Raw genomic sequence first — 69,701 nt, 5'->3', positions numbered from 1 at the left:
TAAGGTGGGCTAATATTTCTGTGCCCAGCACATTGTGGACTCTGTAACAGTAATCTAAACTCGCATACTGAGCATGCAGATATTTCAGGGACGGGAGCTGTACAACTTACTTGTAAGTAGGTAACTGGGGGCTGCTTGTCACTGCAGAGCCACCTGCTTAGGTACAGCCCCTGCACCCCCTGAATTTATACCAGGAGCTCATTAACAACTTAGTGCTGGGCTGCAAACCACCTTTTTCTTTTTTTCTCTTTTTTTTTTCCCCAGGAATGTCTTCTATTATGTGCCCAGCAATCTGGTAGCCATCAACACCTTGCTGATAAACTGGAAATCTTCACCTTCTTCCATCCTCACCTCTCAAATGACCCATGAAAGAGTCTTGGAGATCAAAGAAATCCTCTTCCATCCTTATCCTTCGGACAGAGAGACTGATGGGATTTAGCACCCATGTGGGAATATGAGCATTGGTAATTGGGGAGTGGTAGGGGTGGAAAATGATTGGGGGGTGGGGGTGGTGGAAGAGCCCAGAAGATGAATTACCTGGGGAGGAGGTGCATACTGAATTGTGGTCTCCATAGCAAGTGTGAGAATACAGAAGAGAAATTACTTCCTCTGCCCCAAATAAAGATCAAGGAGTATTTGCATTCAAAGGGGTTAGGTTTTGCACGTATCTCATATCTTCGGTCACTTTCTTTTAACTGGGAATCCTCGCTAATTAATTGTTCTTCAAATTCTGCTCCTGCACATCATATGCCTGAAGGGCTTGCTTCCTTCTTCAGTGCTACCTGCATGTGTTCCTTGCCCTTGCATTTTGCTGCCCAAAGCCAAATAATAAGTATAAAGGAGTTAGATGAGAGACGTAGGGGATTCTATGAGATTTTTAAAAGATCCTGCAATTACAGTACGTTAAAGTGTGCTATGTGCTACACATAACCAAACAAAATGTCCAGTAAGAGTTATCCATTATTTATCCTGGGGTTTTTTCAGCAATTTTAGGCTTTATCTTGAATTCATGTTAGCAAACTCAGCAACCTGGGGGCTTTTCACAGCACCTTAGGCAGACTAAAGTGGAGCTGATGAATAAACAGTGATGGAACAGCTGTTATCCAGAGATAACAGAGGACTTCAGGCTGCAGATGTGCATGGGGTCAAGGGAGACAATGTTGTGCATGAAAAAGTCATACAATGGAGTTCTGTGTATTTTCTTCAGATTTGAAGAACAAAGAAGCAACGACCTTTTGTCTGCTGCTGTCATCCCCTGCTTCACCATTAAGGTAGTTTTTTTTCTTTTTTTTTTTTTTTTCCTTAATGGGAGGTATTTTGAAATAGACCCCTGTCAATCATGTCCTGAAAAAGATGAGCCCATCCATGAACAGATTCCTTTTTAAAAGTTTAAATATTCTGAATGTCAAAACGTGTCACAGCCAGGTTAACATACCACTTTGGATACCTGTGATTTGGATGTATTTGCTTCAAAGACAGGTTCATTTTTAATCACCGAATATGCCAGATTCAAAGGACAAATGAAAAATAGAAGCAAACGAGACTATACTGGGGTTCAGTAAACATCTTTCCAGCCTCCAACAGTGGCCAATAGCACTGTGTAAGAATCGGGCTAGCAAAGAGAGATAATTCGTGTATCCTCCTGGCATCTGGCAGTCTGTGATTTAAGGACTTTTGGGTTGAGGTTGTATCCATGTCTTTGTGTTGAATTGCATTAATGGACTATTTTTACCTAGATTTGTCTTTTTGTTGTTGTTGTTGTTAATCAATCCAAAGTTTCATAATTGATACTTTATAGGAAGAGGTATTTCCTCTCTTGGTTTTGACCTTGCCATCATATCATTTCAGGTGAAGCCCGTTAATATTTTATCGTGAGAAATGGTGAATAACTGTTCCCTTGTTGCTTCTCCATATCTGTCACAATGTTATTGCTCAATTAAAGTCTTCGTTTGCTTAATCTCTCCTTCCTTAAAAATCACCTCCCGCTTTTAGGCATCTTTGTGCAGTATTTCACGTGGCCAGGGGAGCAAGCACGGAGCGAGCGCCGTCCTGCGCCGTCATCCTCCAGCACGTGCTAAGCCCACGCAGGTCCCCGGCATCTGGAGGGGAGCAGGCAGCTCCTCCCAGCCCTGCTGCAGAAATGCCCAAACCTCTGGAATACGGCCATGCCGGGGGAAGGCAGGCAGGGACAAACTTCGTACCATGGTGCGCCGTGGGGCCAGCTTGCCAGGAAAGTTAGCGTGCCTCGCCGGAGGCTGAGCGTGAACCTCTCTCTTCCTCCTGGCAGGAGCGCAGCTGTGAGAGGACGGGAGCCGCGGAGCAGAGCTCCGTGCCAGCCGTGTGCCCGGGAGCGGGGCGTGCTGCCGCCTGCAACCGCCCCAGCCCAAACCTCTCCCCCGGAGCTGGCCGCAGCCAGCGGGCTGCGTTGTGTGTTTGGCCACGGGTCCCCGGCCCACGTGCCCACCACCCTGCTACGGGGCCATTATTTATTCCTTACCCGAGAGCCTTAATGACTGATTATGTTCTAACTGTCGGGATTTTTTTTTAAGGAAGGTGAGTGCTCACAGATCAGCTCCCCAGCTAGGCAGGGGTGCACTCATCCTCTGTGCAGCATCCCTCATGTTCGAGAGAGAGAGAGTTGCGTTGGGTTTAGTTGAGAAATACGAGTAAGCACACAGCAGTTCTGTTCCCAGCCCAGCTTGTTGTTTTTTATGGTTCCCATCCCCAACAGAGGACAATGGCTTCTGTTGCTCTTACAGTCTATGGGAAGCTGGTGCTTGAGAGTACACTCCCAACACTTCTGTTTTTCTGTTTGGGTTTTTATTTTACTGTTGAAGTTAGGATTTTAGCTCTTTTCTGTTGTTGGGTGTTTTTTAAACTGCTTTCTCCCCTCCTCCACACTTCATTCTTCTGGTGTAGGACTGCCACTCACCAGCTGTTCACAATTCCTTCACCCTTTCTGTTTTTCAGTACCACACTACCAAGACATAGACTCAAAGGACATTTTCTTCCTTGCAGGAGGCTTCCCATGCCCAGTGAATACATTTAATACAAATACTTTTCTCTCTCTCTTTCCCACCTTGGAGGAAAGTTATATCTGTACTCCTCATGTAATTCAGATTGGCCAATCTGTCATCCTCAAATTGCCCGAGTTTGATTTCTTGACTGTTTTCAGATCCTAGGATGACTGATCTTCCTCTGTCCTTGATAGAGCAAGCTTATCCACAAAGTGAGTACTCAATCATTACTTTTCAACAAAAAGTTCACTCATCAACTTATAAATCTGGTCTCCTCTCCCCTGCCCTCTCCATTTTGTTTTGTGTAATTAAATTTTTTTTCTAGGCTGAAACTTGATCAAAAATCAGCATATTCCCACCTGTCAGCAAACGGTACCCGCAAGAGGCAAACCGGAATGACATTGTGAAGCAATCGGTTACAGCAGAGTCATCTGCTGAAGGGAGGGAGAATAGCTATTGCTCGGCAAGGTGCAGAGCGTGGCAACTGCCCCTGTTGCTAATGGGAGAAGAGGCTGCTGAGGTCCTCTCAGGAATGTACTGTTTTAATTTCTAATTGAGTTATTTGTTCACTTGTTAAAGAACTCATCTCTTAGGGCAGTGACTCTCAAAGACAATAATAGTGGCCGCATGCAGCCACCAGGGAATTCATTGCAGCCACAAGACAAAAACTTGCTCTGATTGTTCAGTTCTGTTTTGACTTAAACTGTCAAAACTGTGGCCACCATTAATTTACTGTGATGGCACGTGTCACAGCTGCTTGTCTGAGAGTTGCTGGTTAGTCCTGTCTCTCTTTTAGGCACTTGGAGCAGGAGTTCCCAAGCTGCAGTCTAATGGACCATGTCAAGTACTCCACAAAGCCGTACTAACATCGCACATTGGCATTGTCTCTCTAATGTTTCAGTTAAAAGCGCTTTGAGAAGGAGTGCGACAGGCTGCAGGGAACACCAGGGTGCTCCATGACTCCAGAGGAAATGGAGACCATCAAACTGACAGGTCAGGCTTGCTCTCAGAGCACGTCTCTGCCAGCCTCCACTCCCAGGTGACTGGTACCTTCTGCTGGCCAGGGTCCCTGTCCCTGGCTTGCATCTTCCAGATTCATCCTTTGCCTGTGGAGCAACCTCACAGGCATCAAAGCAACCTCAAAACCTGTTTTCCTAAGGAACTGGCCATGTCAGACTTTATGCGCAAAAAGGACCCTTCCAAAGACTCCTAATCCAAGAGCCTCTCACAGCCAGATTGACTCAAAACCAATCATCTCCTCCAAAAAAGACCCTACTGATGAGATGATGGCTTCTCTTCCATTGCTGGTAGACAAGGGCAAAATTAAACACATCAAACATGCTTAGTTTCCGAAGGCAAAGTTGCAAAATGTCACATGAAAGATAGACATATATCTATGACTTTTACTACCTTCCTTTTTTGTCTTTTCCTGTGGTCCTTATCTACCTTCTGGAGGAGCCGTTGTGCAGGGAGAATCAAGAGCAGATTTCTGTGGTAGGAAGTAAAGGACAAAATCTTCCCTGTTTTATTGCACAATGTACTATACTGTTCCCTTACCATAAAACTTTTAATGAGGATACTGTTCCTCATATGAAACAGTTTTCTCTCCTGTAAATGATCAGTTTTGTATTATTTTTTTATTATGTATCAACATAAACCCCTTGTTTTAACACCCTCCCCCTAAAGCCCAGGTTTATAGCAGTATTTGCTTGCGTGGCTTAGGATAGTACTTGCATGTGGTTCAAGGCTTGCGAAAAATAACCAAAACGAGCAAAAGTAACTTGAGTGCTTTGGCTTTAAGGAAAAACATTGACTATGGACAAATACCAGTAATATCCTAACCATGAGATAAGAAGGTATTGATTTGCTATTGATGGTCTATGTGAGAACTGCTTGCAAAAGGTAAATAGGGGACCCCCGAAATTCCTGAGACATGACCAAGCAGTCGGTTAGAAATACCTCTTACAAAACACTGCAGCCCAGGCAGAGTGGAGGCATCCAGGAAAGGCTGTAGGTGAGTTGAGTAACTGCTGGCCAGGGAAAGTCAACAACAACCCAGGCAGGTCAAGAGCAGCAGTGGGAAGCAGACTCTGCTCCTGGGTTTGGGTCTCTTCCCAGGGGGGAGCTGGGTGAGCCTCCCCGTAGCCCTGCGGAAGACAGGACAACTCAGGACCGGTGCAGCTTGGATAAGGAGATGCCAAAGGCTGTCATACGAATTACTTTGTTTTAGGAAGAAGGTTTGATCTTTCTGGCCTCGTGAGCCCTTTCAGTATCTGGAGAGACAGTCCAGGTATGTGTGTGTGATGTGTGTAGGACGTGTGCAGGCAGCTGGGTATGCTCTCCATGCACAGACCTGCAGTGTAGCATGCAGGCTACGTCTGCTGCTGCTTGAACCTCGGTTTGTCTTCTCCACGAACACGGGGGAGTCTCCAGGGGTATGTGTGGTGAAGGTACCTGGGTCTGCAGCACCTGCAGTGCCTGGTGGAGGTTACTGTCTTGCCTGCAAGCTGTGAAATGCTCAAGGTTCACCTGAGCAAAGCTCCTGGGAAAAAGAGGTGCTGTGTCTATGGCAGATGCTCTCGTTTGCCAGTGACAGAGGAACACGCTGCTGACAGAGCCCCTCATCTGCTGCCTCTGGTTCCTCTCGGGTGGTAGATGTGAGCAAAATACACGTGGCATGAGTCCCTCGAAGCCTTACTTACTCCTCCCTGATGTGCGGAGGCTGAGTTTAAGAGGTCCAGAAGCCACCTGTGGCCAGCTGGGACTGAGAGCCCAGACCTTTCTCAGGGATGGGGAAGGCAGTCCTTCCCTCTCCTTCACTCTCTCAAGGAAAACAAAAATCAGGGCTTACTGTTTTTAAGGGTCATTCTGGAGCTCTCACTGAGGCAGCCGACCCAGCCGTGTCTGGCACTGTAAATTAGGCAAAGGAAATTTAGGAGCGTCTAAGACAAGGCAGCAGCTCAGTACGTGTTTGGGGGGTTTTTTTCCAGTCATTACTTTGGGATTTTTTTTTTTTAACACAGGTGCTGGTTTTCCTTAAGTCAAAACCTCTTCCAGTTCACATCCCTCCCTCACCCCGAACACAATGGAACAAAGTGAAGCTGGGTCAAAATACCGGTGTGATACTCCCTAAAATGCCATTAAGACCCTGTGTCTTCTATGGCAAGTCACTTTCAAGGTTGAGACATATATCTGTTTTGTGGGATGCTGTGGGCTAGTGTTTGACAGGTGGGTGCATCCATGGGCACGGAGCTGCAAGGTCAGAGTACAAATCTTCAACAAAGCAGCTTCACCTTTATCCAGAACAGCTCCTGCTTTCAGCAGTGAAGGCAGCTTACGTACTGTGAAACTGTTGAAGAAAACCCAAAAACTACAGGGTTTTTTTCCCTAATAAAACTTAAGTTTAAAAATGCACCAAGCCAACAGTGGCATAAGGGCATAGAGCAGCAGCATGCAAATGCAATGCAGGGAGTTCTCAACTGTGAAATGATTCAGAGGACAAAAGTCTTGTCTTTCAGAAAGGATGAAGGTTTCTGACATTTTAAGCCCAAATCTGATTTTACTTAATCTGTTTCACCACAAATTCACTTTTTTTGCACCTATTTCTAGCACGTATAGGACACACCAATTAGAAGAGACAGCTGTGCTGGTGAAACCAAGCTGCAAAGTAACCGTGTCGGCCGTCTAACTCCGAGCGCGAGGGAGAGGCATGGCAGCTTGTTTCTCAGCTTATCCTAAATCCTTCGGTCCCCAGAAGTGCCGGGGGCTGGTGGACGAAGCCGGGCTCCCTCCAGGTGAGGAGGGCCTCGGGGTGCGGGGCCAGCTCTGCCCACTCCCCAGGGATTCTGCCCTTCCACGCGAGGCGGGGAGCTGGGGGGCACAGCCTCAGCGCTCGTGAATCCATAGCTGCGCGCCAGTATTTCGTGCTTCTGTGGCGCGCCTGATACGATCAGCTTTGTTTGCAAGTACTGCTGTGGAGATTTGCCATCAACTTCTTCGTCGCGTTGTCACGCTGTCCTCCTCCCCTCCCTGCCCTCCACACCCTTATCGGTGCCCCCTCCACCTTCCCCCTGCTCGATCGCACTCGACAAGACAGTCTGAATTTTCCATATCTACTTTTCTTTTTTTTTTTTTTTTTTTCTTTCCCCCCCTCTTTTGTCTTCTGGTAACAGCGTTTGGCATTTCCCGGACAGCCCGTACTCCATAAGGCCTCAGTGTCTGAATACGAAGACGGCTTGAACGTTGCCTGCTGAGACTGAAGAAGAACTTGAGTGAAAATAATCCTCTCTTTTGTTCCGCTTGGGTTGCTTTTTGTTTGCCTGACAGATGTTCGGCCCCTGTGCGTGTGCACGGAGCGGCTCCTCCGCCCGGCCCTCTGATCCGCCAGCTTATTGATTTCTGCCTATCTGTGCGGCTTGTCTCCAGCCCTTACAGATGCGAGGGCTGCGGCCCGGGCGGCAGCCCCTCTCCTTTGCACACAAATAGGGCAATCCTCTATTGTGAGGGGGCCGGCGGCGGAGAGCCGGCGGCCTCGCTCCCTCTTGAGCCGTTGTGACAAATTTGGGTGGGTGTTGGGGGGCAGAGGGGAGATGCGCGTCAAGCACCGAGCCACGTCGTGACACGCTATCGCGCAGGTGCCCGAATAAAGGGGAAGGAAGAGGCTGCGGGCAGAAAGGCCTCGGAGCCTTGCGCTGTGCCTGTGTGTTATCTCAAATTCGTATTTCAGTTGCTTGACTGATGGACGTAGGGATCAAAGCTGTCGCCAGGGAAAGTCTCGTAAAGCGCGGTGCTTGCTATTGCCCTGCTGCTCCTCCGTGGCATTGCTGTCCGCTGCTCCGAGTTTCACTGACTGGCCTAACCACACAGTCACTGCACCCGAGGCTTTCGTCTCACAATTAACGGCCTTGTGAGCCATTTGTACTGCTTTTCTTCCATCTTGCTTTTTCTGTTTTGGCTCGATTTTCTGCCTCCTGAGTAGCGGCGCAAAGACTCTGTCAGCAGAAAGGCGTCAGGGTGCTCTGCGAGGGAGGCATGCCGCAGACCTGCATCCACGTTTTGGCATACAGTTATAGGCTGACTTTGCTGTTGACAGGAGTTTGGCTTTTATTTAACCCTGACACATGCCTGCAGAGGTCCGACCCGCCACTGGCTCTAGTTTTGGATGGAGCATGGAAAAGAAGGAGGCTGTTTCGGCACACTCAGCTGCGTCCCCTCCATAAGCCCATGCCCCTCGAGAGCAGTCGTTGCGCGCGCTGCCCACCACGTCCCTGCGACGGCAGCTCTTCACTGGTGTCTGTAACGCACGGGAGGAGCGGACGCGCTCTCAAGGTGCGTCCCTTTGGGGCTGGGATAAGATCTATAAGGGCAGCTCTGGGGTGCGTATCTCCCACCCTGCCAACCCGTTACACACCTTGCACCTACAGTGGGCTCGCTGTCTGCAGACCAGCTTTTCTGCTCTGTACCACACTGCCCTGCCTTACCTCCCCTCTCCCTAAAGCGTATCACGCAGCGCTGTGCATGTCAGAGCCTCCAGAGCTATGACCACGTGGTGGCTAGGAGTGGGACGTCCTTTGATTTCACCAATGCTACTAGGCACTAGGTTGTCATTTAATATCACAGTAGTTGGGCACCAGTTTATTGAAAACTGGCTATCTATGTGTTAACAACCTGTTGCTTGACAGGATGTTTTACCCCACAGAAACAAATACGGACACGTTTGTAATGCTACAGAGTTCATCTGTTCTCCTGAAGTGTTGCTCTTTACTTGTAAGGGTTGGGGAAGCTCAGTTTGGACTTGTTAAGGCAAAACTCCCACTGACATGTCGTAGTCTGTTGGATCTTCCCAAGAGGCTGTCAGAGCTGGCAGCGATACTTCACGTGGTGTCAAGTGATTTATACTAACATGAAAAGCAGGCAGGGAGTTTGCAGCCTGCGGTGGCCTGCATTGCAGCTCCAGCTGCGTGATGGTTACTGGATCTGAGACTGAAACCACAGTATGGTGCCTCCCAGTCCTCAGTGGGTGCTTCCCACCGACAGCTCACTGGGACAGGGCTCAGTGAGAGCTGATGGAAAAGGAGGTGTCTCTCTGTGTGTAATACTTCTTTGAATAACAACTACCAGTAGGCTGGGAAGAGAGACTTGGACAGCATCTGTAGGGCAGAGCAGATGTTCCACACAGCCCCCGCTGCCCACATCTCTCTCAGCGTACTACGGCAGCACCGTAGGGGTCGTCTTCACTCTTGTGGGCAAGGCAAACAAATGCTTCTCTCAGCATCAGCTCAGGGCTTGAGATTTCCTTCTCTGCCGCACATGTCATGCAGTTCAAGAAGGGGGTGTGTATGGGTCTTTTTAATTTAGGGAAAATAACATTGACAAGCCACAGTGGTATCAGTAGCCAGCAACTTTAATTACTCTCTTTGTTAGTCTTGGATCCTCCTTGACACATAAGTAAAAATGAGGAGAAGGGGCTCATTTGGAAAGGAGAAAAGCTTTGTAAAATGCTCTGGTTTGACAAGTGGGGCCTTGCCAAGCCTGCTGGACCTTCTATTTGGCCTCTCTTTTGGTCAACAGGAGAGGACTGTAACTGCTGAGAATTGCTCAATGCACACTCTGCAAAGGGAATGCAGAGTGTCACCTAAACACTCCATTAGCTAGCTCATGGCTTGGTGACATTTAAGGTGTTGGGCTCAACCTGCTAAAAACAAGTGGTTTGGGGATAACCTTTCACAGAGCTTGCCTGTAGCAAGCTGTGGGGATGGCCAGCCTCCTAGTTCAAACCAGGAGGGACAGCACGTAACGTATGAACAATGCCTGATGGGAGGATGAAGAGGAGAGAAAATTCCAAAATCCAGATCCATTGATCCTCTGAAGTCAGCAGCTAAGGTGATAAAAAATCTTTCTCTGGCTTTTGGGTAGGAAATGCCTTGTGGGTGTGGGAAGATCAGTGAATACAGCCCTGTGCATCAGTCAGTATCCGTAGGACAACGTAAGGCACCGCCTGGCACAAGTGATTTTGTACATGCATGTTTTTGCTAAGGCTATGTTATAACTCTCTGTAGGCACTGTTAGACCAATACAGTGGGAGTTATGTAAAGCAGTTATATTCCATAGATGGTACCTGAAACCCAAGCTGTGCCCATGCTGAGTGTTAGAAAGTGAAAAATCAGTATTTGGCTTAATTCCTTTGACTTGTCTTGTTTCTGCCTTTACTCTCACAGCCCTTCCCCTTGCTCCACCAGCCTGTGGGTGATGTTGTTGTTTGCAGGGTTGTGTGCGAGCTATTCTGTGACTTTTCTTTTAAAGCGGTTCTTTGAAAGTCTGCTGCTTCTGTAATGGGGTTTGAGCGTGGTTGCGTCACTGTTGTGATGGTCTGTCAAGCCATCTAATTGGGTTGTCTCATTAAAACTTACAATCAGCACTTACAAGGCAGCAATCCTGCAGTCCAACACTGTAGCTAGAGCCACACCGGCTGACCAAGTGCCTGCACGTGGGTTGGGATGCGGATGCAGAGGTCAACGGGAAAGCGCACCTCTTGTGTACTCATTCCACAACTAAGATGAAGCGTGAATGTATCAGACCACCTCTGACTTTACCTTCCCTGTAATGAGACTAACTGGAGCAATTCAATTAAAATCAACAAACAGTGGCTTTTAGTCTCCAGTTCATAGTCAAGACTACTTCTGGGATCTCAAACTGGACACTCAAGGACCATCCACTGGTCTCCATTGGATAGCTTGGCCTCAGTGTTCTTTTTGTTAGCGAGAGTGTGAGGAGGAAATGGTGCAAGAAGAGGGCAGAGTTGTGTGGTCTCTAATAGAAACTAAAGTCTTGGAGTAGCTCCAAAATGCATTTTGGCTTTGAATGGAAACAAGTTATGAAGAAACCCCTCTACCTTTGCAGGTCAAAATATTAGTTAAACCACTGCAAGTGCATCCTCTTATGAGAAGTCTATCTTTTATCTTGTTTTAATCTGAGCCAACTAGGCAGAAGGACCTCACTTACTTCAGGAGTCTGATTCACTGTCCTTTTTTAATTTTAACTGCAATGATGACTTCTAGCACCATAGTTAAATTTATCTGGGAGCACGAATCAGAGCTCAGAGCTTCAGGTTTGTGCAGAGAGTGAATATGAGTGCAGCTTTTCTGCCAACACGGGGCTTAAACTAAACATGGGGTTTAAACCAAACTGCCAGAAACCTCTCTTAAATGTTTATGCGGGAGTTTTATGGGTGAAATTACGCATGTGAACGCCTGCATATAGATGCTGCTTTGGCCACTGTGACTCTCCAGCTGCTCAGAGAAGAACATCTTGGCTGTTTGGTGCTTCGCTGAGTTTGATGGACAGTGTCCCTTCGATAGAGAAGCATCTTAACAGAGGTGAAGGGCACTGCAGCCCCTGACTTTAAAGGCTGTAGAGCCAAACAAAATACGTTTGATGGTTTAGATGTAATAGCCTGCACTGAATCAAGAGCCTGTCTATTCAAGGCTGTAAGCTCAACAGCTCAGCACTGAGGGCCTGGAGAAATGAGGGGGAAACTGGGTCCTCGCGTTCCTGTGGAAATGCTTTTGGCTGTGACAAAGCGCATGCTCTGGCTGAAACAGGACAGCTGGCCAGGAGACAATGGCCACCCAGGTGACATCTTTGGAGAGTTAAGGAGCGCAGATAAACTCTGTTTTGCACCCGTCTAACAAATGTGTAGCCCAAACTGAGCCCCGTATCACGCTGGTCTTCACATAAGCTCACGTGAATTCTGTTCAGCATCACTTAACGTGCCATAGGGTGTGGACAGCAAGGTTCTCCTTCCCCTACCTCGCACAGCGAGCCCCATGTTGGAGCTGTATTGGAAAAATCTAAGTGTCACCATTGAAATCTTCTTGTTTGGTTGTGTTTTTTAAAGAGCAGTTTAATGTAAAAGCCCCACTAAGTACCAGCTGAAAACACTTTGCATCACCCTTTAAAATGTTTTTACTTCAAATTTTGTGGGTTAGCTCAGGGTAAGCACTTCTCTTGGCTTTTGTGAAAAGCCATAAAACCCCAGAGTTTGTGGCTTATTTTAAATCAGAGAATGAAAACACACTGCACGGCTCTTCCAAAGGCAAATTATCTTTCATTTTTAAAAATCCCATCTAATTGCCATTAATCAAGCCATCCCCTGCGCTAATAAGATGGAGGCGGGGAATGGAATGCCATTCCGGCTCAGGCAGCTGTTGCGCGTGTCAACCAGTTTCAAAACGCTTGGCAAAAGTTGTAAATGCAGTTCTAATGAGATCGACTTGTCTGCAACTAGCAAACAAATACCAGCCGCACCAAAATGTTTGTTTGCCATAGGACTTAATGGAGATTGTGTTAACCGTTCTGCATTCAAGGGTACATGTCAAGAAAAGTTCAGCTCAAGCATAAGGCAGTGACACTGGAATGCAGCTTTCTCCAGAACAGTTGCTTATATAAAACCTGAGAAAAAGCCTCCCCCTTCTTTTTTTTCTCCCCCCCCCCCCCCCCATTGAGCCTCCTAACTTTCTCGTATTTCAGTGCATGAAGTTCTTTGCAAAGGCTACATAAGGAAGCTACAAATGGAAGTATGTTTTCTACTGGGACGTTTGAGGATGGGCTCCTGGTAGGGGACAGACTCCTGGGGCACTCCACAGCATCTCTCACCTCCCAGGCACCCCCAGCTGGGTACGGCTCCATCAGCAGCCAAGGTTGGCTGTGGAGAAGAGGCGAGGCACTCAGCTGAGCCACACAGGGTCTCCTGTATGAGAGCATAGCATTGAAAAAACAATAACCAGCTTGATCATCCACCAGGTGTGATGGCCAAGCTGATTACAGCTGGGTTTCACAAAGCCTGGTTCAACAGAGCATTGGTCCAGAGGGGTTGTAATCCTGTTCAGCTAAACCACCTCAGTGGGCCAGGCACTGCAGATGTCACATACCCACACTTGGGTGGGCACCTAGGTGAATCAGCACATCAGTGACTTCTTGTAGAAACACCAAGGAGATCGCCAAACTCATGTGGCTGGAGAAAGCTAAGCAATGGAAATATCTAAATTTCAGAGAAGTCAGGTGTCTTTATCCCAGCCGTGAAGTATCTATAACACTGCAGTGCAACTTACAATCATCCACATCTTATTCCTCTTCCTCAGCAAAAAAGGGAATCTTGTTTTTTAACTTTCCTTTTATGGTTCTTTGATCTAAAGTGCAAAGGACTGGTTGAATTTTTGGTACCGTGACTACTCTCTTGCCAGTACCCCTTTAATGTGTGTCTTGTGCCAAAGAATATTAATTATTGTAGGCTACAGTGAAGTCCATCCCTACCCCCACTCGAGCCTCTGAAATGAACAGTGAAGTTGAACTTTGCCAGCAACTGTTAGGAAAAGGGCCAAGAACAGCCTAACAGGAAAGATACTGAGGATTTTTTGTTTGTTTTTCTGCTAAACCATGTTTTTGTAATTATGAGTACTTTGTTGGAATTGCTTAGAAAAGGAAGTGCACATAAAATGGTCCATACAATTAAACTAACTACATATTAGAGTTGAAAGAATATAAGGCTGGTCTCACTCTGTTGCACTCACACAGACAAAACCCCTTCTCAAAAGGAATTTGGCTTGAGAAGGCAGATCTGGAGACAAATCTTAGTTAACTTCAGGCCCATGTGCCATATTGTCTGGTTTACGACTGCCCCAAATGGCCTAAAAGCAAAGGACATTCACACTAAACAAAAGCAATGGCTGAAAGAAAGAGAAAGAAGAATTTGAAAGCTGTCATTTCCAAATCCCTTCTACTCAAAAGTTGGTTCCGGACTCCGGATCAGGAACCCCGAACAAGGCAGCAATTACTTTGTGCTCCTAAAACCATCTTCTACTAGACTGGAGAGAAACGGGACTACTTTATTTTGCTCAGATTCACTTGAATGCTGCTTTAATCATTCCCCACTTGCTCCTGCCACTTCTCCCCCAAGCTTAGATTTGTAAAATACTGAATCACTAAATTGAGATCATTTGCCACGGCAGCTTTCTCTTGCTTTCCAGGATGGATGATTCTGGGGTATAAAAAAAAAAAAGTTTTTCAAGTGTGGGTAATTACAACTTTGCTCCCTAAGTAAATAAATAAAGGAGTAAGTTGCAGTAGGACTACTTCAAACTGCTATACTTCAAATAATAGCGTTTTATGATTTCCATTTAAATTGTTTTCTCTAGGAAATGGCAATAACATAGAAGCAGCCTGCTCCTGACTCCCATCACTCTGAGGCATATATAGTGAATGGTAGAGTGAACTAAACTTTTAGAAGCATATACGCAGTATTTATGTCCTGTCAAGCACTTTCACTTTCCACAGTAACAAGCCTCCTCCCCTCTACACAAAATGGATTTGATGTATAAACAATATTGCTGAAAACACATCCAAAAATAAAGCAAGGTCTACTTTACTACAAACCTAGTTTTTAAGGCTGATTCTGACCTTGTACAGTCCCTTATATAAGCAAGGGTATGCTGCCATTTGGCTGAGATCAAAATAAAGCCTCCCATCTCCTCAGTAAACAGTACTGCAAAGCACATTATAGTGGGAAACTGGTAAAGTATGTATGACTATTTTTACCCATGCCGTGGGTAATCGTGTTGACGCCTGTGATAGCAACTAACTATTGCCATCTTAAGGTGGCCCTTAGTATTGCTGCAAATGAAGTCGAGCTAGCTGTTGCTGCTACTGTGCGCTGCTCGTTACACACCCTGTCACTTGCAAGTTCTTGAACAAGGTGGTTAGAAGTGCTCGCTCCAAGATTAGTCAAATCCTGCAGTACGGCTCTCTTTCAAAAAAGACACACGTAACGTGTTTAATATTAAAGAAAAGGCCCTGCAAGATAAACACTTTCCCTCTCCCTGCTTTCTCTTACATAAAATTGTATTAAAGACATCTAATCCCTGGCCAAGCAGATCTGCCAAACCCAGACTTCTGCTTCTAGCAACCCTAAGTCGTATTGCTGCATTTGTTTTGCCTCACTGTACCTCTATAGCCTACCTGCTTAGACAGTTCTGTAACCAGATAGCGCTCCCAAGTGCTTCATAAACTATTAATTTACATTGTAGACATGGTGCGAGATGACTACTGACCTGATTTATACATAGGAAGTACAGGCACAGAACTAAGGAGACATGCAGACAGTCAAGGCATTCCCACCTTCCAGCCCGACGTGACGACAATCTTCGCAAACAAAGCTACGTAACTTCGTGGATTAAAAAAAACCAAACCACCCTCTTGGTGCCTTTTATCTGTAAGACACATCTGACATCTGTAATTTTCCAATGTGTTTTAATACTAATGAGCAAGCAAGTAACTTCTAGCTGAGTAGCCCGTGAACATTTTTATACTCGCACATCTTCTGTCACTCCTGCAACTCCCAACTCTGAGCACGAGCGGTGATGGCATCAGGGCAGGGCATAACCGGGAAGTTAAAAACACATTGGGAAACAAACCTTCCCATGTCACTGGTTCCAAACCCATCAACAGAGGGAATGAACGCAGTGCTACCTTCTTCTGTAAAAGAAATTTGGTATTTTCAGTCCAACGGGCCTGTGAAAAAGCTTCCATCCCCTACTGGTTCTTCAGCCAGATGTACTCTGCAGGGAAATGGAAAACTGAAAAGGATACAAAATGGCTATCTCGCCTGCACAAGTGATCCAGCAGGACAGCACTAATGCACAGGGGCAGGAAAACTTGCATCCCCAGTACCTGCTGTCGGATCTCTTCTGAGATTGCAAATGAGGCCTGAACACTCTAAATCACCTTGTATTTCTTCTGAAACAACTTACAGAGACAAGCCTAGATGCCTCAAACTAAACCCACTAATTTCTAAAAATCGGTTGGACACGCATTTATTTTGGATGTAAAATTTTTACCCTTAAATATAAAGGCATCCAAATTTATCAAATTTTTTAAAAATTGAATTACTGCAACTCTCCTACATATTTGGCATCCTGTAAGAACATCAAATTAATTCAGGTACAAATTAGATAGTTCCCTTTGTTGCCCTTCCCTTCACTGTTTAGATCTCGCATATTGCAAACAGACCTGTCCCAAAGACAGGCATGTCAACTTGCTACCCTCAGCTGCTCTTCTTTGCAACTTAAATGCTATTTAGTTTCACTAGACTTCACCAACTTTGCATAAAGCTGTAATGATCTATTGTGAAACACTTGAGCAATTCAACACAAATCTGGTATCAAAGATAGCTGAGCTTAAAGTGCTTTAATTGAATTTTATAAAAGTAAGAGAGCATGTATTTCATTTGGTATTGCTGATTTGTACTTTAAATAGACAAGCTTTCTGTAGGCTTACTGCACTGTGTGCTGTTTGCTCAGGACAGAACAGCATGTAGCTACACAGTCACTTATACAACTAACCTTGTCCATTTCAGATGAATTTTGCAAATAATGTTAAACATCCCGTTAAGTTACCTGAACGTGTCTGGAAGTTCTGACTTGTGTGACCAAGTGACTTCAGCCCCAGTGTTATTCAGACCGAGATGCTGTACACCTTTCTTACTGCCCAACTACGCAGGGGTGAAGTGTTCCCTCCTTACTCTGCCCAACAGTGGCACCCAGTGGTCAAGTGTTTTCATGAACACTTTGGAAAACGGCTGCTGTTCCAAGTTCCCACTCACTGGATTTCCTAAACACAGCTAGAGTCAGTTTAAATGCACCAGCTGTTTTGACTATTGAGGTTCAAAATGCTACCCACTATTGAAACTGTCTAGAAAGCCTGAGACTACCATCGCTGGTGAAGACTAGCCAGAGCTAGGGAAAATGCACAGTATCTGAAATGCTGCACTGAAGGCAGTCAGCCACATCCAAACAGGAGACAAGGTTACTGTCGGGTCAAACACATCCCCAAAATTGTTCTTTTGAAAAATAAGTATGCCACCTCAAGCAACGAGATATTTTCTATGTCCCTTCCTAAATAGCTACAGACTGTGAAAGGATTCCTGGGCCAGAGAAGATTATTTTGCCCTTGATGATGCAGCTTTGCTTTCCTAGACGTCCTAGTACTCAAGCCAACTTCCAGGAGCGCGATACAGCCCATCAGACAAACAGTCTACACTTGATGCAATTTCCCAAGAACCAAAAGCAGCAGTAGGGCTAACAAAGCCCCCAGACATTAAAAGGCACTCAGGAATCTCCATACTAAGTTATTTTTCCATCAGTAGCCAGAAAAGGATGATGCTTTGGATTTGGGGCATTAACTAAACAGGAACACATAGAGGCGAGCCCAGATGCAGAGTCCAGGACTAAGCTCTGAAAGATTCAACATTCTTCCCTCTTACACAGAGAAATTGTTTTCAGGTGACTCTTATAGTCTCTGTAAATAAGTACTGAGAGGTTAAATGTCAGGATAGCATGTCAGAGAGATAAAGACGACAGGAAAAGCAAGCTATGAAGTGCAGAGAAGGCAGCACGAACAGAACAAATGCTTTTCTCACTAAACCAAGGCTGAACTGAAAGCATTATCAGAAAAGCCTGCGAACCTAAATTTTAGTAAGCTTAAAACACCCCCATATTGTAGCATAAGGGATTGCGAGAAGGGGATTAAACTGACATTGGAATTAGACGGATCAATAGATTAAGATGAGATGAACAAAACTGACTTGTAGCTCTTCGCCGCTTCCTTACCATGAACTGGTCTGATTTCTAAAAAACACTATCACTTCTAACAAAGATAGAAAATATTCAGCATTACAGTAGTTGACGTTCTTGAAAAAATTTAATAAGACAAATGTCTTCATAATACAGGTAAATTGTACATCATAGATTACATGTTTATAAGTGAACTGAATTAGTCTTTTCGTAATTGGACAGTTTCCTCTTTAATTCCATCTTTTGTGACAATGCAAATCTTAAGTGCATCCCCAGTGTACACATCTCTCTCAGCAGCAGAAATAAAGACATCTTTAACCAGCTGCAAAGCCTTCTCCAGGGTCAGAGGTACATGTTCCACATTTTGCATGTTCTTGAAGCCAATCTAAGAAAAGATGAAAATGCATTTTAAAGGAAGTATGATCCATCTAGCATGAAAGCTGTTTCACTCCCTGCACTAGAATGAGCAGATTTAACAACTTAAAAAGAAGAAATGGTTGGTCTATTTTAGAAACCCAAAGCTGGCAAAAGTATTCCTCCAGACAGTTTATAGCTTCGTGATCAGAACTTTACCAATGCTGATACTCTCACAAAAGTAACTAGAAGCAGATCCAGTATACAGCCAGCATAGCTCCTCCCGCTCATTCTGCATATACAAGATCACAATGAACATTCAGATCTGAACCGATCTAATTCTTCAGAAACTTCTCACTGGGTTAGCAGTATCAGAACTGCCCACAAGCCTTTTCCCTTGTCACTTGTAGTTAGGAGCATTTCTTAAAAGCAAATATTCCTCAGCGTACCTAGAATTCAAAAATAACAGTCTATATTGGAGCATAACTGGTACTATTAAGTAGTGTATTTTAACTGATAAACTGAGGTGTCCACTTAAGCATCAAAACAGGAGGAGGGGAAGAGTCACTTACTTCACCTCATAAGCAATAAAAAGCTACTTAAGACAACTTTGTTTCTGCAGAAGGTATTTTATTTTCTTCAGTTAATAAAGTTCAAAACTAAGTCAAAGCTGAGAACCTGGAGTTGTTTAAATAAAAGAAAAAAAAAAAAAAAGGAAGATTCTATTCCTTTCTCAGCTGATAAGAACTAAGAGTGCTTATTGCTTATTTTACAAAAGTTGTGTTGACATCAGGCTCAATTGACCAAATACCAACTCCAATGTCAGAGAATAAAATGAGTAAAACATGCTTTGGTATTTCTCTCATTCAACAATTACAGCTTCAATTAAATATGAAAATATTCTTCAAGTATTTTTAGACAGATTTAATTAAGTTTCCAGCAGTTTTATGTAAGAACATTCTTAGAAAATGGTGTCTGAGTTTTGTACAAAGCTTAAGACTTTTAAACAAGTCTATGTTAACTGATAAAATGTATTATATACACCTACTAATTCTATCTTCTTAATTTAGTATTATTTCATGCTAAGTAACAGGCATATTTATGTTATCAGCTAGGGAAAAAAACCGCAGAAAAAAACCCCAAACGGCTTCTATGGGAAACATAATTCCCCAATTAAAACATTTACCTGTATTTTAAACAGGCAGTCCGCTATTTGTAGCAAAAACCTGAACAGATTCTAAAGAAAAACTTTGATTTATCCTGAGAAGGTAAAGCCACACAACTTATAAATGTATGGATTAACAGTCCTACCTGTAATACATTTAAAAATTGTCTCAAAAGCAGTATTCCCCAGAATTAAAGCTACATTAATTTGAATGTCACAAATGTTTACTGAGATAATAAAGGTGGGGGTGGGGTGGAGAGAACTATTTTACCTGGTTATCAAGCAAGGGTTGCAGCATGGCACTTGCTGATCCACCTGCTTTGAAAGAATCTCTCTGGTATGAGCCCACTGGATCAAAGCTATATACTGCTCCCTTCCCTGGAAAAAAAAAAAAAAAAAAAAAAGTATGTAATCACAATCCAGAAAGATTCTGAGTACTAATAAGCATTTACGTCAAGAACCAGCTCCCTCCATAAGCAATCTCTGCAGTACCACAGATCCCAGCAAACTTTTACCAAATAATACTGCAGTATGTTCAGACAATGCTTTGTACAGTAGGCTCACTATGGTTGTGGCCTGGTACTATATGCAAGGTTATTTTCAATATTTAAGCTATCGCCATGATCTAACAGACGTTTTCTACAGGCCTTACCACAGAAAAAGTGCTCATGCGGAATAATCAAAGCAGGAGAATGTGCTAGATTGCAGTGCTGCACAAAGAGTTCTGCTCGTTCTAAAGCTACCATCAAGAGGCAGTTTAGCCATCGTTCTTGAATGATACAGTTCTTGAATTACCTCCAGAGAGCATGCTTGGATGCCTCTGCATCGCCTTCCCGGAACCAGGGATGATGCTCTGGGCTACGTACTTCCCTCTGGAGTCAGGCCAGGTTGTGCAATGCTTATTAGCTTGCGCCAACATCAGAGATGCAGACACACTGTAGCTCTGAAGCATCAGGGTTTGGTGAGGACACGCTAGACAAAGCGCAGCACCTGGCCAAGCTCAGCCTTTCTGTTCAGACAGGCTGCACCCCATTTAATAAACTGGCCAGTGCACTTGGCAGCACAGCACAGGTAGCTGAACAGCCCTGGGAAAGCTAGCAGAGATCCAGAAAGTAACACTAAATCAAAACAAATCAATCTTGCTGGACCCAAATTAAGCCCATGCACGCAAACCTGCACTCTGATTCTTATCAATTGCTACAGCACCCTCATAATCTGACATTTACCACTATGCAGGGCAGACTAATCCCTTTCCAGGCTCTACATATTGTAGACATGTCTTAGCAAGACTGGGAAAGCAGTATAACTTAATGGTAACAACAAACTGCAGGGAATGGCTGAAATTATCCAAACAAGACCACCTCTGAGCTTCTGCTCAAAGCCAGAGAACACAGTATTTTAGCAACTCAACCAAATCCTTGGACAAGAGCCCAGTTAAGTCCTGGAAGGGCTGTACATTAAACTACAGCTTCTGTGTAGAAGTCATGATTTTCATTAGAGGTTAGTTAACATTTTAAAATATCTTTGTAGAAACCTGTCTCTGGAGTAAATCTTCGCATTTAATAAACTCTACCACACTCACAGGCCTGAGTAAAATATACACAATTTTACTGTTAACATCTCCTTTAAAGACACAACTAAGAAATCCAGCAAAACTGTTATAAAGTCTTCCAGTCTAGAGTAAAGTATGAGAGGTAAGCAACGTTAGCAGATTTCCCTTGGCATCAAATAATTCTAACATAGTTTTTAGACTTTCAGACCTTCAGAAATGGAAGATCAATTTAGTAGTGGAAACTAAGAAACAAGTCAGATGCATAATATTCATTTGACTTGTGTAAGTACCATAATGCCTAAAGGTAGGTGTTAGGAATAGGAACATAAACTTTGTTATTCCATCAGTACACCTGAGATGTGAAAGGATAGCTATTCACCCACAGAAATTTAGCCTCTCTTTTTTTTCTTTTTTTTGTTTAAAGTCTTACCTTCTTCATCCAGTCCACCAATTATGTTGTAAACATAGTAAGGAAAGAAACGTCGAGAATACAGAATTGTAGACAGCATTGCTGCAATAGCCCCAGTAGTCATGGTCTTGTTATTGGAGTGCTTGTACATCTGCAAGTGGCACAGCATGTCCAAGAAGAAAGTCAAACACTAAATTTTACACTCAATCCCAATTACATTTTCTGTAACCTCACTGCAGAAGAATCTGGTGCTAAGCAAGATTATTAAGTAGCATGATTACTGAAAAGACACTGGTCTAAAAGTAAAGCCTTCTTACAAGCCAAAAATTAGTATTTCTCCAAAGTTTTGCAAATAATAGATGTTGCCTCATTAACACTATCCTCTCCAGCTCTTCCATTCTTTAAATCTGTGATGTTACACTTAGTAAGAACACAGCGTCAATTTCCCCTGCCTGATCTTTCATTAGCCATACAGTTATGATACAAACACTTGAAGAAAAACAGCAAAAAATATATTTAAAACATATCATATTGTTGGTCTCAAATGTGATACTAAGAATATAAGTTTCTAAATACAATAAGATAGTTAGCTACCTTTAATCTTGCTTCAATAATTTTAGTAAGGGTAAGGCAGTCACCATGGAAACCACTGCATCCAATGACCGTTTGCTCTGTTCTGTAAAACATAAAATTTTGTTGTGATTTTAGATTTAGTATGAGCTATACCACTTTCTTACACAGTAGATTATTATGAAAACACCAAATGTATTTTCAGTTTCTCTAATGCTATCAAAAACAGTTGTCTAAAATGTAGTAACAGATATTTTATATCTGTATAAAAGGTAACTGCAACCTACACCATCGAGAGGACTCGTTAAGTGAAGGACCATGCGGGTGTCTTTCTTCAATCCACTGACTTCCACAGCAAGACTGACAAAAGGAAATTCTTAATTTCTTCATGCGACCCTAACTCTAGCTATTACCATTCAGTCTTGCTACACGATCTGTTCTGAGATGGGGAGCCTCTTACATCATATCATTCAGCCCATTACTCCATCTGGCCAGAGCAATGCGTTAAGATTGTACAACTATTATGTAACATTTACACTGTAGGTGGTTTTCTGTGTCAGCACAACAGAAGTTAACAGGGCTGCGGATGCATTGTAGAAGGTTAGCTCTTTGCTCAGTTTCAAAACATTTCATGAACACTAACTACAGGAACACACATTTGAAATTTAAATACTAGTAAATTGGTGAGAGTCTACAAACATTCACGCATACTTATAGACTAACACAAAGTAGTCATTCAGGAAACGGTTTAAATTGAAATATTCTCAGCCTGTCATTAGAATTACACAAAGCCGTATGTGCAGTATGAAGACTGTACCACAGCAATTTCCATTTGGACAGTATCAGAGAGTCAAAGATATATATAGCAAGGAGTTAGCCAGGAGAAACTTAAGTTCATATGATCTTGTGTCATCAACAATAAAAAAAATAAATAAATTGCTCACATAGCTGATGGCAGCCTACTCAGTAAGCACCTGCTACAGTCAAAAGAATGTAAACAATATGTATTTTTAAACCAAGGGAATGCTATCCAGGTGAGTCAAGAAAAGCATAGAATAAGCATAAAAAGTTCCATAACAGAACTACTGACAGGTTTACCTCTCCTAAAACAAACACCTCTTCGAAGTACCAGAAGGTTGACTAGAGAGACACAGTACAACCAGCAGCAGTGGGCACGCTTGCATACCAACACCAGGTGTCCTGACAAAGCAGAACACGTTACCACAGGATTAAGTTTTCCTACAGTTAAGACAAAAGTTCTTCTGATTATCCAGCCAAAAAACTGACCTAGCTTACATTAAGCCTTGTATCATGCTAAAAATGTTCTGTTATCAGCTAACTTCAAGAGCATGCAACCAGAAATGCGGCTGTATTTACAACATCACATCACATCTTGCATTACAGCAAGAGTCACCATGACTCCAAAATCAATTTTGTTACTATACTTTTTTCTGAGAATTCTGCTTAAAGAAAGTGATACGTATTGCAGGCAGGTGACTTGCTCAGCAATACAAAAGACCTTTCATCTGTTTCAATTCTTACAAGATCTGGACTTACAGTTTGTAGCATTTTGGACTGTCCCGGCAGTGAATTGCATAACCTTCACTCAGTCGTGTGTCAGAGGCAACGATAGAAAAGTCTTCTCCAGCAATCGCCAACACAGTCCTTAAAGAAGAGTATTCATACAGTCATGACTTTTAGCACAAATATTTTCATAGGCAACAGAACAACAGACTAGTTAGTAGTTCTATATCCAGACTCAGGTTTTGTCAAACATCTTGTATTCCTTGCTATGTTTCTGACTGTGCGCATCCCTACAAGTGACTCAAGATTGGAGGAAGAAGATAGTAGACATACTGAAGAAAATACACATACGTGACTCTCTACTTTGACTAAAAACCGTATGGAAACTTGGTAAAACAGAGTTTCTATACAATGCAAGAACCAGACTCAATGGCTTAGCAATTTTGGATGCCTGCTAATTAAAGATTCACCCTCCTAAAACAGTTTGGCTCTCCAAGCAAAACCACTCTAGCCCAGTACTAAGCATCAGTATCGTTATACTTAAATTATCATCACTTTTTAAATCTGATGTTATCTTATGTTATTTACTTCCAAATAACTAGTTTTGTGATTGCCACACATGTGCTACCATTAAGTAACAAATAGATGTCATTTAAAAAGCAGTTAGGCCTTATAAAAAACAAAACAAAAGAAAACAAAAAAAACCCCTCTAAATAACACTATCCTGACCAGATCCAGTCACCAGCTCAGAGCAGGTGTCTGTAAAACAACACCTACCTTTAATAGTCATGGCAAAGTAGCTTTCAACCCAGTTACAGGTTTAAAAGCTAGTAATACGACCATTACGTGGGTTTTCTGAGCCACTATAAACAAACAGCCCTGCGGGGCACGGAAGGTGCTTATTTTGATCCGCAAAAATTCAGGGAGCCCGAGCGTGCCAAAACCCACACGGACACACACCACCACCCCGAAGAGCTGCAAGCACCCGCGGGACGCTCAGCCCAGGGCAAGGCCGAGCCCAGCTCTCCCCCGCGCTGCCCGCCTTTCTCTACAAAAAGGCGATCGCAAGGGGATACAAACCCTCACAGAGAGCCGGGGGGAGGCAAGAGTAAGGCGAGGAAGACCCAGCCCTACCGCCGCTCTCCTCAGGGCCCCCTCCTGCGGGAAGAGGGTGCCTCAGCCCGCCCCGCCCCCTGCCTGCCCTCCTCACCCTCCGTTAAAGGTGTAGGGCGAGAAGCGGTGCTGCACGGGCGTGCCGAGCTCGTAGCCCATCTCAGGCCTGAAGTCCGCGTAACCAGCAGTGGACAACATCCCGGCGATCAAGCTCAGTGCTGTCTCACGGCAAAATGGCGGCCCCGGACCCGGAAGTTGCGATTCACCGCTCTAGGAAGGCAGCGGCCCGCTCCTCTCGTCTGCTCTGGAGGACGTCGAGCCCGGCGCTGGCGGCTGGTTCCCCCCGCTTTCACCGGCCCCCGCCCCTGCCAGTGGCTGGGCTGTGAGCCTGATTCCCCCCCCTCAGGGCCTTTCCCAGCCTGGGCTTAGCGGCGTGTGTCCCCCAACCCGAGGCGCAGCACCAGCAGCCGTTCTTTCCCGGTCCGAGCGCGGTCAGCCCCCGCCTTCTGAGCGCCTGGTCATGGAAGCCAGCGGTGAGGTGATCAAAGAGCCCCTTGTGTTTGGGGAGATGGGAAGCCGGGCGGCTCCTGCTCTGGAAAAGGGGATGGGGGGGGGGGCACCTTGAGCAAGGCTGTGGCGAGGAAGGGTCAGGAAGCACACGCGGTCCTTGAGGTGGGTCAGGGGGTGCGGTTTAGTACAGCGAGAAAACGGGGAACGACGTTCACAGCGCAGGAGCCGCGCGTGCCAACGCCGAGCACTGCTGGGGAAACAACGGCCCACTGCCCGTCCGCCCAGGCGAGGCGCCGGCCGCCCGCCCCCGCTCCTTGGGGCCGCCGGCACCTCGACCTCGACCCCGACCCCGACCTCCCCTCCGCCCTCACTCAAGATGGCGGCGGGGATAGGCGGTGCGGGGCGCGCGGCGGAAGTGACGCACTCGGGGCGCGCCGGCGGCGCGGGGCGCAGCTTGGCTACGGCGGGCGCTGTGCGGCGGCGGGGCGGCAGCGGCAGCCGCAGGTACCGTGAGCGCCGCGCCCGCCTTCCCCCTTCACCACCACCCCCCTCCCGCTTCTCCACGGGGCCGCTGCACGCTCCGCTGCCCGGCGAGGGATCGACGGGTGCTCAGGGCCAGGCGGGGCCGGTCCGGGCCTGGAGGGCGGGGGCGGGGCCGGGCTCGCTCCGTACCTCCCCGCCGGGGCCCGGCGGCGGGGAAAGCGGGGAAGGGCTCCTTCGGGGGGGGGGGGGGGGAAATGGCGGCCCCCCCCCCCCCCCAACCCGCTTCCTCGCGCGGCTGCGGCGCGTCCCGGGGGCGATCGGCGGCCGTTGGTGCCGTTGGCGGGCGGGTGGAGGAGGTCGTGGCGGGGGCGGCTGGCCGCTGCTGGGGCCGGTCTTGGGGCGGGTGGGAGGCCCGGACGGCGCGGAGAAGCCGGGGAGGCGGCAGGGGGGGGTGGCCTGATGCCGCCGAAGCGGACTGTGGGTGTGAGGGGAGAGATCCTGCAAGGGAGCTCGTTGGGGGGGGGGGGGGGGGGGGTCGGGGCCTTCTCCGGGGTGTCTCTTGCCTCTAGACTCATGTTCCCTCGACAGAAAGGTTGCCCAGCGTCAGTAGTGGAGATGCAAGCAAGGCACGGCTAGGCGGTTACAAGATGGAACTCTGTGTAGGTGTTGTCCTTAGTGCAGGTTCTGGCCTGCCTGGGATCTAGACTTCTTGCTAAACAGCTGGGCTGTCCAGGAGTTAGTTGACTTTATTTCTTCTAAGGTCATGTTTAGGTTTCTAATTTACCTCTGTCTCTGGGCTGTAAAACACGGATGCTGTGTTTGATACCTTCGGTGAGGGTAAAGGTGATCGTGTCTTATGATCACGGGGAAAAAAAAGCATGCCTTTTCAGGTGCAGTGTAAATATTAATGTAATTCTGAGCTCTCATACCTTAAAAAAAAAAAAAAAAAAGAAGGCTGAATAGGCTTTCTTCAAATTTTGAGGTGGTCTACCTCTGGCCTAAAAATGACCTTGAGTATTTCTGGGCAATAGGTGTCTATTTAGGAAAACTATAAATTAATGGAAGAATATTTGATATCAAGGCGTAACATTTAAATTCTCCATTTGTGTCATTTATCTCCATAACACAGCAGCAGAGGTATAGTTTTAAAAAAATATTAAGAAATCATGCATACATTTCAGTCGTGTACCTGAAATTGGCTTTCACGTATTTCTTTTTTTCTCATAAAGTGCATGTCGTTGTTTGAAATCTGTTGGTGCTTTATTTTATGGATGTGAATGGAAGAGGGTTTCCTAGCTCTGATTTGACCAGTGATGCTTTTCCCATAGAAGAAAAAATATTTTTGGAAGCCCGAGCCTTAAAATTGCCAGGAAGAGACTTAGAAGCAATGTGTCAGTAAGCTTGTTGGTTAGTAGTTAGGAGAATTAAATTCTAAAAAAATCAGTGCTTTTCCAGCTAAAGCAAAGCTTGGAATAGAATGAGCATTAACAGCTTGAGTTGTTCGTGCAGGAGGGTTCAGTTAGACAGAGGCCTGCTCATGTGAGTCAGGTTACCTGCCAGGGAATTCAGCAGAAGCACACTGCAAAGTTTCTGTAGTGTGCCTGAAAAAGGTTATTTTTATGGATTGTGCGCTTGAGTGTGCGTGCGTGTGAATGTTCTTATATGTATTGGTATGTGGGTGTCTCTTGTCTAACTTGGGAGCTGATAGGTTTGCTCTTGGGTTTGTGTGTAGGTAGTATTCTCAGGATACTACTTTTTCTCTTTTCAGGCTTTGATTAGTATTTTAGACTCATAATACACATTTCTCCGGAGCTGATGTTTTCCTAACCTTTCAGCTTGGCTTAAAAAGCTACTTTGCTGGAATGTTTTAAAGGGTTAAAAACCCTCTAGGATTTGAAGCTAATTAAAATTAATCGAAGGAAATACTTCTGGCCTCACCAAAGAAATAACTGGAATCATGGATCAGAACAACAGCTTGCCACCCTACGCTCAAGGCTTAGCCTCCCCTCAGGTAAAAACAAATGATTTGATACGCAACTACGATCTGAATTTCTTTGTGAAAGTGTTTTCCGTTTCTTGCGTGTAACTTCAGGATTTTGTTTGCAGATCTGAAAAATTCTGCTGGGTATTGAATAATACTAGTATAAAGCAGAATTTTAAAACCACCAGTTTGTATATCCAGAGGTATAAGAAACATGCAGATATATGGGTTTCCTTCAAGTTGAAACATGACTGACAAGTTGGAAATATTAATTTAATTTTGGTGGTTGCCCTTTAACATACATAATGGACGGTCGCTGTGCTATGAATGCATTTGGTACGATGGGCACAGTCTTTGTTCAAACAATTGCAAATTAAGTTGTGGGTCAAAGTTGAGACATGCTTGCAAGGTAGCGTGAGAAGCATGTCAGCATCACTGGCTGGAGATGAACAATGCTGGAACGGACATCTCTAGAGTAATACTTTATTCTATAGATGAACTGCATTTCCAAGGGCTTTCTGGTTTTAGTGAGTTACTACTATATGCCTCAGGTTTGGTATGATCAATTTATGTTGATTTATTTTTAGACTCCTCCTGAAAACTTTTTCTCTTAAAAACAAAATGGAGTCAACAGGATCTGTGGTTTCTGTTTCATGCTTTCTTCTGTAGGGTGCAATGACTCCAGGAATTCCAATTTTTAGCCCAATGATGCCATATGGCACAGGACTGACACCACAGCCTGTCCAGAGCACCAACAGTCTGTCCATCCTAGAGGAACAGCAGCGGCAGCAGCAGCAGCAACAAGCAGCACAGCAATCTACATCACAGCAAGCGACACAGGGAACATCTGGTCAAACCCCCCAGCTCTTCCACTCACAGACTCTTACCACAGCCCCTTTACCGGGAACCACACCTCTGTACCCCTCTCCAATGACTCCGATGACTCCAATAACTCCTGCAACACCGGCGTCCGAGAGCTCTGGGATAGTGCCACAGCTACAGTGAGTGTCCCATGTGTTAGTGCAGCATGTCCTTTCTCAGATAGCCCTTTAAAGACTTAGGACCAAAGCCACATAAGGAATTGGGTACTGCATTTTGGTGGGAAGGGAGGTCCTGAGAATTTCTGGGTCTCCTCTAGCAATATGAGTCATTTTTGCTTTTATTTTTAGCTTAGCTTCGTTACTAAACCACTTAGTAATATAAACAGTTCCTTAGTGATTTGTCAACAATACATCTTTCAGGCATACCGGTGGAGGATGTTATATATGTCTTTATTTAGCACCATGGTAACTTTTAACTCTATGCACTTTGGGAGTTCATCATGCTTTCGCTATAGTCTGGGTTGATAATCTGGTGTTTCAAAATACGTATACCTGGAAACATATTCTCATTTGTAATTTGCTGGATACTTGTGTCCTGTTCACAGAAAAGCAAACAGTTCCCATATTCTGCTTTAATATCTCACTAACAAAGTTCTATGCGCAGTGAAGTGGAGCTATCACAGCTGAAAGGGTAGAGAGGAAGAAACTAGTTGCTAGTCTGGGAGCTAGAGCTAAGTTGTACTAAATATTCCATGTTCCCGTTTCTAGTTCATGGCTACAGCTGAGTTTGTAATAAGGGAAGAAAACCTAGAACTAGTTCTAGGTTTAGGTATGAAAGTATTTTCACTGAACTTTAGTTTTACAGAGACTTTTACAGCAATTTACGGAAGACCCAAAGAGAAATGGTTGATAATGTGAATTTTGCACTGAAAGAGTGTTCCTTATATTTCTTTCTTTCCCCATTGAGGACCTTTAGATTTCAGGGTTTTCCCAGAAAACAAGTTTCCAAGGAAATTTTGCATCTAGGAACTTCTCTTAAACTTTCTAGAGACCTGCTATCCTATCGCCTGGCAGTGGGTTTGCCTCCTGAGTCATTCCCACTTAGTCCTGCATCTCTTCTTCCTCCTTGAAGGGCATACCAAGGAAAATTTCAGGTGGTACTATTACTACCTCATTTTCTCCTGTTTCCAGCAGCTTCCCTGATCATGGTGGGGGGTCTCAGCATCAAGAATTTTTCCTGCCAAACTGAAATAAAGATTCTTCTCATGAGACACTTTTCATAATAGCTGGCAGATAAGGAGGAATCAGCAATCATGCCTTAGGAGCTACTGCCCTACAAAAGGAGGTTCCTGAGCCAAAACACTGCTCAGTGCTCATGTCGGTAGGAAAGATGTCATTCAAACTCACTTGGAGAAACAAATTAAAATAAAATAAAACATAAAAAAAAATTAAGCTTGGTTAAAAAATGAGGAAGACACATGAATTCTTTATTGTCTTTTTAATGTATTTCTCTGAACTGTCTTCAGGAATATTGTGTCCACGGTGAATCTTGGCTGCAAACTTGACCTAAAAACTATTGCGCTTCGTGCCCGAAATGCTGAATATAATCCCAAGGTAAGAGAAATGTATCAGAGTTCATCCTATAACTGATCTGTCAAAGGCACAGCCTGTGGGTGTAGTTTGCTGTAGTAGATTGAAAAACCTTCCTGCTATAGATGCAGTTTTATACTATAGTTAAAAAAGAAATCTTTAATAAACCTAAAACATTCTGTCAAATTAGTAAAAAGCATTTTTATACTGATGTAGCTGTGTTTTACACCAGGTTGTAATTTGGTAGATTTAGAAGGAACACAGCACATTTAGGAAGAACCCAACCAACAGTGTAATACACTGGCCAAGTTTTTTGTTGTAGAGCTGGCCTCTGCTGCTATTCATGTGGGCATGTTTGTTTGTAGTGCTCGGAAAGTTCCTTTTTCATATTACTGTGAAATGTCTGATGATGAGGTCTTGTCCCCTATCTCCCAACAAGGAGAAAGGAAGGAAGAGTTCAAGTCCTGGGCTCCTGCCAGAGCCACAGTTGTTCTGTATACTGTGGCTTCCTCAACCTGGCTGTTCCCCTGGAATTCTTGTAGTCGCAGTGCAGTCACTCATTTTTTACAGTCTCGTTTCCCCTCTGAGCTCTGTTCCTTTATGTTGTCCCCCAGTACTCCTGCCATCTCCTTGCTCCTGGTGGCTAGGTTTGGTGGAACAGCAAAGTGAAAATGATTTTTTTTTTTTTCATGTTAACTTCTAAGTTGCCTGCTGCTTCTAAATAGCAGTCTGTTAAACTGCAGGATTTTTGTTTAGCTTGGGAAACTTGGAACAACAGCAGAGGACCCGGAGCATTGAATCAAGAAAATTATGTTGCTTCATTTTTCTTTCGGGTGGCTCCTCTTAGAAATGTTATCTTTGCAACCACAGTAGTTGGACATGATTTCTAATAAAAGTTTAGATGTTGTGTAGTTGAATTGACTTGCCTTGGGAAGGCTTCAGTTCTCCTGGGATGTGGTTTTTTTGTTGTTTTAGTATTTGGGATTTTGCTGCAGTTTACCTGAACTCTGCTCTCAAAGATTAAAGCAAGCATGCAGACATAAGTGATAAATAACTGTTACTGTGAGTTTATATCAGTGATGCTGTTACATAATTGCATGTGAGTAAGATATTGGTGCAGCAAAAATCTGAGCATGCCATGGCAACTTTTAAGGTAGGGGTAGGTGGCTGTGTAAAACTTGTAGGCTAGAATAATCAATATGAAATGCTGTTTTCCACAGCAGAGAGAAAGAAGGGTTACATAACACACTCCTGACTTTTAGTCAGTACATTCATCTATCAAAGAAAGATGTTGCTTGGCTGTATTATTTAAGCCATATTTTGACAAACGTGCTGTTGGGTAACCCACGCTACCGCCTCGGTTATGTCAGCAGAACGGTTTATGGGACTGCATGGGGAGCTGGTCCAAGTTAAATACAACAGGCAAACAGAGGTTTGTGTGTGCATGCCCACATCAGTTTCTAGAATCTCTTGCTTCAAAGAGTTTAAGAATATTTGGAAACGCAGGCAGAGATGTTACAGTACTTAGAATAAAAAGCTAGAGCTAACCCGGGCTGCTGTGTTCTACTGCGGTAGTTGAGGCGACTGCAGGTTACACAGAACTTTGATCTCCAGCTTTCTGTTTGCTGGTATTCTAACACTGTTCGGTTTTTTAAGATGCAGAAACAAAACCGATCATAACATATTTGCAGATAGATAGTCTTCCATCTTGCTTAAAACAAACTTCAAGACATGTGGAGGAAATTTTTTATTTATTTTTAAGATTGTCTCTATTGCTGTGTTGCAAATGTTAGCGTTATTTATACGTTGTATATACAGTAATGAGAGATGAGCTTAGTAAAATAGGAATGCAATGGTAAATATCCTTCTGCCTGACTGTACCTCACACTGTGTGTGTTTGAAGCTACTTAAAATTCAAGCATTTCAAGTAAATTTTGAGTGATCCATTAAGTATGTTTGAACTTAATATTTCTTTGCAATACAGTGTAACTTCCTACTTTGATTATGCAGATTTGGTTTTAATGTAACAATTACAGCAATGTATCACTAATGGTCTCAACATTCACATTTCAGCGTTTTGCTGCTGTTATTATGAGAATAAGAGAGCCACGTACTACTGCACTTATATTCAGCTCTGGAAAAATGGTGTGCACAGGAGCGAAAAGGTATGTTTAGGCATTACAAGCAAACTAATTCAGGCTGTCTTTTCTCTTGCATCATGATGTTTTATAAGTGTGATTATTTTATACAGTATCCGTATATATACACCAAAGTTGTACAGGTACAACTAAGCTTGCTTCCCAATTATTTCAAATAGACTTCCTAGATGTTTCTACACAAAATGTCCTTTCATGACTGAAAGGACTTCCCTACAAAAGCAGAAATGGTAGTTCTGTTTCTGAAGCTCTTTCATAGCTGATAAATCAGTCTGATAAACTGATTTGCGGAGATTATTATATTCACTTTTTTGGCTTTGCAGTTATCTTTTTTTTTTTTTCCTAATAATTTAAAAATTTCAATGACCATGCACTGGAACTGCTTAAACTGTAGGGGTGGTGGCAGAGGAAGAGCGATTTTATATTTGAATAGTTTCATTCATCACAGGCCAAGAGCTCCAAGTCTCTGGTCCCCGTAGTCTGATCTGTTCTTAACATGATCATTGAAGCATAAGAATTGAAAACTAAACATCAGCTTAACTCCAGTGAGCAGGAGAGAAATTCTGCTCTGAAGAAGTCTGTTAGGAATCCAGAAGGAGTAAGCTAATGAGGCGAGATGAATGAATAGAGCTGTACAGGAAACGCTTTCTCTGCCTGGTGACGCTTGAAGTTCAAGTTGTCTTACTCTCTGTCAGGAGCAACCAGATTCTCAGCTGTTTACAAAGCTGAAGGAGACCGAGTTCTGCAACAGCGTGTAAAGCCACGCAGTTGTGTTAAACCCAGGTTTGAACGCCTGGGGTGAATCAAGCAGAGAATTTTGGCAGTTTACAGATTTTTATAGAAATACGCATTTTCTAGCAGTAGTAGTTAGAAGTTGTTCTACACTGAGAACTTAAGTAACAGTTTTCACGTCCCATTAGAGGGACTCGGGTCAATATTTTAAGAGCGTGAAATATGTGGATTTATAATTTACTAGTTTCTGCCTCACGAACAGTGGGTACAACATTAATGGTGTTCAGGATCCTACTGCCAAAATTAGCATGCAAACCAGTGCTAGTTGTTAATTTTGGATGTAAAAATTTTGCATGTGACCTTCCCCTCCCCTCAACACAGACATTTTTTTCCCAGTTACATATTTGTGGTTTAATGCTATTTGCTTCAAGTAATACTTAACGGAGGAAATAATACGAGTATCCTTTTCTCACTTCAGTGAGGAGCAATCCAGACTGGCAGCAAGAAAGTATGCAAGAGTTGTTCAGAAACTGGGTTTTCCAGCAAAATTTTTGGATTTTAAAATTCAGAACATGGTGGGCAGCTGTGATGTGAAATTTCCCATCAGATTAGAAGGACTGGTACTCACACACCAGCAGTTCAGCAGGTAAAAAAAGGCTTGCTTATGTTTCATTCTTGCTGCGTATAGACTAGCTTAGAGAGTGACATCCCTTTAGATTATTCCCTTGCACCAGAGGGAAAACCTGCATCTTTGTTCCCATCGCTGTGCTGCCTCGGGTGTAACTGAGGTTGCCCAATATGAACCCATCAGAATGATCTTCCCTGCTACTCTCTCCAAGTTTCAGCGAAGCCTACATCTGCTCTGCCCATTCCTGCAGTCCTGCAGATGAAAGCCTGGAACGTGTGTCTGCAACCATGTTTAAACACTGTCACTCTTCTCTTACAGCTACGAGCCAGAATTGTTTCCTGGCTTAATCTACAGAATGATCAAGCCAAGAATTGTTCTGCTTATTTTTGTTTCTGGAAAAGTGGTTTTAACTGGTAAGTGAAGACAGTATCTTACTCCAACAGGTTAGGTTTAGACTGCGTTACAGAGAACACACAATGATACCAGAGGTATGTAAGCTGCTGGGTACTTTCCTTTGGAGGTGACAGTACTGAGAAAGAAGAGATAGTACAGTATTCTGTGGATGAGAATGCACAAAGCACACCAAAGGTCTGGCTAAATCCATGCAAGCAATGATCATGAATCCTTATCAAGTATGCAGGTGCCCAAAAAGCTGTAAGAGCACAGGTAGTGTTTGCGCGTGACTGAGCTAACTTCTTTTGACAGCTTGGCTGAAGGCTGCTGCCATTCTCCTTTGATACAGCAGCCGAAGAAGGGGAGATACCTGAGCTGTATGACCTCCTCAACCTTAGGCACTCCACCTACGCCCTTCCTTTTCCCCTCATGCTGAGTCTTCACTATGGAGGAAAAAACCCACAAGACTCAGACAAAAGAGCAAGCACGTCACTGCAGTATGGCAAGCGGCAGGCCTCTGCAGCTGTCTCCGTTGCCAGACCTTGCTCCCCAAGATGTTCGCACTCTCAAAAAAAGCCCCACCAGTTAGGATTTTCTGCAGAAATGTCCTGTGGGGCTGTGCTTTGTAGTTGGGTCTCCTGCAGAAATCGTGTAGGGAAAAAATCCTATTTGCAAGTATAGCATAAGCATGAAGATGCTAATAGAAGTTTTACCAGTTAGCAAAATAAATAGTAAGAAGGCTGGCAATGTATGCTCTATATTAAATTTTTATTTAAAAAAAAAAAAAATCGTAAAAATAGGGATTTATGGATATGCATAGGTTTTGTATAGAGTCACATTCAAATAAACATTCTAAAAGCTAAAATTAAGTATTTGGCAAAAGGTACAAACTAATTTAATTCCCTCTCTTTTTCTAGGTGCTAAAGTACGAGCAGAAATCTACGAAGCATTTGAAAACATCTATCCTATTTTAAAGGGATTCAGAAAGACAACGTAACAGTTTCTACATCTTTCAGAGAAATCAGGGGTGTATTTTAAAACGTATTGCGTATGGCACAGCAGTAACAAGAGATGGACTTCCAGTGAAACTACAACACCAGGACTTGGACTATTTCCCAGTTAGTGCCTACTTCCCTGATGCTCAAGGGGAACTGTATTCTTGATTATGTCTACTGAGTTACTGTGAGTTGCTTTACTGGGCTGTTCCTGGAGCAGTTCCTCCAAGTTTTATTTATATTCTAGCTTTTAAATAGTTTTAATGCCAGTTCTAATAGAAAATCCGTCAGTTCGTTTAAAAAACAAATGCAACTGTGTCACTCAGTGTATAAACCACTTAAATTGCCATGTATATATGTTTTAACTTCCTTCCATAAGACCATGATTTTTATAATTTTCAGAACTTAAGCTTTTAAATTTTTTCAATTTTAAATTTCTTTGGTGCCAGACACATTCCCTCTTTCCAGTATTAAGCAAGACAGAATAAATTTATTAATGAAAATGGCTCACTGTACATATATATATAATATATACCTTCCTTCTCTTTCCTCCTTAAGCTCCACATGTACAATAAACCCTGTTTATACAATTACGGGAACTGTCTTAATGAATTTTAAGATTACCCAGCTGGTAGAGGAAAATACATTGAGAACTTGTTTTTAATTTAATCTGGACTTTTTCAATAGCACATGCACTACTGTAAGTGACTTGTCATTTTGAGAGAACCTTAACAATGCTCTGGCTTGCTTACCAGCAGTCATATCCTTGGCAACGTCTAGCTTGAATATTTCTAGTATGTTAAAGCAAAAGAGATGACTGGTTCAAGAAGTTTGTGTTCAAGTATGTGTTGCCTTATGTTCAACAGATGGGATTTATGCAAGTCTTAAATAGCTACACTTGACTGAATTGGAACAAAGATCCCTGCTTAGCTTCTAGAATTTCTTTAAATTACTACTTTTGTATTTTACCAACTATGACAGTCTCACTATATTAGTGTTCCTGTAAAATGTCAAAGCCCTTCCGACTAGAGTCAGTATGTACATAATCTTCTCTCTGAACTGTGCTTGAAGCTTAATGGGCTGAGAACTAAAAATAAACTTTTTTTTTCTCCAGTAAGTTTCCAGTAATAGTAACCTCCTTTCTATGACTTGCACGTTCTTTCAAACAGCTTTTTTTTTATCTAAAACTAACCCAAATGTAACCATGGTCTCTTTATTTACCAAGTTGGTGTTTCATTCCAGACAAAATGAAGCTTTGGCTGGCTTTGCTACTGTTCCGTTTGCAAATCCTGAGTGACCTTAATCCTTAGTCTTCTCTACTCCCCCCATAGAGGTGTACACCAGTGTTTCTCCAGTGTTTTAATAATTGGTTTCATGGATCTTATCAGAAAACTGCTGTTCAATAACGGAGCTTTGCCAGGGTTAAGTTCAAGATACCCAAACACTGCATTGCCTTCAGTGCCACACCCCTCTGGGCTGTAAGCTATTGAACAGTCCCGAGCGCTCTTGAACGTAACTGTATGACCATCCATGCTTTTGCAGGATCCTGAACTATTACCGACTTACCTGCAAAACTTGGAGCCTTAATTATCTGTGGGATGGTTTTCAGTAAAATCAGTCAAGCTGTACTACACTGACTTAAGACACTGTTTGCTGTTCTGTGACATGTATCAAGGCTTAAAACTACCCTTTTAGAAATTAAGTTAAGTTCTGCGATGACAAAACAGCTTATATGTAAAGCATTCCCTGCCTGCTCATTTGAGTATTTCTAACATCTAAATTAATAAAAAGCCCAACAGCAGGCCTAGGGCTTTCATAAAATCACCTTCAGAATCACTGGTAAGCAGACATGAAGGGTTTAAGCAGGATAAGGGAATATGTAGCTGAAGTAAATTCTATACTGAGACACCAAAAAAAAAAACCCAAAAAAGCCTTATCTTTTCTGCAAATGTAGCTATAGCCAAGCAACTACCACAGTAAATTCAGCATTATGGTTTCACTTCTCTCTTGCCTCAGCTATATGGCAATCAAATAGTAGAAGAATCCCTGCAGAGGGCACGCACTTATTTTTAAACTTCACCAAAGATGGCAGACTTCAGGTACAATTCAGCTTGAAAATCTGCTGCTACAGGCAGTAAGTAACAAGACAAACATGTTCTGGTATGGCTGGCTTTGTTTAAACTGCTTCTGCACCAGATAGCCTCATGCAGAAATAGTTTAACTCAGTTAATAGTGTTAAGTCAGATAAAATGCACAAAAATTAAGTGTTTTATCTTGAATACCCACTCAATCAGAACATGTAACAACTGCCAAGTTAGATTCAGTGTACCTTTTGAGAAAGAGAAGCAGATTTAAATTCCACAGTGAAAGACTAGGTAGCTTTGTCTTAGCTATGGCTTCTGGACGCCTCCTGAGCATAAGCACTCAAGTGATCATACAGTAGTAGTCTGCTTTTCTCTGGGAATTTATGTTAATTTTTCAATAGCACAAAGAAAATCCTGACGGACAACAATCTAAGTTCTTGATGTTCAGCCACCAACAAAAGATACTTTCACCAATCCAAAAATACTTCATTTTTATTTAAACATTCAGAATTGAGATTTGAAGTGAAATTCACTGAACAAATGCATCTGGCTTCATTACCAGGTTGAAGTAAAAGCCCCTGTGGAGCACAAGAGAGCCTGTCAAGGTCTGCTTTTAGTAGTTCTGCAACTGTTACAAGACGCACAGTTACCAGGGACTTTAGTTCAATTACCTGTTTGCACAGTGCAGAGATGCACTGAAACAAGGCAAGTATTCTATTTAGATGACTCAACTTAGTAACTTGATGGAAGTTAAATAGAGCCTGCAGAGAAGTCTTGTTTCCATATGAACTCTTCCAGGTATTCATTTCCCTCACTGCAGTTGTCAGTGCATGTGTACACCACCAGCGTTCCCCAGTCAATGCTCTCTCCAAGGCTGTCAACTTGGAGGTGGTTCAGGAGCTGTGGCATAATCTTCAAGGAAAAACAAAAGGTTTCAGGTATAAAGGCAGGCCACAGCTCTCTGCCCTCTCCCTGCATCTCTTCCAAAAGGGTCCTGCCTTCATTTACGTTCCCTTACACCAAATTCCCAATCAAAGCTACCAAGTAACACAGCAGCTCAAATAAAATAAATTTGGAATTTCCAAAGCAGTGTAGTAGATGCACAGGGAATCAAAGGCATGGCCCTACTTATCTATAGATGTTTTATTTGACTAAGCATTGCCTGATTTTTATAAGCCTCCTTCCACGTGAAATTTACCTTTGGAACTATGTTTTGCCTTTGCATGACGTTAAGTGTATTCACCATACATGTGCTTCAAGCATTCAAAATTCTACCACTGAATACTTCCAGCCAGATGTATTTCCAGTTGACATCGTGAAGGTTTTTTTTTTAAATATACCAGACTCCTATTACTTACGAGATGGTTCCATATTCACAAGTGCACCGTTTTATGGAGGGTGCAAATTATCAGATGGGAACCTACCCTCTATACGTGGAAGTCTTAACAGGAAAAAGCAGTTATGATAGTAAATAAGGGCTCTGTACAATTTAGCATAGTTAGTTTGTAGCAACTTCAACTACCTTGCTCTAATTAACAAGCCAACACCTATACAATTAGATCCTGTTAAGTCTAAACTACGTTACCTATATTATCTTTAAATGAATTTACATACCTGGAATTCAAAAATCCTTTTGGCACCACATGAACAATTTGGGATATCTTTTTCATCAGGAATATTTTCACTTGATACCCAGATTGGGCCTTCTCCTCCTCTGCAGTATCTAATAATCTGAAATAGAGCAGAAGTTCTCAAAACCATCTTTTCACCTTGGTATAAAATGGGTATTTACTGACATAGACAAAGCTGTAAGATGTTGCAGAAAAAGGTCAGTTCCTTTAAGTAATACCCATGGCAAAGTCTATCATTTAGAATACTGCATTTGCAACTAAGACAGGTTCTTTAAGTTTTCTTAACTATTTGAATCATGCAAGTATTCATAACAGTATTTTTTCAATGATCCAGGGATAAACTGCAATGATTTGTATTTCTCTAATTAAGGGACCCAGAAATGTTCAGTCATGTATTTTATAGTCTTGAGATGGAGGAAGAGCAGATTCATAATCAGCACATAGTACAGTATACAGAAAAGTCAGGAATGCAACCCAGCTCCGTTTGCAGTTCTGCATCTAAATGCAAGGGGACTGTCCTAACATCCAAGAAGGAGGTATTTTCAGACATCCATATCCTTTGTTGTTCTGTTACTATCTAAACATTTATACAGCAAATGAGGCATTATCAACAAGAGGACACTTAAGCAGATCAGTCAGAGAGGGAGGTGATGGACCTACCCAAAGCAAAGGAGGGAACAGACTTAAAATCTCCTACTTCCTGGGTGTGCACTTTAACCCCTCAGCTACCAGGTAAAACATGGAGAATTTCTTCGTCCTCCACCACTTTTATGGATTTAGGCCAGTGTTTCCTCTGAATGGAACGAGGAACCATGATTTTGTTTGACAATGTGGCTTTCTTCAGCCTCTTGTGTTAGCAAGAAATAGCACGGGAGGATAGTTCCGTTCTATTTTAAATAGTTGAAATTTTAAAGCCGTCACTAACTTCTTCAACCTTAAAAGCCAAACCAGCCCTCCCGTGCAGCTGGTGACAGTGACAGAGCTCTTCTCTGCAGTTTTGGTTCTGCTGAGAAGGAAAGCCAACAGGGCCAAAGGCTGAGGAAGAGTGCAATGGTTCACCACCCCCTCTGGTTAGAACCACTTCCCAGGATGGCAGGTCCTCCCCCCACAACGTTGGCTTCAGCACCCCTGTGCCTTCTCATCCTGACCAGTTTCTGTTTGAGATAAATGAGCAGGTGCTAAATTCTTACTTCAGCATTAATCAAGTTCTGCATGTAAGGAAGATTAGGGTATATTGGTCAAGGTGTGTGGAGGACGAGGAGGCATCCCCATCGCCATTTCTAACCGTAGGTACAAGAGGCAGTGAAACATTCTGCAGGTGCAGCAGGATGCTGTGTCAGAACCTGTAAGTTCTAAGGCTGCCTCATCTGACCTGCTCTGGTTCGGCAGCTACTCGTTCTTTAAACATTTGGAAGATCTTGTCTTCTTCAGTCTCATGTTTTGCCATTGCTTCCAATGTCTCTTCATCTAAGGACTGAAACGCTTCACCTAAGCAAGAAAAAAACCCCAAACCCCAAAGGTTACAGGCTAATGCAAGACAGCCAAAAATTAAAAACAATACTGCACCTGTAAGTGCATTTTGCTCTCAAGAATCATTCCTGCCGTAAATCACTCTGAGACTTTTTTTTTTGTGACCTATTAAGATTCAGTCACACACGGATCCATTTACTAGTGTTACTTGCATTTTAAACATAGATATCAGTACTGGAATGCTGGAAAGGGAAGGAGTTAATCTACCAAAGTTTATGGCTCCCAGCTGGTATTGCTTAGACTGCTCAACCTTCAGAATGTGACACCTGGAAAAGGCCACCCATGCCGTGCGTGTGCCAGACTTCAGTTTCTAGCACTGAAGAGCGTGTCTCTTACACTCCAACATTCACATCAACGTGGGGCACCAAGCCGTCTTGAGACAGCTTTAGACCCCGGTAAGGGACAGCTGGGAACCCAGCAGCCTTCCCCTGTACCACCACAAACTCTCCATCCTAGGCAGGTGCAAAGCCAGTGCGGTGAGCTGCAAACACATCATGAATTTTAGGGGTGCACAGGGGAAGAGGCCTGCACTTCAACTGCTTCATTCAAGGTCAGTTCAAATAGCCTCAGAACAGTTTTCTTCTAGCACAGACAAGGATATTTTCTTAAGTATCTTCCATAAATTAAGATAAATTGAACCAAGTCAAGCCAAGACCATCTAACTCAAATCTCCCGATTCCAACAGCGTCCGCCAGCAGGGGCTCAGGGCCCTGTTTTTCTCACTGGAGTTGTTCCTTCCCTGCGGGAAGCATAAGGGGACACGGTGTAACTCCCAGCTACCTGCAGCTTCACTGCAGCAACAGCCACTTCAACAGCTCCTGGAGTTGGGCCTTAGTAAGTCTCTCTCCTCTAAAAGCAACTTAAATTACAGGATGTCTACAAAAAACTTGCATCACAAATGACTGTAGATTTAGCCTTTTATCACCAGTAGTTTACAATGAACTTAAAAATCACAATATTTTATATTTTAAAAGAGGTGATACAGGCTTCTTTAGGAAGAATTAGACAGCATCTTATTTCTTACCTGCACTGCCTGTAGCTCCGAGTTCCCCTTGTTCTTTCGGGTCCTTTGAAGTATCTACAGCTCCTTGTTCATCATCAGGATCTACACTGCTGTCAGCAGGAAATTCTGGTTCCTCAGGTTCTATCAGAATTTCATATTCTGGAAAAAGGAATTCGTTATGCTCTGGAATTGCATCCGCCGAATCATCTACAAAACAGAAAACAGATACCATTTCACAACGTCATCTCATATTTTATGTCCTTCTCCCCAAAAGCTACACAGCAAACTACATAGCGAAAATACAGCACAAACACTGCATGAGCAAGAACAATTTACATTGCTGCTAGGCCTGATTTAAAGGTAAAAAAGATTTTATATTAAGGAGAGTAGAAAACTACAATAGGTGACACGTTGCTCTGAATCTCTGTAAATCCAAGAGACACGGAAGACAGACTAAACAGCGTTTGCAGCTGCATTTTAAAAACCAAAACCTGTGGCTCGACAGCTCTGTGTGTATCTCATTCTAGCTAGCATAGGCACACAAGTCAAGCGTGCAACAGGCACCCTGAGGCCGTACCATTTTTCTTACTTTTCCATTGCGTATTGTGAGTTGGCAAAGTTTCCACAAATGCATCAAGTATAATGCTGTCATTACAGAAGGTAACTACGTGCTAGTACATGTTTCAGGTCTCCCTTGTTTAAATTAAATGTTTCAAATGTCTGACCCATAACTTGATTTGCACAATTCAACTTCTTGTGTTCTGCTTATTTCCGCTTCCTAGAAAATTTTCAGGACTAGCATCCCACAAGGTACAACGTGAGATACGTCACACACGCCAAGTTTCATTGCCCCATTATTAACGTGATACTTCTGAAGATTAAAAAAATACTTTAAATACTCTGTACTTGTCCCTTTAACAACCAGCAAACAAGTGTATGAGTGAGATGAGAGAGCAGGAGAGGGGGTGGTTTAAGAAAAGGGTCTCTAAAATAGCACACTCATGGAAACTACTCTCTTCACCCGCTGATCGTCACACTGTCCTGGGAAGGTGTCACCTTTGTCTGTTCCTTAACAATTCATGAATAAGCCGTCTTAAAAGGGAAAAAATTGGTCTATGTCCTTTCAGCTTTTCATGACATAAGGCACGCAGAGAGAGGTCTTTGAAAAGGGACCAAAGGCACGCCTTACATTTATTAGCCTTCCAGGAACAACACAGATCCCACGTTCTTATGTCACGTCAAGTAAACGGCTGAGAATCTGAAAGAACAACCAACCGATCGTTTCCTCACACGTCGTACAACAACACAGAAGACACGACCTCCTTTCTTCTCTCCTCTGCAGGTCCTTACCCCACGAACGAGCAAGCTGGGCACGCCGAAAGGACCGCCGGCTTCGCAACCGCAATCCTTCTCGGCGAGCACCCGCGCCACCGCCGCAGCTCACAAACGACGGAGCCCAACGGCAAAGTCGCAGCGGGTCCCCCCCCCCCCACACCTCCGCCCCCGAAGAGACCCACCTCCGGCTGCGTGCTTCCCGCAGGACCGCCGGTGCCCCCGCCGCCAGTCCAGCGCCTGGTGCTGCGGGCCGCAGTAGGCAGCGCGGCGGCAGCTCCCGCAGACGCGGGGCCCCAGGCAGCCGCAGACGCGGCAGAGAGCGGCACCGCTGCGGAGCCGGAGCGGAGGAGCAGCGGCGGCGAGGCCCGGGGGCGGCTCCTCGGGGGGCGGCTCGGCGGGGTAGGTGTCGTTCCGCCGCGGCAGCTGGTTCCGGAACACTGCGGGAGAGAGGCGGCCGTCGGCGGGGCAGCCCTCGCCCTCCCCCCCGCCCCACTCCCCTCACAGCCTCCTCGCTCGCTCGCCGCCCCCCCCGCCCCCGCCTCGCCTCACCGCAGAGCGGCCCCCGCGGGCCCGGCAGGCGGTAGCAGGCGGCGCCGCGGCAGGCGAAGACGAAAAGGGTGCGGTGGAAGGCGTCGGGGCGGTCGGGCAGCGGCGCGTAGAGTTGGAGCAGGAAGGCGCAGGGCTGCTGACAACGGCCGCAGCGAAGGGCGGCGGGGCCCGGCAACCCGGCCTCGCCCAACCACGCCGGCCGACCCCCGACCTTGCTGGGGAAGCAGGCGCTGCGCAACCGCCAGGCACCGCCCGGCCCCGCCGCCGCCGCCGCGAAGCCCAGCTCCACGCAGGCCGCCATGTTGTCGCCGGAAGGGCGGGGCTTCGCCTCGCGGCGGAAGCGGCCGCCCCGCGCCGCTTTGCCCCGCGTGCCTGCGCTTCGGTTTCCTCACAGGGCAAAGGCGGGAAGGGCGGACGGCGCAGTCAGGGGAGGGGGGGGGAGATAACAAACACGTTGAAGACGCTGCTTTAATTCAGTTTTTAAATAGAACATTCGTAAAGTAGTTAATTCCAAGTTGCCTTAAAATAAAAAAAAAGAAGCACAATTAGCATTTGTGGCCATTGCGCGAGATTTGATTCGTGCTCTTCCTTCGTAAGGGCCTTATCTTACATTTAGCCAGCCAGCAATGTATTTTTCTAAACATTAACTTTAATAGCAAGTCTTCTAATTCCCTGTTACATTTTCACATCCATGAAATATTTGAAACCGATCACATTCCTCGTTACAAGTCTAGAAAAACGTATTTAAGTAGCCGTTACTGTGCGCATCTCTTTAAATATTTATCAAAAAAAAAACCAAACGAAAACCGATGCTTAATCTGTTATAAAAAACAATACACGGTGAGGATACAAATACAGCTCTAACCCTCGGCGGCAGCAGTTTCTAAGCGGTGAGGGAGAACACCTCTCCCTCCGCCTCCCGGGCTGGTGGGGAAGCTCGCCTGCTCCGGCCCCTGCTCCGGTCGGTGGTGGTCGGTGTTCTCAGCAGGCGCTTACATCCCGTCACAGCATCACGAACCGCTTAGAGCCGTGCGGCTACAGGTTTCTGTACAGGTATCCTGGCGTCTGACGCAAAAAAACAAACCAACCAGTAAACGCTTATCATCAAAATGCTGCAAATACCACTCCATTAAACTACTTCTTGCTTTATTTTCCCTGGTCATTGGGTTGCACACTATTTCAAATAAAGTAGGGAGATCAATGCTGCAGTTAATGACACCAGAGAAAGTATTGTTAAAAAAAAAAAAAAAAAATCACTAAGATTTTTATACAGATAAATCTAAGGAACTACTAGGGAAAAACCACTACATCTAATGATCTAATGTGCGTGTATTGTCCAAAGTAATTTATAACTTGAGAAGCTCTCTTCAAATTAATTAGAGAAAACTTACCAAACATGTCCAGGATTTTATTAACAGCCTCTTGATTTACATTGTAAGTGAATCCATTGGACCTACAGTTGAAAGAAAACACACCTGTCTCTTGAATGAATATTTCTTATTCCAGTCATTGCTATACAAATAATCTGAATTAAACATTTTCGTAACTACATCATATTTTTCATCCTACCAGCATACATATTAATTTTAAGGACATGGCAGACTTCTAAGCAGATTGTACTCAAGGACAGTTATGGTTTCTTTATCCTTCCCCTTGTTCACAGTCCCCATGTTTCTCTCTTCCCTTGATTTTTATTAGGGACAACTGCAGGAAAAGAACGTTTGTATGTTTTCAATCATATAATTTTCATGACTATCTCGCTGAAACGGAACCAGATCTTCAGCTGATGTCAAATTCTGCTGCACTCGATTTTTTCCTTTTACTTGAAAGGGGAATTTAGCTATAGACATCTATTTAGCACTGTGAGAGGGCAGGGGACATAACAACAGTACTTTGTGCACTTTCCAAGAGCACTACAAACCTTAACCAATTCCTTTCCTGAACAGGGCATAAGAAAATAGCTCAGGGTCATCAGCTGCCAACTACGTTCTGTGAAACACTCAAGAGAATGTGGGGACTTGTATCAGGGACTTCCATGGTTATACTTTTAAATACAGTAAGAAGCACCACAACACAAATTAATTTGGTAACAGGAAACGCATGTCACTGTATTTTTGTATAACAATAGCTGGTTTTTAATCTTAGGCCTATAAACTATGAACTGTGTTAAAAGACTTTAATGACTAAGCTTTCAGTTAAATTGCTTTGAGATGTCAGTGCTGAACCCCCCCCAAAATCAGCAGTATCCCCAATTATTGCTTACATTGCCTGATGAGGCTCATTCTAACACACAGAGTAACCCTTCTATTAAAAATAAGCAGGACTGTTCTCTTTGCTTATGAAAGCCTTGGGAGAAATTTTGAAAACCAAAAGGTAAAGGGAGGCAGAAGCAGCCTGCTAGTGAGTTAATGAATTTTGTTGCTGGGTCCCACAGGAGTGTCTCCACTGTGACAGGGTGCCATTCTGCTCCTACAATGTGTACAGAAAGGAACTACCTGGGTCTTCACCGCGACTCGAGTAAATCCAATCAACCTTCAGTTGACTGGTGTTCGGGCAGTCGGGGTTCTGCTGTTCTGCTTCATACTAATAGCTCAATCATTAAGAATTGCCAGCAAGACCACAAGCTGACTTCAATACACCAAAAAGCCAATGTTACTTACATTTTCTTTTTCTTCACTGCACCTAGTTGCACAAGAGCTGCTAAGGCATTTTTCTGCATGTCAGAAGACAGTGCTTCATAACACTGCGTGTTCCCTACAGAGAAAGCAGAAACACAATTAAAAGTTTTATCACTGTCTATTAACAGCTACACTTGTAAAACCTTATTGCGTAATGGCTGTACACACCCTTCTCAAGAAGTTGAAAAACAAAGTTGCGGACTCCAGGTATCAACTGCTTCTCGGTAAAGGCTTCTTTTGTTTCCTTTGAGAGGTATCTAAAAATTAACTAACATTTTAAAAAAAATTAGCACTTCTTTCCTTTTGATTGTCAGCTTGTTATGAATTACAAACAGACATGTCCTCATAGGTCAGTAATCCTCTTCCACTTTGAAAACTGTAGGAGAGGAACTCAAAAGGTATCATTACATAGAGCTTCTGAAATTTTTATTACTGTTTCACAAGCACGAGAATCCTGATATTAAAATAAGGTTCGGTATTACTATAATACTTACCTTAGACATTAATTTAACATTCCTGTTCTCACAAACAAAAACAGTATAATTTTTTTAAAGCAATACCTGTTTTACAGATGGTAAAAACTGGGCAAATCAGTGCAGTTCAGCCCAAGTCCTACACCAGATCATTAACAGACTCCACTAGGTTCAAATGCCTACAGTCCCACCAATCTTACACTGACATAGCTGAGATTTTTAGCCTCCTGTTTTTTGTATACATTGCTTATTACAAGAATGAAAGTGTTTAGTCTTATTAAAACCTTGGAAACCCAAAAGAATTTAAAGAGATATGGATGCAATTAATGACTCCCAAAAAAGCTATCAGATATGACATGCAAACTCATTTCTGCACCTGGCAGGACAGCCTACATAAAATGAATTACACAAGACCAATGAACCAGGTAAGCAGCACACTCCCTGTTAAGCTCATAAACCCACAACGGGCCACCACATTACAAGGTAGTTACTGCTTTAGTCAATTGGAAAAGTCTGAGCCAAAAGCTAAAAATCAGGATCCTGGGGAGAAGGTGGTGTTTAAGATATTTATTACTGCTATTTCTCAACTCTTGCACGCTCCAGCCACAAAAACAGTCACTATTTATCCTGCAGAAGTATCATAGCTCTCCTAGTTTCTTCTATAAAACACAGGAGAAAAAAGATAATTTTCTGAAGAACACATACCTGATAACCTTCCACAAAAGGTCTGAACATAGCTGACAAGAAAGATACTATAACACTTCCTTTGTCGGTAGGGTAGATTTCCTGTTGACTTGTTTGAATGGCATCACATTTTGTGAGTAGAAAACATCCTTCCTCAAAATCCTGGGAGAGAGAAGCATAACCGAAATTTTAACATCTACCGTAAGCGCAGCTACCTTTCCCCACAAAATCAACAACAAAACCCAGACAACGGGACACCACTTCCATTTCTGAACTCAGTTCTCAAGAGACTGGAACCAAAATTTTCCTATGTCCCAGAAATACCTTTATAAAAAGGCAGTGGGAACATGTTCTTAAACACAGCAGCATCTCGATCCACAACGGGCCTAGGAGCAAAGAAAGCGGCTCTGGTAACAGCCAGCCTGAGGTCCCTCAGGATTTTGTCAGAATAGGGTCAGGTTGCCTGGTTTAGGGTTTTTTCTGTGGGTTTATTTATTTATTTATTTTTTAAAGTCAGGGTTTGCCTTTATCTCATGCCCACTGTCTGCAATAAATGATAACACAGTTCACTGACCTGCTCTCTACAAAAGAGACAACACAATGGCCAAAAGTTACACATTATGGAAATGTCAATGACAAAAACCATTTTACTGCCAATACCAGTGTAAGGCGAGGGACACACACACCACACACACACACATACAGAACATGAGGGGATGGGACACAGACATGACAGACACATGGATGACTAGAGGGGTGGGTTGCTAAGAGATCCCTTAACATAAAAAACTATTTCATTTGACTCCAGTAAAGTCAGTCATAAGACAGTCACCTTCCTGTTCCCTGCTTGGTTTTGGTACTTAAAAAAAATCTGCAAGAGGCAACAATTGCTAACAATGAAAACTAAACATAACACTGCCAATCAGCCTTTAAAAAAAGGCCCAATTCTCCTCTATATAAAAATCTATGAGATTTTAATATGGTTCCAAGTCTTGAATAACGCAGGAAAGATCACAAATATCACCATGAGATATTTGGCCTTAGCATTGATAAAAATCACAGTTAATCAGTTTTAAATCCAAATAAAAACTACACGTGGACTTACCAGTTTATATTTGGTACGACGCTGAACCAGTTTTTTTACTAATAAACTTGTGCTCGCCTGTATTTCAAGCTGGCTGGACTAGAGCCAGCTCCAACCCAGCAGGATGTGTACAAACTGACACAGCAAGTCCTGCAGAGAGCAGAGTGCTGCCTGCAGTTTTCACAGCTTGCCTGTGTCCAGCTGTGTTAGGAGAGCACGCAGACATACTGAGCCCTGTAAGAAGGTGGTATGCAGGAACAATATTGGCTTTGTCTGAGTAATGGTTGTATGGGGCGGGGGGGGGGGGGGGAAGCTCTTTTCAAGCAAATAGCATGCGGCTAAAGCTTCCATAAGACTCTAAGAGGGACACTGTTATGCCATTAGGAAAGTTCTCCCTTCAAAAACCTTCACAGGCTGCATCGCCTCAACTCTGCAGATTTTGGCTGCAGAAATTTACATCAGGCTTTACTATAAGCACTTTCCTCATAGTGCTCGCGATGTACTATATGAATCTACAGGAGATAAATGCCAGTAATAGAAAGCTGAAAGGGCTCAACCATGAACCATCAAAATATAAGAAAAAAAGTTTACTAACGCACAGGAACATCGAAACCTTCAGAGTTTGAGGTATAAGAGGAACACTAGCCATTGTGTAAACACTACAGAAGATACCACCATGCTGTGCAGTCAAGGAGAGGTAGGTACAGAGGCGTACTTTAACAGATGAGGTGCTGGGTGTTGGCACAGTTCTCTGGTAGCCCTGCCATCACAGACCACACACATGGAGCTACACAAAACAAGTGATCACAGCTGCACTAGAAGGAGTATAATCAACCAGAGGACAATAGGTACTTAAATTTAGAATTGCATACTCTATTTGTCAAAGATAACAAGGGCATACAATGGTTGGTCATTATTTGGTATAATACCTATAGTTTAACTTTCTGAAAGAGCAGCAGTGCCCCTCTGCTACACAGTATACAAGAGCTTTTAGGAAAAAATTATCCTGGTGTACTCTCAATGAGAATTCCCGTTTTGTTTCTGCACTGACAGAACATACCCACTCTGTGATAGACTTCAATTAAATCTACATTAACACTTTTTTCTTCACAGCCTAAGGTCTCTTTCATAACTGTAGAGCAAGAGGACAGTATTTACAGTTCATTTAAAAGACTGCTTTACATATATTGTTATAGTTGTGCTGGAAGACTGGTAGCTTTATGCAGAAAAGCCAAACTTCTGCTACAGTTCATTTTAATAGTTCAGACTTGGGCGATTTCAGGATTTTTAGTTTTTTACTGGAAGGGGGGTGGGGGGAAAGAATGCATATGCAACCTTGTGGATTCAGACAATGTTTTGCAACTAATCAAATGACCCCCTTTTAAGTTCTTCCTCCCACTTACAGATCAAGTCGATATCACTGTAGGTGTTTATCACAAAGCACTTGTTTCGCAGAGCCCTGAAATCAGATGCTATTTTAGTTGGCTGCATTACTGACTATCAGTATTTTTGTATAAAGGATGTTTTTACCTTCAATGAAATGCCAGGAAAGAAGATGAACTCATCAGAAAAAACATCTCTCAAGAAGCTGAAGCAGCTATAGACTTCCTCTGAAACAACATATTGTAAAGTACTGTTGTTTAAAAACATAATTTAAAACATGCAAGTGAAAAGCCATTTACTCCTTATTATAGAGAGAGTACCTACTTCAAATAAAATTTGGACTTGACATTAAAAGCATACGTACATATACAGCAGCAACCACAACAAAACGGCAAGTACTCAAAGCACTTGATTCAATTGTTACCAAAAGGAAAGAGCAGGGCGTTGTAGCTTCTCAGAACATGCATTAAAAACCACATAATTAGATGCTGAACAAAACTAAGGTTATGTATTCTGAGAAGTTTCTTTAAGAGCCAAGTATTGGAGAATGCTAAAATACTTCAGAAACAGTAGTGGGAAGAGAAGAAAGACTGAAAACTGGCTGCACCGTATGCAAGTGAGCCGTGTGTAATTTGTGACCTAAAATGCTGGTCTGCTAAACGCCAACAAAATAAGACACTTAGGAACCAGGATCAGCTCATCTTAACCCTGCCCTCTCAGCAGAATATACTTACTTTCAAAAGTATCAAAGGGTAAACAAACAAAAAAAGGCAAGCAAAACACGCCGGTCCCTTCCCAACACATCCACCTTATGCCATGGGAACTTATCCAGTCTAACAGTCTCAGATAGCTCCCACTAGCTGTCACAGGAACCTTGTGCTCCTCTCACATCTGACAGCGCAAGAAGCAAAGCAAGTGGACTCTCAGAGCTACCCAAATGTACCTTTTCTGAAGCTGCGTGTCATCTGCAAGGCAACTGCCACCAGAGATGGACGCACAAACACGTTCAGCAGCTGGTTTCTGTAGGTGGCACACATGAGGATGGCCAGAGCACGCTTAAAGACGATTTCCCCTACAGCTCCATCTTCCACCCCTTTGTCATTAAGGACCACGTGGCCATTGACAAGGCGAGCAATATTGGCATGCAGGGTGAGGCCAGATAGGACTGCTTTTCTGGCACACAGGTTATCTGTCAGGAAAACACAATGCTCAGGAAGATGCAAAAGGGAACATAACTATTGAAACAGCCTAAAATGCACCAGTATTTCATTAAGTTTTATCACTGAAGACCGATTATTACCCCAAACACTCAGTTAGCGAGATGTTCTAAAATAATCCATACCAGGAATGGGCAGCCTAGGCATAGTATGAGATGGAGAGAACAAATTTCAGACATTTCTGTAATTAAAGCACTTTAAATTCTTCTACTTGCTAACAATGACAAATACTTCATCTCTGGAAGAAGTGTTCTGAGCCTTCAGATAAAAGAGGATAGATCTGTTTGACAGATATATTCATCAGTAAGGAAATGGAGACCATACTTTTGCTTAGGCTTTTCTGACACTACAAGTTTTGGAACAGATGCATGTCTTCATAATGTTTTTCCTCAACTGTCATATACAAGGAAGGCCTCATCCCAAATTAAGCTTAAATAAATCCTGACGTAAGTATCGTTACATAATATACCTGCTCAAAGAGAAACCAGACTGTACTTAAACTCAAATCTCTTCTTGTTTCATAAGACAATCCTTTTAAAATGCCTAAAGCAAGTGTGCGGTTTCAGAGGTTTTTTTGGTTTTGTTTTTAAACAACAAAGTTCTTCAAAGGCAGGCATGAGTTTCACAAACCTGTGGGCTTTGGTCAAGCTTTTTTATCAGTGTGACACACCACAAACTTTATTCAGATAAAGAGCAGCATCTCAAGTTGTGAAAATACACTCACTCACCTTTTTAAAATACCTTACACTTTAAACACTACCAAAACATTCCCTTCATCAAATGTGAACTCTTTGGCAAGCAAGGAAAGAAGCAATAAAACCTTCTTATTGAACATTAAAATACACTTTACATCTTCACAGCACCACAAGCATATAAAATCAATATAGCATCTGACAGAAAAAAAAAATTAAAATTTCATATGCTTTCCCCTTAACATAGATTTCACATAGAATCTCCTTGCATCTTACTTGCTCCTCCAGCCTACTTTGTTCCATTTTTGCAAAAGCTCCCAAGTTTCCCAATATAATAAGAAGCAGAAGTCTGAGCAAGTCACTTTGCAGTTCCTGTTTTTAATATAAAATTTCTAACAGCCAAGCGAATGTTCTGCCTGTAACAACCAACTAGCAAGACAAAGGCACAAACAACTAGCTGTTTGGAGTCAGAAGAATGGACACATGTAGTTGCTGATTTGGTGACATCACCAAATTAGCCTTTAAAATGTATTTATTCTTTCAAATTATTGACAATCCAAAACAACAAACCCTGTTTCTGTATAACTGATGCCTAGAGCGGCGCCAGCACACTCCAACAAAATCTGCTCAGTTGTTGTCATTCCTCTATTTCATTACCACGCCTATTTGCTATTCCCTGACCACAACTCTACTAAAGCAAAAGCTTATTCATTGTTGGTAAGAAAATACACAAAATAAATAAGCAAACCCAAGTGTGGTATGCTTTTCAGTTTACTGTGCAGTAAGATTCTAAATGATGTTTAAATATTGCCATGAAATTCTTCCTTTTACCAGTCTAGCAGGAGCAGACCTTGTCTGCATTCACTGCAGTGCAGATCTCTGAAAGGAGAAGTGGTTTTCTCCCAGAAATGACAGAGTTCTGTTATAACTGTAGCCTGCTCCTATTTCTTTATTGCAGTAGTGAGAGGGATCCTTGATTATGCACATGACTACAAAAGCAAAGACCCATGGTTTAAGTCTACCTACAGTGAAATGGTAAATGTACTTGCATTACACATTATTTTTCTTTGCTAACTTTACCACTTATGTCCTGAGGCTCTAAAATTAATTACCTGTGTCACCTTGGCTCACAGAGAGAAGTTTAAAACAATTATTAAGAAAGTTTGGAAGGAGAATCAACCTTTCAGCAACCAATATATACATATACATTATATATATAAAAAAGAGTGTATGCGTGTGTATAAATAAATAAATGAAACCACCAAGGAAGCCTTCTCCCCAAGTCATCACTGTTTCTGGGGTTAAAGTGAAATTTAAAAATGAATAGACAACTTATAGTTTTGATTTTCTCTTACCCATTTGTTGCCACTAGTTCTTTGCCACAGTAACAACTTACACTATAGTCAATACCAAGCAATAAACATAGCATTACACCAAGTTAACTGCTGCAGATCAGGTAGTTGCCTGTGACTTACATAGCATTCAGAAAGATAGACACTAGGCAAATCTCAGTACTCTAATACAAGTACCTTATAATTTCCCCCTCATTCCACACTTCCACCTAACTGTTTTTCAAAGTATTATCTTCCACAGGCTAAGTCAAAACCTGTCAGGTTTTAGCATCATTTTTTGCATATCCTAAAATCCATTTACAACTCTGAGGAAAATAGTCTGTAAAGCTGTCACCATACACTGCTTCCACAGAAATGTAAGTTATCCTTCATAAGCAACAAAAGGAATAGAAATAACACTTTCTCTGCATACCAGGCCATTCAATGAATCCTCCAAAAGTCTGTGTTAAGCCTTTAAGCCACAGGGTCTTTTCTATTAGAAGTTCAAAATCCATGGCTGGCAAATTCTGGAGCAGGACAGCAGCAACTAGCACCCACGGGCTCAAAACCATGTTTTCTATTTGCAAGAGCTCCATTTTATAAGCTACGTCACTGACAAATTCTTGGATATCCTCAGATGGCTTTTGGGGAAGATGCCTGAAAAGAACAATGCAGTTCAAGGTAAAGAGCTCCAAAAACTGGAATATAAATCACACCCTTCCTTATTTCTTCCTTATTGCTCCCAGATCCATAACTACTTTACAGCACCTAGCATCTGGAGGGTGATTCTATCTCTGTGCTATGTATGTAGAACAGAAGTACAGAGCAAAACATCAGTAGCTTCATGACAGTATTTGAAACACAGATCTTTGTATTGATGCTGCACACTTGTTATCTTGAAAAAATATGCATGTTATACATATGTATATATATAACATGTACGTTATATAACAAATTGCAAAAGCCACCCAATCCAGTCATAGACACAGCTCCCTGGCACATGATCACGTAACAGTTTGCCGTAATAAAGCAAGAAGGGAGAGAAAGGCAGAATTTTTAAGTGGCAAGAACACCGAATTCGCAGAAAACAGAGGTTTGCCTAGCTCATGCATCATCATTAAATTTTAAAATGGCATCTTCTCGACACAGTACGAAGCTACCCAAGTAACAACCTGTTTCAGCAACACCCAGTCACAAGCATGATAAGCCTCTGCTGAGACAAAGCAGGTTCAGCAGTCTAAATAGTCAGATGGGGGAAGAGTGAGAGAAGGTTGCAAACAAAGTACAAGAGAACATCTTAATTATTTTACATAGGTGAGGACTAAACAAATGCTTTTCCTGTGCATACACCATGGAAAGATGTGGTACCTGGGAACCAAATTGTATGGGCACCGATTGATTCTCCCAGATGCCAAGGTTCTAAGTGATACCGGCTGGCCAACATAGATATGTATGGTACCAAAATTGTCACTGAGGATTCTTCTGGCTTTTAACAACCCCTATGAAAATGGGAAAAGCAAAACTCAAATTTTGGTGCTACAGGGTGTGTATACATCCACCTATGTTCTGTTCTTAAGGAATTTACATACAGATGTAGATTCTTTGGGCTTTGGAACTCCTAGGAGTTCATATGCATAGAGAGATTCTTCTAATATCCTCTCATAACTGATGCTGATGGGAACAAGGTACGTGTCAAAGACTTCACGTTTCAAAAATGGTTCCATCACAATGCTGAGAAGACCTGCAAATTGAAAAAAAAGAAGAAAAAAACCCAGTGAATCACTTGTCTTTTTCAAGTAGGGAAAAGCAACTGCAATTTAACTTTGAAAAAGATATCTTCAAATTTTAGAAACTGCTAATAGGTGTGCACTGTGCCTGTTCTCTCTTCAAGCAAGCAGAAGCAGAAGACATTGCCCAAGCTTTAAAACAGAAGGTAAATGTAAGCAATGCGTTTGGACAGCTATTTGTGCTCTTTTCAGCAGCACTGCTCTGCGCTCACACAGCATCTTCATTCTAAAGATTCCCCATTACTTTTATAGTTAGCTTACAATATTTCTCTGCTGGTCAGGGGATGCCTGTTTTCTAGAAAGAAGAGGGTGAAGAGTTATGCAATTAAGTACACAATGGGGCAAAGGGAGAGAAAGCAGTAGAGTGCAAGAGACACGTATTGCCGTTCTTTGTATGACCTTGGAACTCCAACCATAGTGTTCTCCTTACTCTGACAGACCTCACCAATTTCCCATCACTTTAAAAGCCCTTGTGTCTGAAGAACTTAAGAAGCACATAGCAACTAATGAAAGCACTAATAATCATAAAAAGTTCCGAGTTTTCAACAAACCTACCAAACTTTGGAGTCAGAGTCTTGGCGGTGCGGCTTCTAGTCCCTTCAAGAAAAAATTCAATTGGGGCATAGCCACTCTTCAAAAGTAAAACAAAACAAAAAAAGCTGGTCAGAAAAATAAAAACATTTCTTCTTTACTGCCCACAAATAATTTTAAGTACTTAAAATGTAAGTAAGTTTCTTTTAATGGAAGCCATGCATGTCTAACTTCAGTAATCTCTAAGCCTATATTCATCCATTGTATTTGCCACACCATATAGTTAAATTAAGGAAAATATTGTATCTGTCATGAGATAGGGGCACATGATCCAAAGCACTGATGAGCAGCAATTTGTTTACCACCTACTGCTGAACTATAACAACAACAGAGTGCATGCATGCTCTTCACCTACAGCAATTCTGAGGTAAAACACATTTAATCAGATCCCACTGAAGACTTTCAATCACATAGCTATAACATTGTGCGTATTTCACGTGAATCATTCCAACAAAGTATTTCTTAGGCGTACATTTTGAGAGTTCAGTAATTTATTTACCCTTAGCATCGTTTTTACATATTCAGCAAACACTGCCCAGTAGAGTCTGTTCCCACCGAAGGAACGTCGCATAAAAAAGGCACCTGCCCTTCGTAGCAGCTCACCAACTATTTTCATTCCTAGGAAATCTGAAAAACAATGAAACAAAAACCAAAACCACACACAGAAAACTTATTGATTAATATCAGCCAGCAGAATCAACTACTTTCTCTAATACACTGATTCAATTACCAGAATAAAGAAGATCTCTTTCAAGGATTCTATTGTTGCAAATACCTTTATTTGCTTCAGATTGTCTACCAAGACTTATGTAAACATGAATGGCATAATATGCTTTCAATTTTTTTTGTGTAAGCAGCATTCACTTAGAGCAATTTATTTTCATTATTTAGATGGCCAGATTTCAACCCTAATAAAGACTACATTTTTGAAGTACATTGTCTCACTCATCTGCAGAAGGATCAGTTACCACTGAATGTATCGCAGAAGACACAGAAATTAACTGACCAGTTACACTACACTATACCATTCATGATCCTGACTCATCGCATTGGGAGGTGTACACCAAACCAGCTAAAATTTTTTATAGTTTTCTAGTTTTAAGCAATGACAGTCAACACTTAACTTGTCAAAACCAGGAAACACTTAACATTAACATATTTCTTAGGGAAGCATTTAAAATGAGTCTACACAGCAGCCGGCCACATGCCACTTCAACCTCCTTGCCACCTCACTCCATGAAACACTTGAGAACAGATATTCACTCAGTAAAATAAATTCACATGTGCAGCTGCAACGCTGACAATGACTGCCTTGAAGATGTCATACGTCAGACACACATATATGTGAGATACAGAGAGAGAAGGAAAAATAGATAAAAAGAAATTGGCTACAGGACCCTGGGCAGCAATAGCAGCTGTCAGAGCTTCCCATGTACAGAGGTCCATCTTTTTCCTACTCTCCTACTACCCTCCCTCTCTAACCACAACATAGACTCTATCCCCTCCCTTACTTCCACCCTCCTGCCGCATACTCAACCTCCCAAGCAGGATGCCAGCTGCATGCCCAACGCCTCTCCCCACCCCATAAACCGGCACTGAAACGCATCCCTTCACGAACCTCACGCCTACACCACCTCACCAGCTCTGCACCTCTAATCAGACTTGCTCCCAAGACCTGAGACAGAAACACAATCCCAGCACCAGATAGATTCCCACTATAGTACTGTATGAGCATGTACTCTGGTGTTAGTGGCAACTGTTTACGTTCCCTTAGCTAATCCCCATAGATCTATCCGTATGCTACTTGAAGCCAGTCGATAACTAACAAAGCAGAGGCACTTACCACCTGTATCAGGAGAGTGCCTCTCCACTCAGCACAAGTACCACTTTGAGAGTGAGTTTGTAAACAACATCTTGTGAACCTCTAACACAATATGCAGTAAATACAACTACAACCATAGAGAACTGTGTTTTCTCCAGAGGCATTGAAAATAATACACACATGCAGCAGTAAGCTGCAAGCCCCTAATTCTGAAGAACTTTGACCCCAAAACACCCAAAACACATGAAAAAATGTTAACCACTAAAAAAATCCCTCTAAGCTAAACTAATAGTATCTTAAGATACTGTTTTGAGGTCCAAAACTCAAAAAGGCTCTAATCCAAAAGTCAGCAAAGGATTACACCGATACCAATGACAGCATGTGACCAGATTCTGAACAATATGTGACAGGTAAGCAGCTGCAACACCTTGATCAAGGCAGCTACAAGACATCAACTTCTGACTTCACCAGAATCTAACCCACATCACCTAGAGGCAAGATACCACGGACTCAAAGACCAGCAGAATCTCGTCTTCCCTAGCAAGCACGTTCTCCCAGCTTCTGCTGATTTTCTACTGGTCTTCCTAACCGCTTGACTGGAAAAGTAGAATACAGTAGAGCAGTAGGTTCCCAGATCTTTGCTAGCTTGCCTGTGTGCATTACAGTGCTGCACCAGACCCGAGGTTGTTGTCTGCCTGCTTAGAAGACCTGGTTGATACCCAAGACTTCCAAGATCAGGTTTCTCAGTTAAGTGCTGCCAGAGTCTGGATCTTCAAAAAGCACTTTAACTCAGAAGATGTTTACTGTTAAAGTCTTCAAGAATCATTTCCCGCAAATATACTGGCTTCATCTGCTTTAGAATTAAGTGCATCCAAAATCGTGACCTCTGATGTGAAATTTTGTTTCCCAGCCAGCTCTGCTCTCAGCACTTCACATAACAGAGTTCTGCCAATGCTTCAAGGGAATCAGTCACATCAGCAACAAGCACGAGGTGACTGGCACTTCATATCTGGCTACCGTGACTGCACTTAAAACTGTATAAAGTATCACAAAAGGTTCTGTATACACAGTAGCTCTTGGGCAAGTTTTTGCCTGTTCCCAGGCCAAAAAAGCAATATAGAAGTCTTCTTCACAACACCTATCTTTGCCCTGGCCTTGGGTCTACAGATGGGGTACTTTTGGGCAAACTTGCTATGAAGAAATTCACCTCTGATTGGACTGAGCACCGATGAGAAGCTTTCAGGCACCGTAAGCATCTCGCCCAAAGAGGTTTTAACGAGACATATTTGGAACAGAAGTTAAACACAACTACCAGACCCCTTGGTACCAATTCTCTGAATCCTGAAAACACTGTTAAAAGAACATACTTGCCTATTCCTGCAGCAATGACAGGCAAAGCCAAGTCATACGTATATAGCAAATAAGACAGCATCAAAAAGTCTACATAGCTTCGGTGACTGGGCAGCAGTACAACTGGATGCTCCTGAATGGCGTGTTGCAACTAAAAAAAAAAAACAAAAACAAAAACCAAAAACACCCAGCACAAACAATATTGTTCCAATATTTACAGACTGACTGTTGAAATTTGAAATACAGACCTTCAGAGAGCTTAAAGCAGAGAGAAGCTGATTTGTTTGAGGGTGGTTTCTCTGTCCATATACTCTACACCTTTTTCAGCATGGAACCATAGGAAATTTGGAGCAGTAGTTTCCAGACTAGCAGGCTGTAGTTCACAAGCATCACAGGACTCAAAAGCCAGGGCCACCTCATTACATGATAGTCTAATTCAAATCCCTTTTGATGGGGATGGGAAACCCAATAGGGGCTGTCAGGGCTGACATTGCTGTCTTCCAGGGAATGCATTGCACCCTCCAGAACAGCGGCATCCTGCAATGAAACAGGGGGACAACAGCTCCCCTGGAAACTGAGGCAAACTTAAAGCATCTCCTGCCTCAGAGGCACACAATGTTTCACCACTCTTAGCTGTATGAAGGTTTTGCAGAACAGCGAACCCACTCAGCCACATAACTTTAGGTTTTCACCCCCAATTCACCTAAATGCATTATTAGATTTATAATATCAGATAGAAAAACTCTCTCAGTAGCTGATCTAACAGAATCACTGACTCATGGTATTTCTTACCATAGGAAGCATTTGGAAAATGTACAAAAAGTCCTGCTGACTGTTTGCCTCTAAAATACTTATACATCATCTGTCTTTCCCCCCACACTTACTAAGAAGTGCAGTAATAAACACAAGTGCAGTCTTTTTTTTCAAAGGGTCTTTTTCATATTTGTTACTTGGAGCGAAGATTAGAGTCTTTGTCCAAGTGACTGGTATGAAAATATTATAACTTTTATAGTTTTCCCCCCCCCCCCCCACCAGTACTCACTCTCTGCATTCCTTCTTCATTCACACAAACTCTCTGGAAAAGCTGTTTAAATATTTTGCTCAGAGTAAAGGCAAAAAATCTGACAGCTCCTAACTGCATACTGTGACCCATCTCATCCAGGATTTCCATGGCTTCTTCTTGAATGATATCAGGTGATTCTCCCATCTCTTTTGCTAACTAAAGAGAAATAAAACAAACAAAATAGCAATCAGATGTTGTTCCCTTCTCCTTGCCCACACACGCCATTCTACGTGCCACAACAGTTATGGCAGAACTACTGCAATAGTCAGCAAGATTTGATTTTATGTGACAGGCATGCATCTAATAATACAGAATCTGTTCAGTGTCAGCCAACAAGAGAAAGCCAAGTTAAAGCTGTTCAAAATCAAGAATGAGCTCAGATGTCAATGGTGGGGGGGAGAGCGTGCAACAGTTTTTTGCCCCCTAACACACAATCTGAATGTTTTAACCTGTAGCATCTTCAGAGGAGATTTAAGTTCGAAGAACATTTCCTATATTATTGGTCTAAGGAAGGCTGTGTGTGATTTTCTTTGACTAGTAAAATGAAACCTGTGTTTGCAGAGATCTCACAACATAAATCTTTGAAGTGCATTTGGGTTAGATTTTAAGACTTGACTGAAGAACCTCAGCCCTATCATGCTTCAATTTCTTTGTAACGTATTACTTTGGCAATGGCTAGCTGAAATGCATACAAAGCACCGTCTTTACCAACTTTGCACGTCAATGATCTTTTTTCTGTTGCTATGCACATTCCCTTTTAAAGTTTCTTAAAACAGACCTAAATAACGGTCGTCCCTCCTATTTGATACTTTGAATCTAGAACTATTTAATTGAAAAGTTAGTCTTTTACTGTTATGGAATGAGGAACATGCCTTTTGCTCAACATGGAGGAGGAAAGAGGAGGAATGGCAGAAGAAAAAGCCTCCAAAAAAGCATGGCTCTGTTTAGAGGCCAGCACTGCTTACTTATTATTTCTATTTTGAGACAGAGGAGAAAATCCATCTCCCCCCAACCTACCTCCATACACCACCTTACCATCATAGCTACTGGTTCAACTTTGTTTTATTAAATGCATTATCCTTTATCCTGCGTATTTCCACATGTAGCTATAACTGATTATTTTAACCACTTAAAGAAGCCCAAAACTGCTTCCACTTGAGCCTGAGAAAATCAATCTCTCTTAGGAAGCCAAAAAATTATTCTTGTTATTCACTAGGGAGAGAGATACTGTTCTCATTCACCAGGAAAAGGCCTACCACACAGTTGATCTTGTCTGAATTAAGTGCACATCCACTACAGAGCTAAGCACTTACTTCCCAAAATCAGGAATCAAAAAAACAGACCAGTCACATACAGCAAGCTAAACCAAACAAATGCACTTAATTTTACATACTGCACGTTAGTAACCTCAGCGATTTGTCACAAGAACAAATTCTAGTATGCCTCTGTAAAGCTGTGTAAACTCTGCCCAGGCAGGAGGCACACTAATCATAGCCTGTTGGGCATATTGCCCAAGACAGTCTCAGTTAGATACTTCCAGTAATTTCTAGTGCAAAGCTGATAACTAGATTGCAATGGCAGGTCTGCTAACCCCCTTCAACCACTTGACGCGAGCCAGGAAAATACCCATCAAAATCATTTTCCATCAAAAAAGCAGCACTTCAGAAAATATCACACAAATGCCTTTCTTTCAAATCTGATGTAAAATATTTTCTTTCAGTAAATGTTTTAGTGTTTCTAAAGTTGAAAGATTAATTTTTCTGGATTTCATACTACTTGGCAATTCATGATGGCAACAGGACTACTTCGTAGGACACGGTTTCGTTTGTCAGATTGTAACAGATTTTGATATATCATAGGTAACACTGACCATTAAAAAAAAATAAACAGAAAAATTTTATGGTAGCCACTCACTCAGGACTAACCAAAACATCTTATATGCTTCTACTGGCCTGGAATTATTTTTCATGAATACTGAAAATAGTTACTCTGCTAACGAACACACACTCTTATTTCCGCCATTTCAACACAGTGTAAAATATGAGCCAGTTTGACTACAAAATATTTTATTCATTACAAAGTAGTAGCTGCCCTTCATCTTAAAACAAAAATTTGGTTATATCTTCAACAGTGTTTCTAATTGAAAGAATTCTCTGTGAAATTTAACTCTCATTTTAGGGAAAGTAGCATTTATGACTGATTCATAAATACATCACTAACCTATAAAATTCCTACAAGACATCCTCAAAGTACAAAAACGTCTACTAAGAAAGAGTGCTTATGTCTTTCACAGGGCTGCTCTGTGGCGAGGACAACGGAGGAGGAGGAGGAGAAAAAAAAAAAAAGTCAAGCACATTAGGTAAATTAGATGGTAAAGTGTCGTATCTGCAAAACCAAAATACTATTTATGAACGAGCTATCTAACAGCTTTAGTGGCAACTCCATGGCAAATCAGTATTTGTTTTTCCTGCCAAAAGAGTACGGCTCTGAAGTTACTGATTTATTGGACCATGTTTCAAACTACAGCTATCGTGTTTGACAAGGTCAGCAATAATCTTTTTTTCCCCCTGCTGCCACACAAAGCTTGGCTGTGTTCAGTCTACCTCCTCTTACAGCTAGCTCCGTGTCCAGACTCACCTGTTTGATAACATACTGAACTTGCTCCGACTGGAGAACAGCACTTTTAATAGCGTTTGGCTTGCAAGGTGAAAGTCCCTTGTAGATCACAGGAGTATAACATTTCATCGCGTATCTCAAGTCACTGGACAATCGTCTTTCCTCCAAGATATCTTCAAACTCATCTCTTTTCTTTGATGTGAGCTCTTTCTGCTGGGAACATATAAAAAAAGAGTGAGACACTGTCTCGAGCTATTCAGTGGTCTGCTTGGCTACAATACCAAAATAATGGCATGCAATACTTTTGCAATATTTGGGGTTTCTTTTTAGCTTTCCATAGTGTCTGCATGCCACACTCTGAGTGCATGAACAAATATTACCTGGTTGGAGCAATGCTGCAGAAAGAAACTAAAAAGAAAAGGAAAAAAAAAAAACCAGCAAAAAAACCCCAACCTTTTCCAACTGCAAAGATGCCCAAATCACCCTATGCCACATGTTACTTAATTCTGCCCAACAGGAAGGAGTTGAGAGAACACCTGGGCTTTGAAAGCTAAAGTGCCTTGCCTCCAGCCTCTCCATGATTAATAGGTGTTAACTAAAACACCTCTCACAGCTGCATGAAGACAATGCCATGACTGACATTATAAAAACACAGTCATCAACACAAAAAAATAATCCCTGCTACTTTAAGTTGCATCTGGGACCTTTGTGATTCGTGCTGTCTTTCACCAAGCTTGGATATAAGGTACATAAAACACAGCCAGGCAGGAACAAACCAGAAAAGCCTTATTATCAGCCACGTGAAGATCAAAATGCAATATGGTGCACACGTAGGTAAAAAGAGAGCTCCGAGTAACCAACACCGCTGCTAAGCAGCAAAACGGTACATCAAGAACAAATTGTGGACCCATCCCGCTGCAGAAACCTCGGTGACAAAATTCTTCCCCTTGAGTCAGCAGGCATCCCCTGCGCTGGAGAGAGATGTCTCCTATTACCTCCTATAACACCACAGTTCATATGAATGACCCCTCAGTCTTTCCAAAACTGAAATTGTATTTCTCTGAACTTCAAAACAGCAGCAATAGCCACCAGACATGCAAGGCAACTGGAGCAAGCCTCTATGAAACACAAATATAAAAGTTTTTGGTTATGACCAAGCATATTTATTAGAAGAAGACGCTAAAAATAAAAATGCTTGTCTCTTCCTCTACAGCATCACTTGAAAGGTAGCACAGGCATCCCTTTTATTCATTCTGCCTCCTCTCCCTATATACAACCTGTGCAGAACCAGTCTGATAATGAAGGATAAAACATGTCGCTTCATGGGCTCTTACAGTGACCTTTTCTGGTGCTGGGAGGAAAGCCTGGCCAGCAAACACGTGGGAGAACATCAGGAAGAGATAAGCAAAATGCCCAGCAGCAGCAGAGGCTGGGTTTTCAACCTTGGGAGAGGGAGTCAGGTTTCTCTGCCAGCTGACCACAGCCACATCAGCAACACTATCAAAGCAGCTGACATTTAAAGTAAGTAGAGAGCAAACATCAGCGCACACAAATCCTGCTATAATGTTTGACCTTCTCATAATCTTTTCCCCACACAGTATAGTCACACTTGGATACCATCCTCCTACTACAGTAGCATTTGGTAGATTGTCTAACTTTTCTTTCCACTGCTGTAGTTTAGACAATTGTCCCAAAATAACTGCAGAACGAACCCTCCAGGGACTTTTAAAACAATCCTATACAAGGTGTTAAACCCAGGCCCGTAGTCATTTAAAACTTTAAGGGTTTTTTTCCTGTACGGTTTAGCATTAGAGTTTTCAATCTTTCTTCCTCCACAGCTTTCAACTAGTTGGTGTTTTGCAAGAGCCAAGTAACCTAACAACTGTTAAGACTGGAAATAGTTTATATTAGCTATCTGTTGCCATTGACACGTTATATCAACACCCTTGATTAAAAATAAAACAGAAAAAACCAATCCATTATGCTCTGTAATAGCAAAAAAGATAGCTCAACTACTAGCTGGCTCTAAGCATACACCTACTTAGATCAGTACGTGACAAGTCATGGCTCAGAAAAATCTAAGCAACATTTATGTCAATTACCAAAGTTTAAACCCTGCAGTGTGCAACTACACGAAGCCCAGACAAAGAAACCCAGCGCTCAGCTCGGGTAGCGTCAGCCACATCAGCAGTCACCGCGCGGCTACAGCCGCTCCCCAACATGGCTCTGGCGAGCGGGGTTTTGCAAAGGCCACGGCCAGTTGAAAAGTCACCTCTCTGCCACTGCTCCTCATCTGGTGTTTCCAGATCTGATGTACAACTGATTTCTCCCCATGGCAATGGTTATTTTCACGCCCTGTCCTGAAGTATTGCTGAGGGAGCCAGAACACACACTTTACCAACCACTAAAGAAGAATAACACTGCTTTTACACATTACAGCCAAGCTGTTCCAGTTTCAATCGCCGACTGGTAGAGAGCACATTTAGAAGATACGCCGTTGGAAACCCTGCCATCAGAAAATGCAGTTACACGCACCGTTACTGTGACATTGGTGAAGTACAAAAGCAAAACAGCAGGAGCGTGGAACTCCTCTGCTTCCATGCAACCTTTGACAGCAATAAAACGAGGGTGCTCATGACGCTCTTCGACACCAGCGTACAGCCAAGGAGACACAGAAGAGAAGTCTGGGAATCTCTACCGAAACCAGAAGCTGTTTCCCTCTCTCCCTGGTCCCCTCCTCCAAATGCAAGCAGAGAAGGGGGTTCAGCACCCCACACCCAAATCTCCTTGTCTGAGGCTGGCGTAGCAGCTGCAGGGGGAAAAAACAAGGTCAACGAAGTCATTTCCACCATGTAACACGGGAAAACCCGCTTTGGCCAATCCACCTCCTGACAATTTTCGAGCACCGAATTCCTCATCGCTGCCAGGTTTCTGTCCTGCACCGCAGCCACGGAGGCTGCCTCGCGTAGCACCCCTGCCCTCCGACACCTGCCGCCCCAGCCAGCCTCTCCGCCGGGCCTGGTCGCAGGGTTGTCGGACAAAACCTCTCTAAAGCAGAGTTTCAGCCGCTTCTGAGCGTTTTTAAAGCCGCTTGGCCTTTCGCAGCGGATCCGAGGGGAGAAGCGGCGCTCGGGATCCTGTCGCATCTGACACGACAGGTACTGGGGAAGCAGGAGAAGCGGGCCGGGGGACACGCAGCGCCTGGGGAAGATGAACTTGTGAGGGGAAACGCCTGGCTCCCGCTCGGCCCCTACCTGTCCCCGTTGGGGCCCGGGAGAGACCTCGTCCCCTCCCGAGCCCCTGCAGAGCACAGCCCCCGCCACCTGCCCCCAGCCCCGCCACGGGGGGGGGGGGGGGGGGGCAGTAGGGCCGGGGGAGTTGTGCGCGATAGACCCGCGCCCAGCAGAAACCCTCCGCTCCCCCCGGGCCCCAAACCGGGGGGGGCAATCGGCGTTGGGGGGTGGGGTGGGGGTTGCGCCAAGCGCCGTCACTCCGCTTCAGAGTGAACGGCACCGGCGCGGCGCGGGGGTCAGGCGGGCAGCCCCCTTCCCCGCGGCCCCCCACTCCCCCCGTCCCGCCGCTGCCTACCGAGTACATGGGCGCCCCTCGCCGCGCCCGCCCGGGCGCCGCCGCCGCCGCCGCTGCCGCCGCCATGGTCCTGCGAGCTCCGCCGCGCCGCCCCGCGCCCCGCTCGCCCGCCCTACCCCGCCGCGGTGTCCTCCCGCCCGCGGCCGCCTCCCGCGGCGCCCATAGCCCCCCGCCGCCCCGGTTGGGCCGCCCGGAGCGTTGCGGCAGGCGCGGGGGAGGGCGGGGGGACCGCGCGATGGGCGGCGCCATCTTGGGGGCGACGGGAGCCGCCGGGGATCAAACGTCCTTCCGCCCCGCGGCAGCCATGGGGTCGCGGGAGCCGTGCCGCCGGCTGGAGGCGGTGCTCGGTGCCCTCTACGATCTGGGTGGGTGAGCGGGGGCCGCGCCGCGGGGCCGCCGGCGGGGCGGAGCGGGGCCGGCGGCACCGCGGCCTTCCCTGGGGGCTGGGGGGAGGGAGGGTTCGCTCTGAAGCGGAGCGACGGTGGTCGCGCGCAGCTGACCCGGGGTACGCGTTCCGGCACGCAGGTGAGGAGCCGAGCGCTCGGGGCTCCGCGGAGGACGGCGAGGCGAGCGCAGGAGCCGCGGCGGCGGCGGCGGAGGAGGAGGAGGAGAGCCGGGGACCGCAGCCGGCGGGCGGGCGGCGCGGAGCCCGCGACTTTTTCGGGGAGCTGCGGGCCGAGCTGGGCGCCGCCGCCATCCCGCCGGCCCCCGCCGCGCCGCCGGCCGTGGAGGTCGTGGTGTTTCGCGGGAGGAAGAGGAGGGGACGGCCCGGCCCCTCGGCTGCACCCACCGGGGGTGCCCAGGTAGGACCGGGCGGCGGGGGGGGGTCCGGGTGGTCCCCTCTGCCCCGAAGCCGCCCTGCCCTGCAGTCGTGGGTGCCCCTGGCCCCTAGCAGGGACCTTCTTGTAAGGGGGTGCGCTCCCCGGGCACGGCACCCGTCAGTAGCTTGCTGGTTCTTTAAAGCGCAGATATATTTATATTTTTTTTTTAAAGCCACACCGGAGAGTTGACATTAAGCGGGTGCTGGACCGGGATGCCCTTTTCTGGTGACAGCTAAAACCAAGCAAAACCCTCTGCATGTTTGGTTATTTTTTTTTTTTTTTTCCTTCTGTCTCCCCAGTCTGCTACCCTAAATTGTGAGATACCTTCCATATTTCCCCTGTCCCACACCTAGTTTCTTCCCTCTTGCTAATCCAGCTGCCTGGAAATCTGGGATCCTTGGGCGAACGGTGGGCTCAGCTTGATGGCATCCAGTCCTGCTGATTTCCAGCAAGGCTGCTGGCAGGGGCAGGCTGAAGCAGGGGTGGGGGCAGGACTTGAAAACATTTTTTTCCCCAATTTCAGAACATCTCTGGATAAGTATCTTATATTTGAAATAGATGTATCCCAACAAAATAAATTGATCTGCAGGTAGGACTGCTGATACAGCAAGAAGTGAATGAAATGGGAAGCAAAGCCTCTTGGCTACTTCTGTCCCTAAGTGTTTTGTGTGCTGCTCTGTTCTTGTCAATAGGTGTGGATGCGAGGTGCCAAAGCTTTCCTTCTCTTCTCTGGCATCACAGCAACACTTAGCCGTTCACAAGCAACGTGCGTCTTGGAGGATCGGTGTTGGGTGGTCGATGGGGGAAGGCATGACAGCATTACATCTCAGTGCTCTGCTGTGGTTTGTTGGTGCCAAATTCCCTTGTGCTACCAAAAACTGTAGCTGAGTTGCTTCAACAGAGAGGCCTGGGTAGGCTTGGCTGGAAGCTGAGCTGCCTTCCACACTGAGCAGAGGGTCCCTTGCTGGTTGATTGGTCTCCAGATTTTATAGCTTCTCTGGTTGTTTTCTCCGAATTGAGTTTATGGCCGTTACATCAGAAGCCCAATTCTAAAATAAGCTCTGGTAGGCCAGCATGTGGCTGTCTTGAATTCAAGGAGACTTACTGGTATCTGGGGTCTGACTGCTGGGAATTGGGACGTTCAAGAGACTGACCGAGTGGTTGGTTGAATCCATAAACTTTTGTGCTTTTTCTGGCGTGTTTTCCTCTAGAAGTTGCCCTAGATGTTTATTTTCTCATGCTTTTTACAACTTAAATTTTTCTGACCGAAAAGATTTGTGTTAGGCTTGTTCGTAAAACACTCTAAAAATAACCAGGTTTATTTGTGGTTGAAATGGACAATTTTATACAGAAGCTTTTGCAGAGTTGAGAGAAGTTTGGGTTTGGCTCTGGTGGATGCAGAGGGAAGCCCTGATGTAACCCTGGGACCTGAGCCTGGGACCCAATGTGACTTAACGTCCTGGAGAGTGAAAAGGAAATGCATTAAACGCACTCAGGTTCAGTTTTAATACATGTGTAGTGCTCCTCCCTCCTTAAAGGGCACAGAGCCCTTGACAGCAAACAGGGAAAGACGAGCGGATGCTACTCGAACAGACAGCCGTTTCCCTACCCGTGCTGCCTGCCTGCATCGGCACGCTTGGGAGCGGGCAGAGCATCCGCTCAGAGAGGTGGTTCAGCACGTCCTCCCTGAAATGGGGAGTCAGACACAATCGAAAATAACCCTTGGAGATTTGTTACTGCTCTGAAGTGTCCCACGTGGGACAGTCCCATAGCAGGCAGGCGTGGAGCTCTCTCTGGGGATTTTGCGCTTCTTTTTCTTCCTAGGATATGGTCTGTCCCCGCTGGATACTTCCCCTGCAGATTGAGAACTGCTGATGGATGGTCTCCGTGTAAATCGTGGAGTAGAAAAGATGTGGCTTTTACTGATCTCGTTTTGAGCAAGTAGTTTTGTTAAACAGCGTTAAGTGGGGTCTGCCATTTGCTGACTGCACCCTTTGGAGCTGTTTCTCTTGCATTAGTTAAGCTGGATATGTGCACTAATATATGTCCATGCAGTTGCAAATTAAGCTTGTTCTGTGTGTTGCCATCAGCACATGCGCTATTACCGCTGCATGCTCTGTCTCAAACAAAATGACTTCAAGTTCACGTCCTATCCTGCATTAGCAGTTTGGTACAGATTTGGAAATGGCATTATGCGTGATGCGTAGCTCACACGTGGCAGTTTTTCTTTTATACTTTCAAGTATAAATTACATTTTATAAAAATTAATTGCAGATATTAATATCGTTCTGAATTATGAAACTCTTTGTAAGTGTTAGCAGATGATCCAGGCACGAAAATGCAGGACAAAGCTATATGCGCTGTGCTATAATGGTACCCTATAAATTGTGCAAGGTTGTTCCAGTAAGACCCTATAATGTCTACATACTAAAAATGCTGTTGAGACTGTCTTTTTTAATAAATCCAGGTAATAAAGCTAGAAAAAGATACTTCTGGAAAGCTGTATACTTTTCCCTACAACTCATTTTATGTTTCACTGCTTTCCAAAAAACTGCCACAATCAGCATTTAGACTGGTGTTACTTGTTATATTAATTTGAAATGTTTTATTTGTTTATAGACCAAAATAGTGGATGAAGAGAAAAATGCAAATGAACAAGAATTTAACTTCGAAAAAGTAAGTCAGCAGGACCTATCTAATCTCACTATTTTAATGTGCAGGTATGTGTATTTATATCCTAGGGAAACCTACGGTGGGACTGATGGGAAATGCTACCAGAAAAGGTTATCTCTTGTAAGTGAGGATTTTCTAATCAGTAGTTTTGGCTGCGTGCCTTGCCAAAGGAGGAGCATGCTGGCTGTTGTCAACTGCTCTGTGTGAAGAGAGGCATGTTAGAACTCTGTGGCCTTTCTTTCTGATCTTTCAGTGAGAATTTGAGGAGGATCACTGTATGTTAGCTGTGTAAAGCCATGTGAGTACCCATAATGTTTAGCATAGGTCTGTCAGGCCCATGGTGTTAGTCTTGGATTTCTGGTCTCATGTGGGAGGGAAAAAAGTATCTTGGCATCTATTTTTGAAACAGCAGATGACTTTCCATTTGTCTTTTTATTCTCATCTGTTCTTACATGACTGCAGCTAGCATAGGCCTTCTTAGATACTGATCCGTTTACAGATCTGTACAATGTGTTTTATGTGCCTGATCTCTGCTCAGGGACGTGCTGTGATCCGGTGAAATGTCTCACTGGAGATTCTCCGTGGAGCTCTGTACTGCTGAGAACAGGGGGGATTTAACCACTGACTTTAAAAAGATTATGAATTCACCACTTGTTTTGCCAGGTTATTCTTGTATGGTGTCAACTATACGTGTGTGTGTGTAGTCAAACCACTTCACCATCTGCCCATCTGTGTTTGTCTGCAGCCAAGGAATGAGGACACTCTGTAAATGTTGGGTGCTCTGAGTAGCACATTTCGTTGTTCTTCTTTGTGCAGCATAACATGACTCATTTTTATACGGAGGAGATCCATGCCATGTGTTGTTTTGTGTGAAATGAGCAGAATCGAAAATTGTCCCCTGACAGTCCTCGCCACCCAGACATTAGATGGACAGTGGTTAACTGTTCTGCAGTATAGCTCCAAACTCAGTTAGTTTTATTTTATAGCACGCTGATTTTGGGTATTAGCCAGGGTTTCTTTGGGAGTATGACTTTGTTGTGGTCTGTCAAGTGTTATTTGTTGGACAAATTATGAAGTGCTTGCAATTTTCTGTAATGTT

The 69,701-nt window shown here is 43.7% G+C and overlaps 4 protein-coding genes across 9 annotated transcripts; 1 reads left to right on the top strand and 3 right to left on the bottom strand.

Moving 5' to 3' along the window:
• Positions 1-17,749: 17,749 nt before the first annotated feature.
• On the bottom strand, positions 17,750-24,711 carry PSMB1 (proteasome 20S subunit beta 1). Its single transcript, XM_052805876.1, has 6 exons — positions 24,426-24,711; positions 23,249-23,356; positions 21,716-21,797; positions 21,143-21,272; positions 19,432-19,538; positions 17,750-18,026 (listed from the first exon to the last, which is right to left on the bottom strand). Exons 1-6 carry the CDS (start codon positions 24,524-24,526, stop codon positions 17,841-17,843), a joined length of 714 nt encoding a protein of 237 aa, XP_052661836.1. The 5' UTR covers positions 24,527-24,711; the 3' UTR covers positions 17,750-17,840.
• A 39-nt stretch (positions 24,712-24,750) lies between these two features.
• Positions 24,751-35,734, top strand: TBP (TATA-box binding protein). Of its 4 annotated transcripts, none has more exons than XM_052805871.1 (8): positions 24,751-24,866; positions 27,090-27,332; positions 27,972-28,303; positions 29,650-29,737; positions 31,787-31,878; positions 33,080-33,247; positions 33,548-33,642; positions 34,540-35,734. In XM_052805871.1, the coding sequence occupies exons 2-8, from the start codon at positions 27,279-27,281 to the stop codon at positions 34,617-34,619; spliced, it is 909 nt and encodes a 302-aa protein (XP_052661831.1). In that variant the 5' UTR covers positions 24,751-24,866; positions 27,090-27,278; the 3' UTR covers positions 34,620-35,734. The 4 variants fall into 4 exon arrangements, with proteins under 4 accessions (XP_052661831.1, XP_052661833.1, XP_052661834.1 ...); XM_052805873.1 differs by having other exon boundaries at positions 24,755-24,861; XM_052805874.1 differs by lacking the exon at positions 24,751-24,866 and adding an exon at positions 25,278-25,342.
• A 1,441-nt stretch (positions 35,735-37,175) lies between these two features.
• Positions 37,176-43,096, bottom strand: PDCD2 (programmed cell death 2). 2 transcript variants are annotated; one of them, XM_052805869.1, is made up of 6 exons: positions 42,750-43,081; positions 42,383-42,637; positions 40,887-41,072; positions 39,705-39,820; positions 38,316-38,432; positions 37,176-37,613 (listed from the first exon to the last, which is right to left on the bottom strand). In XM_052805869.1, exons 1-6 carry the CDS (start codon positions 43,048-43,050, stop codon positions 37,452-37,454), a joined length of 1,137 nt encoding a protein of 378 aa, XP_052661829.1. In that variant the 5' UTR covers positions 43,051-43,081; the 3' UTR covers positions 37,176-37,451. The 2 variants fall into 2 exon arrangements, with proteins under 2 accessions (XP_052661829.1, XP_052661830.1); XM_052805870.1 differs by lacking the exon at positions 37,176-37,613 and having other exon boundaries at positions 38,325-38,432; positions 39,676-39,820; positions 42,750-43,096.
• A 107-nt stretch (positions 43,097-43,203) lies between these two features.
• GNPAT (glyceronephosphate O-acyltransferase) lies at positions 43,204-65,388 on the bottom strand. Of its 2 annotated transcripts, none has more exons than XM_052805867.1 (16): positions 65,109-65,388; positions 61,542-61,733; positions 58,884-59,060; positions 57,863-57,992; positions 55,169-55,296; positions 54,634-54,709; positions 53,881-54,032; positions 53,660-53,790; positions 52,725-52,948; positions 49,995-50,240; positions 49,199-49,278; positions 46,606-46,746; positions 45,596-45,695; positions 45,410-45,503; positions 44,141-44,202; positions 43,204-43,814 (listed from the first exon to the last, which is right to left on the bottom strand). In XM_052805867.1, the coding sequence occupies exons 1-16, from the start codon at positions 65,355-65,357 to the stop codon at positions 43,771-43,773; spliced, it is 2,226 nt and encodes a 741-aa protein (XP_052661827.1). In that variant the 5' UTR covers positions 65,358-65,388; the 3' UTR covers positions 43,204-43,770. The 2 variants fall into 2 exon arrangements, with proteins under 2 accessions (XP_052661827.1, XP_052661828.1); XM_052805868.1 differs by having other exon boundaries at positions 61,542-61,730.
• Between the last annotated feature and the right edge of the window lie 4,313 nt (positions 65,389-69,701).

The sequence above is a fragment of the Harpia harpyja genome, chromosome 13 (genome assembly GCF_026419915.1).
Source record: "Harpia harpyja isolate bHarHar1 chromosome 13, bHarHar1 primary haplotype, whole genome shotgun sequence".
Lineage (NCBI taxonomy): Eukaryota > Metazoa > Chordata > Aves > Accipitriformes > Accipitridae > Harpia > Harpia harpyja.
Note: the sequence above shows the minus strand (reverse complement) of the source record. Positions and strands in the feature narration are given on the sequence as shown.

What these genes read in the sequence shown, in the direction of transcription:
- TBP (XM_052805871.1), top strand. Translation starts at nt 27,279, where the DNA reads ATGGATCAGAACAACAGCTTGCCACCCTACGCTCAAGGCTTAGCCTCC. An exon ending in AAGGCTTAGCCTCCCCTCAG is followed by an intron (nt 27,333 to 27,971) that starts GTAAAAACAAAT and finishes TTTCTTCTGTAG; the next exon opens with GGTGCAATGACTCCAGGAAT. An exon ending in GGGATAGTGCCACAGCTACA is followed by an intron (nt 28,304 to 29,649) that starts GTGAGTGTCCCA and finishes AACTGTCTTCAG; the next exon opens with GAATATTGTGTCCACGGTGA.
- PDCD2 (XM_052805869.1), bottom strand. Translation starts at nt 43,050, where the DNA reads ATGGCGGCCTGCGTGGAGCTGGGCTTCGCGGCGGCGGCGGCGGGGCCG. An exon ending in CGGGAAGCACGCAGCCGGAG is followed by an intron (nt 41,073 to 42,382) that starts GTGGGTCTCTTC and finishes TCTGTTTTGTAG; the next exon opens with ATGATTCGGCGGATGCAATT. An exon ending in CGGAGCTACAGGCAGTGCAG is followed by an intron (nt 39,821 to 40,886) that starts GTAAGAAATAAG and finishes TTTCTTGCTTAG; the next exon opens with GTGAAGCGTTTCAGTCCTTA.
- GNPAT (XM_052805867.1), bottom strand. Translation starts at nt 65,357, where the DNA reads ATGGCGCCGCCCATCGCGCGGTCCCCCCGCCCTCCCCCGCGCCTGCCG. An exon ending in ATGAAGAAGGAATGCAGAGA is followed by an intron (nt 57,993 to 58,883) that starts GTGAGTACTGGT and finishes TTTTTTTTTTAG; the next exon opens with TTGCAACACGCCATTCAGGA. An exon ending in TAAAATCCTGGACATGTTTG is followed by an intron (nt 43,815 to 44,140) that starts GTAAGTTTTCTC and finishes TTTTTGCGTCAG; the next exon opens with ACGCCAGGATACCTGTACAG.
- PSMB1 (XM_052805876.1), bottom strand. Translation starts at nt 24,526, where the DNA reads ATGTTGTCCACTGCTGGTTACGCGGACTTCAGGCCTGAGATGGGCTAC. An exon ending in AGTCCAAAATGCTACAAACT is followed by an intron (nt 21,798 to 23,248) that starts GTAAGTCCAGAT and finishes TATGTTTTACAG; the next exon opens with AACAGAGCAAACGGTCATTG. An exon ending in TGGTGGACTGGATGAAGAAG is followed by an intron (nt 19,539 to 21,142) that starts GTAAGACTTTAA and finishes TTTTTTTTCCAG; the next exon opens with GGAAGGGAGCAGTATATAGC.